Source organism: Perna viridis, chromosome 4, assembly GCF_037379345.1.
Source record: "Perna viridis isolate PV_CMFRI_1.1 ecotype Kerala chromosome 4, ASM3737934v1, whole genome shotgun sequence".
In the NCBI taxonomy this organism is placed as follows: Eukaryota; Metazoa; Mollusca; class Bivalvia; order Mytilida; family Mytilidae; genus Perna; species Perna viridis.
In genome coordinates, this window is record NC_142448.1 from 49,101,138 (window position 1) to 49,173,226 (window position 72,089).

The 72,089-nt window shown below is 32.7% G+C and overlaps 2 protein-coding genes and 1 pseudogene across 4 annotated transcripts; 2 read left to right on the forward strand and 1 right to left on the reverse strand.

Moving 5' to 3' along the window:
- The first annotated feature begins 4,695 nt into the window (after positions 1-4,695).
- Positions 4,696-16,121, forward strand: LOC148620372 (uncharacterized). Of its 2 annotated transcripts, XM_088581204.1 has the most exons (7): positions 4,699-4,912; positions 6,746-7,015; positions 7,713-7,786; positions 8,540-8,886; positions 10,660-10,941; positions 12,135-12,185; positions 15,933-16,121. In XM_088581204.1, exons 4-7 carry the CDS (start codon positions 8,751-8,753, stop codon positions 15,983-15,985), a joined length of 522 nt encoding a protein of 173 aa, XP_088437330.1. In that variant the 5' UTR covers positions 4,699-4,912; positions 6,746-7,015; positions 7,713-7,786; positions 8,540-8,750; the 3' UTR covers positions 15,986-16,121. The 2 variants fall into 2 exon arrangements, with proteins under 2 accessions (XP_088437328.1, XP_088437330.1); XM_088581202.1 differs by lacking the exon at positions 15,933-16,121 and having other exon boundaries at positions 4,696-4,912; positions 12,135-14,284.
- Positions 16,122-22,821: 6,700 nt separating this feature from the next.
- On the forward strand, positions 22,822-33,646 carry LOC148620373 (uncharacterized). 2 transcript variants are annotated; one of them, XM_088581206.1, is made up of 8 exons: positions 22,822-22,938; positions 26,781-27,059; positions 28,354-28,446; positions 29,096-29,434; positions 30,364-30,654; positions 31,921-31,980; positions 32,296-32,371; positions 32,829-33,646. In XM_088581206.1, exons 2-8 carry the CDS (start codon positions 27,005-27,007, stop codon positions 33,337-33,339), a joined length of 1,425 nt encoding a protein of 474 aa, XP_088437332.1. In that variant the 5' UTR covers positions 22,822-22,938; positions 26,781-27,004; the 3' UTR covers positions 33,340-33,646. The 2 variants fall into 2 exon arrangements, with proteins under 2 accessions (XP_088437332.1, XP_088437331.1); XM_088581205.1 differs by lacking the exon at positions 22,822-22,938 and adding an exon at positions 26,517-26,623.
- On the reverse strand, positions 23,060-24,829 carry LOC148620374 (uncharacterized; annotated as a pseudogene).
- Positions 33,647-72,089: the final 38,443 nt, after the last annotated feature.

Consider the following 72,089-nt stretch of genomic DNA (forward strand, 5'->3'; position numbering starts at 1 on the left):
TACAGTGTTGAAAAATCATAGGTTTCAATGCTACTATATTCAGATAATAGTCTTGAACTGATTATCTCCAAAACATCTTTCGAATTTTTCAGCATCCACATTGAATATATACTACTACTGGAGTAACAAGTGTTGTGGTAGGAGTGCAAACCCTCTTTGACAGTTGTAAGTATAGAATTTAAAAGTTTTGAAAGAGGTTTGGTGGTTCATTTTGAAGATCCAGCTATGAAACGTTGTTTGTATGGATTCTTGTGGAGTTTAGGAATCCAGTACATAGATGGTAAATCACAATCATCGCCTTTGGTAGAGAGTCCAAAAGAGGATAGCACAGATTTATGGTTTTCCAAAATCTCTTCTTTAGAAAGTGTGGTAGCAGTAAAGGTCTTATCACTGCTATTACTTTCTACGTCTACCTCTGATAATAAACACGGGATTTAAAACGTTTAGCAGACAAAAACAATGTTGTTCTGGGCCTTGTTTGCTGGTACGACAACATATTTGTCATGTATAGTAGACAATGTTTTTACTACATCGGGGTCGTTGAACACTGATAAAGCCTTGGCACTCATTGACCTACCTAAAACTTTCATTCGATTCAAAATTAAAGACCTCACGATCTTTAACCACCCTGACAGAGAATCAATGTCGTCTTGTTCTCGTTTTACACATTTTCTTGCACAGTCCTTCACGGCATCAATAAGACCTTTAAAGTTATAATTCCAATTTATGGAGCGTGGTTCACGGTACTTGGGACCTTTAGAAAGGATATTACGCAGAGATTTGTTTTTGATGATGGTTAAATCTCTCGTAACGACGTGGTCAGAATGACCATATTTGAATACATAGTTTTTGCAAGAACAGTCAGGTGGTTTAGCCTTGAAGTTCTCAATCTCGAGGTTCTACAATGGCCTTTTATAATTGAAAATTTTGGATGCAATGGGTGGAGTATAGGAATATAAAATAATTGGTGTGGAATTTTCTAACAAAGCGGAACTCATAACACAGGACACGTTTGTTAATTTAAACTAAAAAGAAATGAATACTTATTTAAAAATACGCGTATCGTGCAAAAATTACAAATTTGGGTACCTTTGTACGCCTGGTTCATCTCAGTGAGTCTGCGTTTGTGATGAGTCCAAAATTATAATTAAAATTATAATTGTTTTAATTGTCCATACAGTTGAAGTGAAAAAGCGACCCCTCCCTCCCCCCCAAAAAAAAATAATTAAACAACAAAGCTACATTTTATACATTTAAATTTTATATCACATAAACGGGATAGGATAGATTTTTAATTACATATCGTTCTTCTGTTTACAATTTTTTTTTTCAAAACTCAGGCCTTAATTGGAAACAAAAAGATTCAATTACATATACAAATTTGTTATACGATTTAACAATGTATTTCCCAGATTTAACGATGTTTAATATCGGACCATTCACTCATAAAAACATATTTATACTCCGCGTAATGTTGCAGATCTGTGCAGTGAATACCGCCATAGCGTCATAGTTCCAGCTTCATACGAGATCAAAATGTACCTCTTAAATAGCATACACGTGTGTTAATCGTGTGTTTCTTGCTTGTATGAAAAGTTTACATGAAATGATTGATTAGCATCGAACATTGAACATTACCCAGTATAAAACTCAGCCACTAACATTTATATTGGCAGGGTCCCGATATCTAAGAATCTGGGTCCTAATCTGGTTCCTTGGTCAATATCATGAGCAACACAAAGATTGCTGCAACGAACCTCTTTTAAAATATATATATATATGTCTATGTATGTTGTTTTTGTTTTTGTTTACTCCGAGTAATTGAAAACATTCTGATCATCACGGTTACGAAAGAGTACGCGATCATATCAAGGGAATCAAGATTTTAGCGGAAGTCATCCGATTTTAGAGCATATACTAATAACAAATGTTAAGACGAAAATGTGTCGGTCGAACGACAGACACGAAAACAAAACACACGAATAAATAAGTAAATACAGTTTTAAATCTTTTGGTTTGTCATATCTGGTTCGGTGGTGGTGACAATTTTAAAAATCAATGATCAATATTTAAGCGTACATTACCATTACGCTGGTATTGATTTAACCATTGTGCATTCTTTCTGCGCATCCATTAATATCACAGTGTTGTCTAACCAGTAGGACGAATCGATTTAAACAGTCAACAAAGTTTATAAGTGGATAGCGAAAGGAAAAACATTTGCATGAATGGTCAGTCCGTGGCAAAACAATGATAAAATGTAGTTTCCGCGATTTATTTCGATTCTAATAGAACAATTACGGTATTGTTTTACATTTTAGTGACATATTACGGTAACCTTAGACCCGCCGTATTTGTCAATAAATGGCTGTACACTTTGTCGACTGAAATGGTCGCTAATTTAAACTTTACTTCGCATTTTTAATAATGAAGGAAAGGGCGAATTAAGTAGAATGGTGTTAGATATGGCAATATTTGCTGCATCATAAGGACACAGTGTTCACACATGGAGCGGTACAATGTTCCATTCATTGACCATTGTTATTGTTTGTTTTCAGACATGATGGCGCACGTGGCACGTAGCGACTACCTTATATGTGTGTAAGTGATTTTTTACGGAGTGTAATAATACTTTTCTAATACATAACGTTTAATATTTGTATTAAATATGAATTTGATGGTTATTCACGCTACTGAAATGAATGAAAACAGCTGATAAACATCGGCATGTTACGTGTGTTGTTAACATGATTAAAGTGGGCAGTAATTTACACACACAACCCACGCCCAATAAGTCGCGTGCTGCTCATTTTGTAATCTAAAATTAACCACAGGTGTGGTCTCAAAGACTTTTAAGTATATCCTTTTATATTTGTATTTATATAACAAATCAAATTCATGTTAACAATGAGCAATTCAATGGGTATCGGAACGTCGAGTCTCGTGACGAACAAACAAAACAGTTGTATTTTTATAGAGGATTGTACAAGTTACCGATTAAGATCGTACGCAATAAGAAAAAAGTAATCAAGAGAACCAAGGTTATAGCGACAATCAAAAGAATGTAATCTAGGGACAAATATCAGACACGGAAAACAGACACACACAACACGCACAACAAAGAACATAAAGTCACACATACAAAGTAACAAAAGCAAATGAGGAACTCGGACTTAGAGAATAAAAGGTTTTCAGTCACCTAAAGACCTTTTTCGTTACAATAGAAGAGTGTGTAAGTGTGTATAAAACACATTGAACGAGCATAACTCACTAAATAATCAAATGAATTTGTGTGACGTACAACATGTATTAAAATTGCATTGATAGTCAACGTAGATCCTGTACATTGTGTTATTGAAACACACGTTTTAACTCAAAATATAGTAAAAAAAGTTTTTGGTGAAAAGAAGCTATACAAAAAATGGAACTAAACTTTTTTTTTCTTTTTTTGTCAATTTGGAATTGATGTAGGATAAGGTGTTTTTATATCCCACAGCACTCCCGCTTCATTCTCTGCGGATCGCCGCAGATCGTGTTTTGTTACATAATCTAGAAAAGCACATGGTTGAAATCCTCAAGACAGCCGTTTGGCATTCTGTGGGTATAATATACTGTAAACGTATTAATTTTCGCGGATTCTGTCGATTGAAAATATTCGCGGGTATCATTTTTTGCAATTTAAAAAAAAATTACATTATATTATGTTTAAAATCAATTTCTCGGTTACAATTTTTTGCGATTTTTTGTCCACCGCGAAGACAGCAAAAACTTAGTACGTTTACAATCTGTGACCAACCGCTTAGAATCTTCAGATTTTAACCCCCATAAAAAATTAATGCAACAATAAGCACACGTATGAGAATCAACGACCAACAAGTTATTTCTCATTTTTCCCCGGAAGGAACAAATAAGTTTGGTAAGCTCTATTGAAAAGTCCTTATCATTATATAAAGACGTCTGCCTTCAAATGAAAGTAAAGGTTGGAGTTCACTTTTATCTGATATGGAGTAATTCATTATTGATCATCTAAACATATATTTGGCTAACAAGCAATGGGTCGAATCTATTTTAGACGGGTTTTGATATGTGTTTAGAATTAACTTAAATTGACCCTCATTGTGAAATTAAAGAAAAAACAGTCCACTTAAATATGGCGTTGATGTGGTAACGATACATAGTCGACATAGTCGATTGTTTGACACCATTTGGCCTTTAAGAAAATTGCTTCAACTTTTTTAAGGAATCAGAAGAAATGTTTGAAACGACATAAGATAACAACAGTTTGGAGCATACACCTTCATTTGACGAATCGGCTCTTCGCAAATGTTCAAATCGTGTTGAGCAAAATATATGAAATCTTGTTTAAAGAAACGTTGGAATTGTTTTTAAACTTCAATGTCAGCTCTGATTATATTACTCCTAGCAGTCGACGAACAAAAAATGTTAAGAGACACTTTTGCTGTCTTAGTATAAAAATGAATAATTTTAAATTTCAGAAGGGTTATAATGTTATATTGATTCAATTTTCCTTTTGAAAAAAACATCCTTCTGTTAAAATTGACATACAAAATTTACATTTATCACGTTTCCGTATAGTAACTGTTATTATAATAATTGTGTATTTCTTTTTGTTGTATCCAGAAGATATTTGTTTAGAACTGAAGAATAGTTTTTTGACACGTAAAATTTGCGATCAAAACAGAATACTCCGTGTGTCAGCACGTCAATTACCTATATCTTTAATCTAAAAACGTATTTAAGACAAAAAAGGATATACACAAAAAAACGTACTGTATTTTGCTGTTGAATGAACATTTTTTATTTCCTTCCTTGTGTGTGATAATGTTTGATATGACTGTCTTCTACCTTCTTGTTTTAGTGATATATCTTTTATTGGATATTGTCGCATCAGGTAAAGTCAATTTTACGTATTTAGGCTTCAAATGTATTTACCTAATTATTCAAAAAGTATGGGTTCATTTTATAACATATGCTCTCTTTTATCGCCATTTATACTTCAAATAGGACGGTAATAAGGAGTAATCAGAGTACAGTATCAAATAAGTGTTTTATATCTGGAGTTATAATTACTGGGAAAGCAGTTGTAAAGTGTTTTTGAACACAATTGTACAATGATAACAAAATGTACCGAGTTAATATTATTCTGTTTCGAAATACTACATAAACGTAAGAGATATTTATAGCTATGAGGACTTCCCACTAGACTGTGTCATATATTACAACTCAAGAATATATTGATAAAGGATTTTGTAAAAATATACGTAATCAAGGGAAACGAGATACGAGAGAGAGAAAACAGACGAATACAACACAAAAAAAACATAAACAAAATAACACGTACAACGAAAGAAAAGTAAATAAAAAAAACTCAGACTCCATTAAAAACTGGAAGCATTGACCAGGTGTACCGATAGGGTAAGCGTCCTCTGCTTTTCGAGAACTTTTGTTTATAACAGTTGACAAGGAACAACTAATAAAACTAGAGGCTCTAGAGAGTCTGAATCGCTCACATGGCTAAACATAGTCTTTATAGCTTCCTAAAGCTGGACTCTTGACCTTACCGTACTTATATTGTCACACGAAATCATTTAATCAATACAGAACATCTTAGTTATCAACCCGGTTTTCATAATTTAAAATAAATCTCTTATTGTCATCTTTTCTCTTCAAAGGCAATAAATCCAACATTGAGCAACAGATCTATAAGAAAATTTTAGCAAAGGTCTGTCTCACCATAATGATAGTTTTTCCCCATAGAAAATTTAGATAAACCCTTTGGTTTTCAAGTTATATCAACAAGTCGTCAATTTTTATTAGTGATGGTCATGTTTTGACAGATAAAATGTTGTTAAGAATATCTTTTATGCAGTGTTTTGTTAAAATTTATCCTACAAGTTGTCGTAGGGGAGATTTGTTTTAAACATCAATTTCATGACCTACAACTCATTAATTTGTCAACGGATCTTTCTGAAAATTTCGACATTCACGTACATGTAGGTATTCCCATCATAAAATCCAACTGTTTTAGAATTATTTGCATAACTCATTAATTTGCCCCTATGTTCTATTTTCAGAAATCGTGGCCATTTGTTCATAAGAAAAAAATTCACACGCATAGATTGCTCAACATATTCTATATTATATTCATGCAAAGTTTTGTTTCAATCCATCCAGTTGTCTAAGAAGAGAAGATTTACAAAAATCAGAAATGTAAAAGTCGGGGATAAATCCATTTGACGACCCAAAACTAATTTATTCGTGTACGGATCTTTCTGACAATTTCGGCATAGGTCCATCCCATCATGCTAAACAATTTTACCCGTACCAGATTTTAGTTAAACCTAACTGTTTCTGGGTCATTTGCATAATTCTACAGTATGACCCCGATGGTCTATTTTTTGTATCGATGGCCATGTTTTTTTTTGTTTTTTTTTTTTCGGCCAAGTAAGCTAAATAGCTGTCACTCAGTTTGCAATTAAAAATCTCCTCAACAGACCGAGGTGTAAAGTTTGAAATAGCGAATATACAGGAAATAAAACACTATCCTACAAAAGGATTCACACAAATATGATGATGTATTAAAACAAAAGTCCTCACAAAAATGAGGATCAAATTACAAAAATTCTGCACGTTTTATTCATTGTACAGATGAAAATCTGAAATTCATCACATTATTGATACAATGTAGCTTATACATGTATTTATTTATTATTTTTTGTTGTAGGTAACACAACTTATACCAGGATAATGAACCCTGGAAACAATGTAGCAGAGATAACTTGTGATGAAACAGACGTTATCAATATCACAAAAACTGAGATTCTCAATATTATTACAACAAGATGTAATAAAAACGAGTGTGCTCTATCGGACGATTACAAACAATACATTTCAAGCAACTGTGAGGGAAAAACGACATGCAAAATATCACTCGATCAGATTGGTCCCTGTTTATCAAAAAAGGGGTTCATCACTGTAAACTATACATGTCAAAGTAAGTTGTGTTTAAGTATAACTTTAAAAAATCGATGTTAATATATCATTGAGTAAATTTTCCACTTTCAATAAAAATATTATTACGATCTTCTTTCAAAACAACAAAAAACGGAAATAACAAATGTTGTAGTTAGTTTGTAAAAATATATTATTAAAGGAAGGGTTCGAAATCAAAATCTGTGGTTTATTCACACACTTGTACGTTGAAGGCATTATCTGTACAAGTGATAGTATATACAGATGTAAAATGAGAGAGAAATAAAACAACCAAGGCAAATACAAATGCTACATGATATCTAAAGTATAATTATGTTTTGATAAGGAATCGCTGATTCTTTGAACAAATTCAAATGCAATAGAAGCACGAATTAACCATGCCTCTTTTTTATTCACTTTCCTTTTACGTTGTTGTTTTCTTTTCTATTAAACGCATGGCCTTTTTTTTTTTTGGCTATTTTTTTATTGATATATTTTGTTTATATTCTTTTCATTTTCGTTCGAATTCCGGTCCCCTTGATTTTCCTTTCTCTGGATAAATATGTACATTGTTATATAAATAATATCCTACAGATGTTTGCTGTTTTTTTTTTTTGTACGCTGTTCTGTTTCGTTTATAAGATGTTGATGTTATAAGAATTTTTCATCAATTTCCATTGATTTAAATAAGTTAAATTGAATTTTCAATAAACCTTCAGATGATGCTTTTAAATGTGATTCCGAAAATGGAGATTGAGACTTTCTTAACAGAAAAGGCTGAAGTATAAAGAAGGTAAGAAACTTTTTGTGTTTGTTTTGTACTTCATTTTTAATATATTTCAACAAAAGCTCGACAAAATCATAGTGGGAGTAAAGAAAATTTTGTTCTGATAGAAATTAAGTGCTGTTTTATTCATCAATACAAAATTGAATATAAAAAGAATGACAGGAAACAACAACTAAATGTTTCAATAGTTTTTAGTGGAGTCCGAGTTGCACATTTGCTTTTTCTACTGTGTATGTATGACTTTAGTTACTTTATGTTCTTTGTTGTGTACGTCTGTTTTCCTTGTCTGGTCTTTGTCCCTGGATTACATTCTTTTGATTACTGCTACATGTATAATCTTGGTTCCTTGATTCCTCTTTCAAAATTTTAAATGTCTTTTATAATGATATGTATGAAAGAATCATCCCACACATAGGTACTTATAATGAACTTGGGCGAAACTAATGTGAAAGTACTTTAATTCGTAGATACCATTTTTTGTGAATCAGGGAAGAAACACATATTCGTGGTTTTGAAGATTTCAGTATAAACGCCAATGGGTATCTCTCATTCGTTTGCTCGTTTACAAATGTCATCTTAATTACTCAACTTAAATGTTGTATGAAAAGTAGCCTATTTTCTGATTTAAAATAATTATGCAAGCATTTGTTCTTTTTGAAAGAAGAAAACGTTGTATCGAAATACATTTGCATCTGTTTAGTTTGTTTAATTTGATCTATTCATTTAACTTATGATAACAGTATTTCTTTTTTATTTAAGGAAATGGTTATTATTTTTATGTCTACGCGAAAAACAGAAGCTATCTACTGAGAAATAAACAGATAAATCGAAATTACATTCAATGTCTTGTCTTTTACTATTGGATACATCGAGATGGTGATACGATAATTTTTAAAAGATACAATTTTGGTGAAGATATAAACCATGAATTAGACAAATTAAAAGTAAAATATGAAAATGTGGTTATACAATGAAAAGATTTGTGCATACACTAGAAGACATAGGTAATTATTGGCTGGTTATTGAGGTGACTGGAACGCATTTGAATAGTGCGTTTGGACTCGATGATATTAGTATAATGAATACAGACTGTGATGCAGTGAAAGGTAGATATTAGTAATTTGTATATATGTATATTATCTATTTCTTTTCGTGATTATAAGATATATAAGTGTGTATTATCAATTATATGGGTAGAAGAATTAGCAGTTCCTAAGGCGCTAGATGGAAATGACAACAAGAGGAACACAAGAAAAAAACAAACGAAGAATACATAGTACAACAATGAAGAACTAACAAAGAAATTACAGAAAACAAAGAGCACAAATCCCACTAAAAGTCGGGTACAAATGAGAATGATTACCGAGAACTGTTTTCTAGTTTAGTAGGATTTTAAACGTTTGATAGCAGTTAAGCTGTGTGTTTTAATGAATTTATAGCATTTTAACAAAACATATTTGATATCATATTTTATATTTAACATGACATAAAACCAAAAAATACACTACCTTTTATTAACCATTATAGTAATAAAAAAAAGTTCAAACATAATTTATTTCCCTACTCTATTCATTCATATAGTATATAAAAAAATATAAATGCTCGTTATTTCGAAGATGCATTCAAATTACCAATATATGTAATATTACTCTGATAATGAACACTTGCCTCGCTACTATAATATCGGCAAAATAAATACGAGGGGAATTAGTCAAGCAGTGAAAATCCACAAACTAGGTAAAAACGTGACAGCGACAATCTACAAATACCATGTAATAAACAAAATAAAAAAAATTACACATAACAAACTGACGATAATGGAAGCAAAACGTCGCACAAAAACAAATGCACTAGCAATATGAAGTTCCACAAAAAAAGAAACGAGAGTAGCATTAGGTGGTCTGGAAATGTAAGCATTCCCTTCTCCGCCTGTGACATGGCAATTATATTAAGTGAGTATAATCCAGTAAAAATGTAAATGTTACATTTTGTTTGACCACTAATTATATGATGCAAATAACATGGGTTCTTATTTCTCTACATAAATCCTTCTTCATTTTCTCATTCTGACGTCAACCTATTTAATCGAAACAGCAAAATGTTTGATTTCGTTTTATAAGAATTGAAAAAAAACCACTTATTATTATTGAATTAGTTCATACTAGTTCTTTATAATTAAAGAGATAAGATATTCGTTAATTAGTCAGTTATTCGATAAAATTATCACGCGGCGGACAACGAGATTATTGAACTTTCCACTCATTTATTAAATTTCTCCGACCTCGTTTGATAACATGACCTGAAATAGCAGGCACTTGGACTACGTAAAATGGTTAACTGAAGCTTTTATTTGTTAAGTAATTTTTGAATTACTGTGAAAGTATTTTAATTCGTGGATACCAATTTTCGTGGACTAGGGAAGAAACACAGGTTCGTGGATTATTGAATTGGCGGTTTTGAGGTTTTCTGTAAACACATCAATGGGAATCTCCTTTTCGTTTAAAATCAAATTTCTTTGTTTTGCCTACCCACGAAAACAACGAATAATGATATCCCACGAACAAAAGTACTTTCACAGTATTTTATTTCCGTTGAAATCAGGGTAGATTGTTTTCAATACTTTTTTTTATTTTGTTTTGGTACAAAAACATAATGTGGTATGAACATGAAGCTAAGATATTTTTGAATAGAAATATTGGAATTAATTTTTAGTTATGATTATTTGGAGTCAAGTTTTTATTGTTGATTAAGTAAATACGAAATCTCGTTTCCCGCCTCGTGTCAATATCACATTTAGTTTGTAATCTCATTTACAGTCTTTGTTCATACATATAAAAGTCTAATTAAGCAATATAATTTACAATTCGATTCTATTTTAGAGAACAACGAAGTAAAGGATTTTATTCCTCATCACAAGAGCTGCAATAGAGTGGATGATGAAATTATACTAGATGGGTGTTATAGCCACTTTATTCAATCAGAACACATTAATGTGATCTTTGATCCCCTAAACGACGAGTGCATACAGTACTATGCAGAAAGAGCACACGCCATTTGCACCGATTCCAACACTTACACATATTGTGATGCACGTGATATGGTCAAACAAAACTTGTCATGTTTTGCTCTGCGCTATTTGGTTATAGAGTACACATGTGAAGGTAAATTCATATTTAACATGAATACTGACAACTTCCGTTTTGCGAAAGTATACATTCAAAATTGATAGCTTTGTCGTAGACATTCAATCATTCAAACATTATTGTTTAGTACATGTATTTGCACTTGCATTTACATTTAGCACAATCCAGAGAGTCAAAACTTGGCGTCAAATTTACTGTACACCGCAGGGGGTAATGTATGTTTTGTATATTCCTACTGAGGCTGAAATAAGAATCAATGTTGCAGCCGTAATTACGTCAGCTGGTGATCTTTTCATGCCTGCTCGAGATCTAGTTGTGCTATTAAACCCCCCCCCCCCACATCAGACAAGGACTATATTTATAGAGGACAAAGTCCTCAAAACGGTATTTCATGCAAAATAAGTCGTAACTAAAGGACAGGAAGTAGCCTTTTTCGGAGTTACCGGTATTTTCGTATGTTCTTCACTAACAAGCGTTTAATAATAATTATATGGTCTTAAATAATTATTTAAATTCAGATACTTTTTTTCGTTTCCTATATGCTATAAGAGTAGACCAGAATGCCTGAAGTGAGAAATCTAAGTAAATAAAATTCATGTAACCCGCTGTTGAAAAAACATTCATCCAATTGTATTATTCGATCGAAGCATAGTTTTTCAAAGAGAGGAAACACAATAATATATTGAATGTCAGCAAAGCTGTGAGTTGAGTCAGTTTTATGTATATTTGTGACCGTTAGCTGACATTTTTTATCCCTTTGGCTTTTTGGTATCTTTTGCATATTCACCCTATCCTTTCTCCTGATTTTGTTAACGTCACAATTTATGTACAAAATATTCACGCCATCCGTGGAGAACTGATTGGAAAGTATACAGATTATGAATCAAACCAGCTATCAAAACGAAAAAATTATTGCTGGAGCTGCTCAAGAATATTGAAATCAATATGATGCTCGCTTATAAAGGCAATGCATAACATTTATTTATGACTGGAGCCATGAGTTAAAACTTTAATAAGTGATCTTTTGCAAAATTATGCAAGCAACATAACAGGAACAACGCGGCCCTTAGACAAGACTCCCCCACCCTGAATTCTAAAAAAAACTTAAGACGCTATCAAACTTGACATGACATAGCTATTGAAAAGGTCTCTCTACATAAAACTACGTTCTCTTTCAGGTAAAACCTGTCTCATTTTATATATTTATTTAGATAACACAACAGTCAAACCAATGATACAAATTGATCATTTCAGAAATACAGGTAGGTTTTATGATATTTTTGTTTTACAGAACGTATTTGTCACACCTATAGGTAATAACCTCATGTCTAGATGCCATCGTACTGTGTTTGTCTTGCTTTTTAAAATGTGATACTATATGAAATGTTTACTCTTCAATAATCATAACTTTTTAATTCTCTCACACTTTTAAAAATCTCCGCACATTTTAACTGCTGACACATGTCGAAACACCACCTTTATGTGTCAGGATAAATGTTTGCGTTTTTCAAAATTGTCATTGAAGAAAATAAAACTGAAACTTGGAATTGAGAGTTTTCACAAACAAATGTTGCTACATTAATCTGTCAATTATTTTTTTTTCAATTTCTGATGCATCATTCTCTACAAAATATGGATATTTTCGAGAAAGAAAAGCATTAAATTGTAAAACTGTGTTTCTTCAGTTGTAAGCTATAAGTGATAATCGGATTACTAACTTAACGAACGGACGAAATGTGTAAAGTAATAAGAATACCATTTGAGTAATTTTTCTTTTCACAGGAAAGTTCTGAAATAGACAAGTTTTAGATCTGGATACGAACCTTCTTGACGTAACAGGTCCCAAATTTACATTCAATGTATTCCCCTTTCGTTATTTTCCACAAATAAGTTAGTTTGCAGATTGCGTAAATTTCGAGTACCATGAAAACACACGAGTGATATGTGATGTGCATGCAATGGTAGGGTTCAAACTTTGGTGGATGATTGGAAGGAATGAAATCTGGAATGACTTTGATTTTTCTAAGAAGTCTCGTTACTGTGAACAGCTTTTTCAGAAGGGGGAGGGATAATTTAAAAGAAAAACTATTTAAGCTTGGAAACTGCCTCAATTTCTAATTACATTCCTACAAACCTCACGAATGGTTTGCAGTGGTTAGGTTTCGGATTTATTTTAAAAACAATTGTTCAAATTGGGAAGGGGTGAGGGGAGTGTAGTAAAACAAACTAGAAGCCCTGTTTGCCACATGAGCCCCCACGTCATTCGTTAGTAGTGATATTTTTTAGTAAATCAAATGTGTCTGTTAGACACTAATGATGCTCCCGCTCGCTAGATTTGTTAGTTAATATGATGTTTATTTTTGCATGAAGACATGGTTTTCAGATTCAATAAGGTTATGTACTGTTGGTTGATGCTGTAAATATTTGGTAGGTTAAGCACTGCAAAAATACTTGCGATGCGAAAAAGAAGACTGATGGACTAACTGATTGACACATAAAAAAATGTTAATACCCCAAAAAACAGATCCCGAACTTAGTTGCTTGGGGTATATTTCTAAAAATAATTTACAAAGTCCAACTATCACGCAGTTCCGTAATATTCCACAAAAAGCAAACCCCAATGACCTTGCATACCATCATCATGTATAGAAACATTCTGCAAAAAATATTTTCGATGTTGTTAAAAAACTGTATGAGAAGATAGCCAGATAGGCCATAATCCATATATTTCTGAGTAGAAAGACTAAGTGTAACTATCACCAATTTCCGTAATATGTCACGAAAATCAAAATACTTTGGTCTTGCACACCTTCATCATGTACAGAAATATTCTTTAAAATATTTTAAAGGTAGTTCAAAAACTGTACCAGGAGATAGCCGGACAAACCATTATCATGTGTAATCCGGACGGACGGACGAACGGACGGTCAGGGGTAAATTAATATGCCCTTGACTGTTTGTCGCGGGGCATTAAACAATGTTTTAGGCATGTCATCTGGTTGGTGCCTCACTTTTCTAATGAATTCCATTCAAATCATGCTGAATATTTAATATCAATACAAATATCATAAAGTGAATAACGAATACATTGGTTTGAGGGTGTTGGCATTTTGTGTCTGGTAGTTAGTCATGAAGTGATGACTTGAGCCACCAATACACCAAAAGTAAAGCAATATATATAATTATGTAAAACAAATTAAAACTAAAAAAACACTGTACCATTCTCTACCTGGTAAAAAAAGCAGTTACAATGACGTTTCAATTAAGCTCATTGTGAATTAATTCAAGGTCAATATACTATTTAAAAAAAGTAATCTCCTTTCCACTTCTAACTATGGCATCAAAACATACCAGTTGAAAATGAAAATACGCCTATTAAGCTATATTCAGAGCTACTTTTCTCATCTTAAAAGATAAAGATATGTTTTAAAAGTATTTTATTGGAATTGGCTATGATAAAAATATTGTCTATTGAAAAATAACATAAATTTTCCATGTACATATTTTGTTAATTGCACATCGCTCAATATACAATATGCACATGGAACATTTACGTTATTTTTTAATAGACAAAATTTTTATTATTGCCAATTCTTAACTACTTCGCGAGGTATGCTTACAAAATATCCAAAATGTTTATTTTTACTGTTATAAAACGAAGCACACGTACGTTATGATATGATTACATTTCTTGAAATTATAAAGCAAACCATCATAAAAGTGATACACGTATGTTATGCTATATAACCTTGACATCGCTAGACAAATGCTTCAGTTCCATTCTGTTTAAGAATCAGGCAATGAGTGGTATGTCATTATTTTCAACTTGGTCTTTTTAAAACTAATATATTCAATACATCAAATCATGAAGCAGCTGTTAATTGGATTCAATGTCTGTTTATAGGGATAATATGTGGGAAAACTTTCCTAACACTTTTCCATCATAGTGCATTACAACTAAATTGGCCTGTAAATATCTTACAAAGGCAAACTTCACAATTCTGGAGGTTATGAAGAATAAATACTTTGATAAGACAATAAAATCCCTGTATTGTCTTTCTTCATGAGCAACCATTTATTCACATTTTGTCTGATTCTTAAACGAAGAAGTACTTATATGCGATAAAAATAGGAACACGAATTTCCTTACGCTTTCTATTGTCTGTCTAGCGACGTCAATGTCGCAGTAGTTTAACTTTCGGTTCAAGCGATTGTAGAAATTGAGTAAGAATGGTAATATCTGGGATCACCTTGTATAGACTATAAACTAGTGGACTGCATATTTGATAGTAGGAGCAGCTCCCGTCCATATACTTCAACCATAAGAATTATGCACGTGAATATAGTCTGGAAGACAACTATTTGTATTGCTAATGATATTTTGTGGATCCAGACCGATATTCGTATTCAGCATATTGATTCATATGCTGTTTGCAAAGGGACATACTTTTAACCAGAAAAAAATGAAAATGTCACCAGTACAAGAGTTTTTCCCCATCTTCGTAAAACATGTTGATGCGATTAAAATAATAAATCATTAAAGATTCTCTATCGAAATGCATCTGAAAACTAAATTGAAACCCCTAATATACCGACAAAATTAGACAAAACCTTGTGAAAAAGTAAACAAAAAACATAATCAGAATCTAAATGTTTCTACATTTATTTTAAATTTTTTTCTGTTGTACATTTCGTCAAAATAAGCTTAGGCTTAAACATTTGCAATTAAACTATAAAACCATTATTTTCTTGGCCAACAAAAGATCATGCTAATAATTAAGAATAAGTCAAACAAATGGCGGATCCAGAGGTTTACACTAAAGGAGATACTTTATCTGGGCCAAAAAATCCTTGCTCTAATAGTGTATCACAAAACTTGAGATAAGAGAGATAGCCATAATTTATAATACTGACTCTTTTGAGATTCATTCGTTAGGTAAGAACGTTAGGTACGTATGTTATTTATCCAATTATCTCTAATATACTACATCGTCCACATTGCTTTGCAGGTATGGTTGTTGGCATTAGCATCGGCATTCTGTTAATACAAAGTTTAACATGATTTTTGGTTATAATATACAGGTACCTATACAACCTATACAACAAATACATATTGCACGTCTATCTACAATATGTTAATGTGCAACTTTGAAATGGTACATACATTTCGCTCAAGTTTGCTGTTAGAAACGATCCGAATTTACAGCGAGATAAAAGTGTATCAGTATCTGTGTTTAACAAGTCCTGACAGTACCTGTTGAAGAAGCTTCGTATATTTCTTCTAAAAAATGTAATTGAATTTTAATTCCCTGAATATTTCAAGTAACAAAGAATGAAATAATTGGCTTTTTTGTTTGTTGGTTGGTTGATTTGTTTGTTTGTTTGTTTGTTTGTTTGTTTGTTTGTTTTTTCTTTTTGCTTATTGTTGTTGATATGAATTTTTTTAATTGTTTTTTCCTTATTATATATACTGATATTTTCATTTAAATCGATAGGAAATACACTACTTTGTTGTCGACAGGAAACAAAATGAGGTGTTTCAATAAAGAAAAAAAAAACACTCGAAGAAGTAATAAATGTGCTGACGCAGTTTTATGTTTTGCGTTTCAAACTCAAACAAAAAACACCTTTATATATTGTACTGCTTTGTATTTAGAATTTCTTAATAAATTATCTTACAGTTATAAACATTTGGTTCGAGCGGGGTTAAGTCAATAACATATAATAGTTTAGTATAACTGGCACCAAAGAAATTTTTCGACTGTGTAACACGAACATCTACTAATAAATCAACGTCTTGATATTAACTATAGACGCATTTCATGTTTATTTTTCTTTAAAACAAGATTTAAAATTGATCATTCGCTAGTGCATACATTCATGATATCTGTTGTTATCTAATATCAATATTTCAGACATCGCAAACTACTAAACAAACCTCGAAGTCAAACAGCAATGAATGACTTAACGGCTTCTCGAATCTCAGATGGGCATGGAATATCTCTTAGCTCAACAAATAACATGGCGGCCCAGTCAAACAATGCATTTCGTTCAAACATAAGACATTGTCATGATACTATTAAACCTCTGTATGATGAATACCATGACTATTCACCGTCTGAGGCTAGCAGGAAATCACACAATAACTACAAAAACAATCCGAAGCAACCTAAACTGAACACAATGTCTAAACATCCAGATGTTGTTGAGGAATATTTGACTTTAGATCCGCAGGCAACTGGGTTCAACAGAAGTAATCAAAACGTATATGAACTAGCCTCTACCATCAACATAGACACTGATAATCACTATGCGGAATCAGAAGCTGGTGAGTATGATGTTTCCGGAAACAGCCGACACAGGATTAAAGAAGTTGTTTACGACCATGGTAATGATAACACATACGATTTTGCACATCAAGGGAAAGGATTTAATGACGGGGAAGATACATATGATCATACGTTTGGGAAGCAAACTGAGGATCATTATGATATGACTGGGTTTTAACTAAACTTATGGCAAAACAGATCAACATATCTTACCGCTTCCACTTGCTTGCTCTCTGTAATAGGTGATATAGTACAACTTAAATAATGCATATTATTCCACACTTTATTACTTGATTTGTAGATAATTAGGTTGGGAAATACTTTCTGATTGGTCCTAACTATCAGTTCAATGATTATTTTTTTTACATTTGAACTACTAACCAATTCTGACCGAAGACTTTATTTCTTGGAAAATATGTACTTATAAATTCATGAATATAATTATCGGTGATGTATGTATTGGTGACTACTTTGTTCAGATTTTAACACCTTTTCGGGTAATAAAACAAAAACCAATTATTGCGCAAAATAAAAAAATATTCTCAACTTAAGAATAACAAAATTATAATTATGAAAGTACGTGTACAATTGTGAGTGATGTACATTGACTGAAAATTTCTTTTAACAATGTCAAATATATGCCCTAGAGAAAACTAGTGTCGCTTCTATATAAATAACTAATCATAACTCCCATAAAAATTGACGAATCAACAAAATTTGGTAAAATTCCGTTCAGCCGTTTCTGAGGGGTTGCGTTCACAATCTTCGGACGCACGGACGGACACCAGCATTCCTATGTCCCCGCTCTGCGTTGCGGCGGGGGACAATAACTGGTCTACAATGATAAGATTTATCGGTTGTGGATTTTAAATAGTAACTCTTAACCTTCATACTACTCTCTCAAATTCACAGCTAAAAGAAAGACATTGACAAAAGTAATATCATGATTATTCTGAACTCATTTGTTTCCATTTTCCGATTCATTTGTAGTCAATATATGTATTTGTATCGTTTTATTTACTTACAATGAGACAAGTCCTTATATAATTCCTCCCAAAGCAAATTATTTTCAAATATTTACGTGACAACACTTAACAATACATTGGTTTAATTTCTAGTTTTTGTTTAATAGTAAAAACAATTCACCCAAGAAAATACAACTGTAGTCAAGGTTAGGGATAAATTCGATATTCAACAGTCGAAATTTAAAAGATAAAAAGTAGAAAACAGGGATACAAACATAAATGTGCATCTGCCTCATAAATTTGAATTAATGGGTAAATTCAAATTACAACAATGAAAGAAAAATCATTTCATGAAAAATAAACTTTTTTCCAATCGAATCGAAAAATTAGATATTTTACAAATGCAAATCAAGTGACACAGACCCGACCTTAAGAAGTCAGACCTAGGTTAAGTGTCACATTTCTTAAAAATCATTGAATGTTTGTATTCAGCATTTTACATCAATTTCATTTCAGCATCAAAGTAATTTGGACTGATTTCATTGTGTTTCAAATGAAAGCTTGATACGCTTTGGTGAAATTGAATATGATACAAACATATCATTGATTTCAGGAGTTATATCCCTTACCTAGATCTACCTCCTTAATTTTCCTTTCTCTGTCAGTCCAACTTTTATTTTACCATATAAGGCAAGACTTGTTTCAATGTGGTATGAGATAATGAAATATATATAGATAAAATGTACCACTTACATTTGATAATTCTTAAAACATGTGTACAAAATTGAAATAGACAATGTATAAAACATACTTTTTTACGTTATGGAGCAGATTTATATAATGACAAATTACCGTATGAGGTGAAATATCATTGGAGTACAATGATAATGAATCCTATTATGAAAGTGGTGAATCTTTTATTTCAATTGTCTTTGTCATGTGATTGTGCGGATGCCTAAGACGGCAAAATATATGAAATATCTTTTTTACACAAGATGACGTAATTTTGTTACATCTAACAAACATCTAGTATAATATCCTCCTTCCTATGAATTTAAATAAAAGTAATTATACGAGACGATTATTTTTTTTTATCGTAAAATAATCGAAAACAGGTTGCTCGTAAAAAACATGAAGCATTAATTATTAAACTCAAATAAAAAGATCTATCCTCGTTTTAACAGCATGAAAGAGAATCAAAGAATTAAACACATTCTAATTAATGAACAACAATATATGCATAGGCTAGGTATACATCAGTGTGATTGAAATAATTTTTATACCACTTAAGTTAGATCTTCAAAGACAAAGCTTGAATTCTATTTAAAAAAGCAGAGGTTACCGACCTTGTAAAAGAGTTTTTTGAAAAACAAATAGAGGCACTTCTTCGTTGAAATTCTCCTAAAAACTCCTATCAAATAGTGACTGGTTCAAACTGGTAGAATAGCTGAAACTTTACTTCGAGGGGTGAAAACGAATTATGATGTTCAATTTAAACAATATTTACGTGTAGTATTTCTTATTGCATCTGCTTTAGAGTATTTTACAATTTGAGCAATTAGTTGAATATATTAACGGTATTTGAAGTCGGTTAAAGAGTAATCAAGGGAACCAAGGTTATAGCGGTAATCAAAAGAATATAATCCAGGGACAAAGACCAGACATTGAAGACAGACACACACAACAAAGAACATAAAGTAATCAAAATCATACATACAAAGTAACAAAAGTAAATAAGCAACTCGGACGCCACTAAAAACTAGGAGCATGGACCATGTGCACCGGTAGGCTGCTTTTCTAGAAACACCCGCCGAGTTGCTCATAAAAAGTCAAGTCCGGGGTAGACAAACGAGGAAAGGAAAACTATGACCCGTTGAATAAATCAGTTTTCATGATGCTGATGGATACATCATAACGAGTTCATGATGACGACCATAAAACTTCTGTAGTGATGACTTCAATCTTGTAGCAACATAACCCTGTTCCAGAAGCCTATTTGTTAGAGTTCTAGCGCGATGCAAAAAGTCTACGTAGCTTTGGCAAGCTCTGGCATAACGTATGAGTTGTGATATGAACACTCCATACGCAGGAGCCGAAGGGATGTTGCCACAGATGAAAAGAAAGTTGACAATTTTGAATGAAAAGTCATCACGTTTGTCGTAAAGTTTGGTCAATAGTTTTCCTTTACCATCGATTTCTAAGTGTAGGTCAAGATATGAGGCTGACTTCACAGTGTCTGTAGTATCCTTTATCTCAAGTGCTTTTGAGTAGATGCGATGTATCAAATCCTCGAAACTAGGATTGTTTAAAGATAATACGTCATCTATATAGCGGAAACTGAGATTGAAGGATCTAGCCAAACGATATTCTTTTTTTCTGATCAAATCAGCTATAAAGTCAGCCTCATAAGAGTGAAGAAATAGGTCAGCAAGTAAAGGAGCAGGGACACATACTTCTTGTGTATAATGGAATTACCGAATATTACTTATAAAATTCACACGCCTGTAGACAAACTATGTATAGTACCAAACAAATGCTTCCTATTCGTATACAAAAAGAGACGAGAGTGCTATATTGAAATCCAGGTTCATTTTGTGTAATCTGACTCACATCCAGGAATTTTTACTTTATCTATATGGATGAAAATAGAGGAAACTGGACACAAATAGCTCAGCATATTAATTAACATGCGTACCGAAAGTTTTTGCGTCATGATATCTCGTGTAAGGTAAGTTTTATTTTACGCACATAGTCAATTTTAAATTTGGTATCGATAACTTTTTAAGGTACATTGTATCTATATTTCATTAATATTAAATCATTCCGTTCCTTATTTCAAATTTAGTGCTATCAAATGGTGCAAAATTTTGGAATTTATGTTGCACGTTGTATAATAGTTCTCTTGTTGATGAAAAGCTTTGGTTGCCTAGCAATGGATTTGAATGTATACCAAGAAACTTGGGGAAAACCCTTCTTAATTTCATATATTGGCCAATATCAATGGATTACGTACTACTATGAAAATATATGGCAACTACCTTAATGTGGAGTAATTATCGGATTTTGTTAACGACTTCATAACAAAGAAATATCAACTTTTTACCCTGAAAATCCCGGGTTTTTTTTTTTTTTCTTTTTTTTTTTTTTGTATAGCAACCATTCATTTGCATGGCAACCAACTATCATTTCTTTCATTTTGCCTATATATTGTTATTGTGTGTTACACAATGTATTTTTATTACATCAGGTTTACTAAAATAATATAAAGTCCTATTTTTAGGAACAAGGTATTCCATGGTTACCCAAAAGATTACATAGCAACCATTAATTGTAATAGCAACGAACCATTATTGTGATATATTTTCGCATGTTCTAATATTGAAAAAAGCTTTTTGATGTATTTTTATAAGATCGCTATCTGAAGTTATAATTCTATTATTCAAAACTGAACCCGTCAACATTGGTTTCCATGGTGACCAGAAAAAATTCTTAATAGCAACCATGTCAATAATTGTTATATCTAATCATATACTGACAACATTCTTTTTTTATTGTGTTAGATAATATCACATGGACTAGAATAACTGCAAATTATTGAATATTGCTTTGTAGAGCTATCAGAGACATACAATACATGTATTATATGCATCTTAAAGTATGTAAATGCACATGCTTCATTAAATGGCCAACTCCATTTTAAAAACTCATCGATCATGTTTATAATAACAAGTATTGGTCAATCACTTAAATGTATTTGGTTGATAAACATGTTAAAATTGACTCAATATTTATGGCTGAGTTATATATCCCCTTGACGTTTGTAACTATGTATTTTGCTTATTTTTAAAATGGAGGTTATGGAGTAAATGTGCATGTGACAACGACTCACACGATATAGTAATACTCTAGAATTATTCAACATATCAAATAACGTCATATTTACATGTATTTGTTTAGTTTAGTTTATGTTTTGTTTGTTAGCTTTTTTTTGTTTTTCTTGATTAATTTTGTGTTAATACATTACTATTTATCTATTCTTGCGATACTGACAGATATTACAAATCTTTGTTGAATACAGAATTATTAAATACGATTTGCATCCGTCTTCTTTTATTTTATGCTGAATGTTTTCAGAGTTTGATACAATCATGGAAGGTCTGAAATTCAGTACTATTAAATGTAGGGGAAATAAAAAGCAAATCAGTATTTAACATAATTTGGATAAAGAAAGGTTGGATACTTGAAAAAGGCAGATACATGTAGGGAAATAATAACGAAAGAGTAATCAAGGGAACCAAGGTTATAGTGGCAATCAAAAGAATGCATTCCAGGGACAAAGACCAGACATGGAAAACAGACACACACAACAAAGAACATAAAGCGACCAAAATCATACATACAAAGTAACAAAAGTAAATGAGCAACTCGGACTCTAAAAACTAGGAGCATGGACCATGTGCACCGGTAGGGTAAGCGTCCTCTGCTGTTCTAGAAACACCCGCCGAGTCATAACAACCAGATGGATAGACAGAAAAAAAAAAATTCCGGAAAATTAATTCCTTACAATATCTTAATAGCATTGTATAATACTTTATTATAATTCCAAGTCTCAGACTAAAGTATTTTTTTTTTTTGACAGACGGATGAACACTGGTATTTGTATGTCCCCGCCGCAAATGGTTACAGCGGGGACACAAAGAAAAGCAATTAACTTTATATAGGTAAGACTCCTTTAATCATACGTGTACTTTAAAAAGTTTATTTAAATGTATTTCCCCTATATGTGTAAAGGGGCTTTAATGTAAACTGGAATATACATTCTTAATCAATATCACAGACATGTCATTCCTCGATTGGTCCATCACTCTCTGATTCTGACTCTGTTTCAAGCGACGGCATATCTCTAGCATTGATAATAGAGTCGGAGAATCGACAAGACGGAATTGGTTGTTGCTGCCATCTACTATACCCTAGATACCAGATAGTGGAAGAGATGTGCGAATAGCACCCAACAACTCGTGCACCGACTTCGCAGGTACAATACCAGCCTGTGATGTCGTCATCGCTGAACTCGATCCACAAACTATAGACCTTCGATCAGGAATGTCTCGATGACAATTTAACACTAAGCAAGTTTTGTCTATCCTTGCATGTTTGGAAAACATAATTATCATCAGACAGATGACTCTCTGTATACCTTGGCGCTACCTAGTTTGTATATACCCGTAGTTATGTCTCTGATTTGTTTTAAGCTTAGCCTAGGAAAATCTAGCACATTTTTAGTTCCATTAACCTCTGTATAAATAGCCTTTTTCCTGATAAGATTGTTATCTTCTACAATTTGTTGTATACGGTTTGGTTGTTGTGTTCGCTCTACCATTATTTGCCACAGTTCATCATTTCTGAAGTCATTAATCAAAGGAGGCAGTTTATCAAGGCTGCACAAATCCTTACAAAGTCTCCCATGTGAGAGACGAAATGGTTCGATACAACTTTGTCTAAAAAGCGCCATTTTTTAATTCACCCGTTCGCCCTCTCAAAAACCCATCTTACTTTAGTGATAAGAAGGGTTGAATTAGCATCCTTTGTAGTGTGTTGCTTCTCCCATTTTTTGATGTAACATGGCATCTCATCATTTAAATTCATATTTTCAAGAAATGTTTGAGCATTCCTAAATTCTATGTCTACGACTATGACATCACCGTCTTTAACCCACTGCGTTATGTCCTCTGCATTAGTTTGAAACATGTGTTTCGTAATTGATGCATCATTGTTATGAACGTCTGCAAAATAGGGACCAAGCACACTAAAAATATAACCATAGGATCCGACTGTTAGCATGGGCTTCACCGGAGGTCTGTTCTATGTGCGTTTCTGGAACTGGTGATAGGAACTTTTTTGTATAAAAATGTAAGTTCCGTCTAGGACCAATACAGCCACATCATCTTGATTACCATCAAATAATGTTTTTGCTGTGAGTGTTGTGTGTTTTTCCACAAACTTTGATTGACCTTTGTGGTTGAATCCTCGAAATAATGGCACAAAGTTTTTGATAAGAGATTCCCGTGCAGAATGAACAGCTCTACGAATTTGATGTGATTTCATACTGAAGAGAGTTCCAAAGATCGTATTTGATAAGCCAGGTCGGAGTTTCACCAACAAAATGCCGAGGCACGTACGCACAGAACGAACATCAGAACTCCTCAAGTCTTTGACATGCAAGGCAACAACGTCACACTATAAAGAAACAAAACACTCCATCAAAATAGTATTTTATAAATATAGTATTTGATTTTTCGAAACCAAAACACATAAATAGAAATTGTTTAAGGTTAGTAACATATGTCTCCAATTTTTGTGTGCAAAAATCAGATATTTTATCATAAGGTCATTAAAGTTCAGTGCTGACAGTCAACATCCATAATGTGATCTATCAACACGCCAAGTATCAAACGGATATCTTATCAGACAAAGAAGTTTCATTCCGGACGCGTAAATTTCATATTAAAATAATGATTTGACTATCAGGTCAAAGTACAAGGTCGAAGGCCATGGTATGCAACATACAATGTATTTTGATCTTATAATATACCCACATACCCATATAAACATCGTTTTAATGTGATATACTCGCATGCTAAAAATCAAAATGCTATTTTATAATACAAGATTTTGTTACGGGTGGACGGACAGACAGATTTCTAAAGTGTGGCCCGTATATCAGATTCTGTTTTTATGTCATCCACATGTACATTGTACCTACATAGCAATTTATATCAAACGCGTACATGTAGGTCCAGACAAAAAAGAATGACCCACTGACAATAAAGCAATTTTCCCTTTTAAAGGGTTTCCCGTTTAAAAGCAGTTCATGTAAACATGTACTTTAGCTCCCCATCAATTCCATGTTGGTTAGGTCTTTCAAAAAATCAATCTACTTGAGGTTACAGACCATCAATTCAACCAATGAGCATTTGGAACGTACGCAAAAATAGTACTACGCAGAAATTACCCCTGTTCCTCATAGTGCTATGAAAAAAGTTATCATCTTATTTAAAACATTTAAACAGTTTCTGAAAGGAAAAATATTTCTGAACATTTTATAGGTGCATTTTGCTTCTTGTGATGTGAAGTCTAATCTCCATAATGATTTCTAAATATACCCCTATCTTGTGAAAACACTGGGATATCCCATGCTATTTATAGACACTTCACTTCCGGTGACCAGTACTGCACTGCAAGTCTGCAACCCCACATGCCATTCTGAGGATTGTGATCTGACATGTAGAATCATGCTGATATATAGTCCTCTGCAGGTTAAAGTTAAGGTAAAGTCCAGAGAAGCCATTGAATATTGTGAAATTAGCATAGAAGCCTATGGGAAGTGGAATTAGTAGTTTCTAGCCTTGAGACATTCGTTAACTCGTATCCTATAATATGCATACTTTTTGTTGAAGTTACAATGTACATGTAATACTTTGTCGTAAGTCTATGATTTATCACAGGGATGTTTTGTATACTATACAGTAATTAATAAATGACGGTATGATTTTTGTTTTGTTTAAATATCAATTCATATAGGTTTCGGTCGTGCAAACGATTAAAACTATAAATTCAGGAGGTGGACACGGGGTCAGCAGTTCTTTCAACCTTCGTTCCCGTTTCCTGTCCCCCTTATTTCCAGGTTCCATTTCCCTGTCCGCTCCGCCCATCCCGGTTCCCGTCCCTTATCACCGCTTCAAAACAACGCTTAAGTGGTGCACAGGGGTCATCAGTTCCCTTCCCTTTTATTCCCCGGTTTTCGACATCCCCATTTTCCCTAATAACTCAAAATGTCACTCAAGGTTTCCATACTTTCATATTCCCGGTCCCTTCCCTCCAGGTTCCCGTTCCCTTAACTCCCGGTTCCGACACCTCTTAATTCATTAGTTTAAAAACTTTACCAAATTCAAACAAACACACACAAGACTCATTCTTTTCGAAGAATTAAGACCGCAATTTGTGTAGAATTTTTACTCGAAGTGCACAGAACACAACATCTATTAAACATACATATAAATTGTTGTTTTTTTTATTACTTTTCAATCATTTTCAATGTGATATTGATTTGAACATCTCATTTTCGTTAGGAAAAGAGTGTTTTTTGTAGTTATCACAGCTTACACTCACTTTAGCTAAACACGTAACATTTCTTCCTGATCATGTCTAGATCTTTTGTGAATAATATGACAATTATTTTAATTTTGTCCACGATCCAAGGTCTATACACAGGAAAGTGTTTAAGTGTACTAATGTATAGTATTCTTCCGTCCATTGCTTCCGCAATGAATGTTAAAATGTCTGATATGACCATTTTGTATCTAGAATTTTCGGTTTTATATTCGTCAATTAATATTGTCGCTTCAGGTAAGTCGTAGTTACGTTACGTTACGTGTTTTAGGTTCGATCGTAATAAGTAATATGAATATCAAACATGAATCTAAATAAATATTTGTTTATTCATTTCTACCGGTCATTCCAATGCGATAATAATTAAGGGATTATTGGTGTTTTTCTTTCCCAGGTAACACATCATACGTCAATATTATCAACCCAGGAAACAGTGAAGCTTACATAACTTGTGGTGGAAATAATGTTATCAATATCACTAAAACTGAGATTCTAAATCTTACAACGAATCTTTCATCGAGTTGTGAAGACAGGGTGTGTGTTCTATCGGATAATGACAGAAAATACATAACCAGCACCTGTCGCGGAAAAACAAAATTTGGAATATCACTCGATCATATGAATCCATGCATCTCTAAGATAGGGTTCATTAATGTAAACTATACATGTCAGAGTAAGTTGTATTGAAACTGCTTTTAATTCACAAGTGACCATTGTAATAACTTTAATAATCATTATTATAAGATCATTCACACCAAAAAGCGTACACTATAAACGAAAGTTAGTTTGTATTAATATGGTAATTGATTATTGGCGTACTTGTATTGTTTTGTTTTTATTTATTTATTTATTTATTTTGTTATGCTCAAAAGTTATGGACGGTCTGGATTAAAGCCAACTTTCCATATTGTGGATTGCAAATATGATATAAAAACAATATAACAACAAAAATAAATCAAAGTGACTTCAACATTATCTTATCAAGGGGAAACCATTATCGATATAAACAATAATAATATTTTTAAAGAGTCTTTATTATAGCGCTTTGTTATGGCAAATATTTTTACAACGAATGAGTCATTCGCCAAAGTTGTTTTAAAAAGGTGTATACTAGTCCAAGCCAGGTTATGTCGTATAAACAATTCAAATATTAGACACAATAGATATGTTTTTGACGATTTAACTTCTTATTGGTTCCAGAACAAATTTTAAGAATTTGTTTGTATTCAAAACCTTGTTTTTTTTTTTTTGGAGTATTTGAATTGCGGACAAGCGGACTGCAGACCAAATCGACGATAAGAAATCTTATTAACAATCAAATTAGAAATAAACGGTTTTGTTGAAAATGATGACGTTGTTAGATAGTGCCTGGTTTAGTAAAGCAGTGTTTTGTATACTGCGTGTAGTGTTTTGTTGTAGATGATGGTGTGGTTATTATATAGTGTCTGGACTCATAAGATATAGTAATGTACACATCTTGTAGTGTTTTGTTAGAATAAAAACTATTCTTAAGAGAGAAAGGCTATAAAGTTGCTATCCTTCCAAACTAAAGTTTCTAAAAAGTCCATGTGCATTTTCAATACAAATAATAAAAATAATACAAAACTGAATACCAATTTATCATATCTTTTCATATTCCTCAAACTAAGCAATTTATGTGGATTGCATCTGCGATATACTAATTAAAATAGTATTTCCTCTTGTAAAGCTGCAATCGCTGTCAATTTTGAATGTTAAAGCATGACATTAAAAAGGTACTACACCACGGGATTGAAGTTTCTTTTAAAGGCGCATGAACAGAAAATACAAAAATTACCGTATCTATTCCTTTTGTCTGTGCTAAAGAGTTAATTGTTTTTTTGTTTTTTTTTTTGTTTTTTTTTTGTTTTATTTGTTTTTGTTTTCAAATCCGAATTTTGCTTCTTGCTGATTTAGAATGTATTTTCAAAACTAAAGTGTGCTTTTAGGGTACGCACTGAATTGTGATTTTGAAGACGGAGCCTGTGGTTTTAGGAACATAAATTTAAAAAGTGCTAAGAACAACATCACATATGACTCCGGTAAGCAACAATATTCAGTCAACCATAATATTCAAGAAACAAAGACAGATACTCAAACCAGTCTTTAACAAATCTTTAAACATATAATGTATCATTAGTAACGATAGAGAAAGCAAGTAAAATGGAAAAAATGCAGTTTGTGTTTAGAGAACAACATCATTGTACGGAAAATACAATGATGTTTTAATATTTTACGTGACGGTAACAAACGTCATACTCCAACGAGATAAAACCTAGTAAATATGTCCATCGAGATTTACAATCTTCAAAATGATATTTTTATAATTATTCAATTGATATTTTGTTGTTATGTGTTTTACGACTACCAATATGTTTGCTTTACTGACACACATGGCCATAGAATATATTACCATAACTTTGATTCTTCAGTCATCGTAGATGTCGTCTGTTAACAGTTCGTGATCATTTGTTTTGATGGATCTACTCGCCGAAAATGTAATTCCGGTTGACTGAAACATTTCATACGTATCCTGCACAACTTAAAAAATCGAGCAAATATCTTTTAAACCTAAAACGATATAATATTACTATCATTTGGTGAAATGACCCTTATGTTAAGACCTACAACATTGGTTGTTTGTCGAGGTTAATGGACGACTAATTTCCGACTAAATTTTTTTAATTGTAGGAAATAATCATTTTCTTCAGATGCATGCGCCAAAAAAGAAATCAATTTTGATAAGCAAACGGATATATCGAAATAACATACAATGTCTTTCCTTCAAGTACAAGATAAATAGGAATGATGATGTGATCATTATCAAAAGATATGAAAACGTTAGTTACGAAAGCGACTATTATGTGGTAAACAATTTTACAAATAATCAAAAATGGGAAAGATTTGCAATTACGTTAGAGGATGTCGGTGATTATTGGTTGGTCTTAGAGATGAATGGTAAGCATGGTGATAGTTGGTTTGCTGTCGACGATATCAGTATACTAAATACTGATTGTGATAAAATAGAAGGTAATTTTTATCCCCTCATATGTTTTGTAAGTTATATGTTTTGAAAATCTTATGTTACATGTAATGGATGCATATCCATTAAATCAATAATGAAGGATTTTTCCTAGTTCAGATGTACATGTGCCATTTTTGATACAGTACTTATATGGTGTAAAATTTCAAAGCTTTCAGTTTCACTTTTTTGAATATCTTTCTACATGAGAGTTTCTAAGTGTTCTTAAGACGATGTGGCACACGCCAGAGAAGAAATAAAACAAATTGGTTAATATAGATTTAATTACTATTCTGTGTATGAATCAGGCAATGAGTGGCATTTTCCCCAATTTTGTATTATTTTTTTTGCCTAATATATATTCAGTACATCTAGAAAACAACCAAACAACCAAAAAGCTATTTAAGTTTATCGTGAAGCATCTATGACGTAGATTAGTTTGACTGCTTATAGTGGGAAAGAGTCCAGGAAATTTCCCCCCCCCTTTTTCCGTGGCGCATTTAAACTAAATTTGACCCATCAATATCTGAAAAAGGCAAATTTTATAAACACTTTGATGGTTATTTTTGGAAGTTATCAGGTATCATTAATTGGTTAATACAATAAAATCTCTGCGTTTTTTCTCCTTTATGCCATACCTTATATACATTTTGCCAGATTCTTAGACGGAGAAGCACCTAATTGAATAAAATGTTTAACAAGGTTTATGTACAAGTGGACGGCAATGTAGCCAAAATCTTCCAAACACACAAATCAAAATCATGAACCAGATTTATCGATTTATCTAGGAACATGACGAATGAAAAAAAAAGAAAACGAAACCAGTTGCAACGGAAAATATTGCGGCATTCTTTACAAAACATTGACAGAGTAGCCATAACATTGATTAATTGTATCATGAATATTGATGACAATTTATAATGTATTTCGATCTTAGAGAATCAACAAGAACATCATCTAATTACGCATCATACAAGCTGTAATAGTGGAGAGAAGAAAATATTCCTGGATGGTTGTTATTCCCATTTTAATCCACCAGAAAACATAAATGTGTTCTTTGCTATTACACAAGCTACACGAGATGGGTGTAATGAGTATTATACAGAAGAATCAGACAAACTCTGCAACAGTTCCAACAATTATACATACTGTGATACACGGAGCATTGTTGAACAAATTTTGTCATGTTTTGCCCTGCACAGTATGATTCTAGAATACACATGTGAAGGTAAAATGTTATGTTAACAAGTGAACAAAAAAAATGCCGAATTTATAGGTCTTCCTTGTAACGTTTAACTAATTCTATATTTATTATGGTTAATTTTCAAACGCAATATCTGAATTATTACATTTTAACACGCTCAAATCTAAGGGAGGGCATAATTAACAACCCGTTTTCTATTTCCGTTTCACGACTAAATGTGATACAAGTAGAAATCCACCTTCTATCCGAAAGGTACCAAAACGTCATATGTGTCCTTATATATCTGGATCGCCAATGTACAACTTATCCCATTTCAAAGTCCTTAATATTATACATTCATCAATGTAAAAAAGAGGTTTTAATGAGCTTTAATCTACTTTATACATGTCGTGAACCAGATTTGGATTCCAAAAAGTTCACACGATCTTCACCAATATCTTCTTTCTGATAGCATTACCCATAGCAATATTATTAAAAATGATTTTTTTTTAATCTTTTAAACTGCACTTCCATATGACAAGCAGCATTGGATGTTCTATTACTTAGTGATGATATACCAACATTTCCTCTCTATGGAGCATAAAAAGTCATGGTTGATATATCACTGTTGTTTATGTACACGGATTTGCTTTGTAGATCGAACATATTGTCAAATATGCGTGTAAGAGAAGGAAATGTTCAGGTTATCACCACAACATAGACAATGTGATCGTCATAACAATTTGATTATGCTCAGTTTTGTATGTTTGTTTGTTTTCAAAACATATCCAGATTTTACTTGAAGCGTTATCAAAAAACGCAGTTGATGAACTCAAAATGAACTAGTATTTAATATCCTTTAGTGTTACCTTTAATCTGTAGACTGTTTGTTTTTAAAAGACAGCTAACTTGATGCCAAAACTGCAGTTTTGATTAGAAGTTCTGTTTTACTTTAATGTTCACCATACGAAACACAATTCAAGTCATTTTTTTTGTTCAGACGGAACAAAAAAATAGTTTATTCATAAAGGAGGATTTTCAAACAGAAGTATTACGCTGTGACTTACAGGAACATTGAAAAAACAATAACTGGTCACAAATAAGTTTATGTTATACAATGCAGTAGTGATGTACACAGTTAGGAAGACAATAACCATATAACCATTACTCTCTCAGTAAAGTATCATATGTAAAAACTTTTTTTATCTAATTAAATATCAAATTAATCAGGAAAAGCATTTACTTTGATGCTTTTAGGCATACCCAAACTATATATCACAAAAAAACAGTGTTTTTTTTTTTTTCATTTAGATAGCACAACAATAACATCAGTTCTACTTAACGACCAAATGAAGGAATCAAGAATTACAAGTAAGAAATATCGTATTCGGTAAATATCTTATGACTGTGCGCTTTTGCATATGTGAAATGGAAGACTGCAAAAAGGTGGTATCTTCACACACCTACCACATAAACCTTTACTAAGATGTTATATGCTCTTTAATGAAATATTAAATGTTCAGACAGTCATATTTTTCTGTAGATGAATAGAAGTTCAACAACTAATTACTGCCATCATACACGTCGTCATACTCTATCTCGAACATAATCAGTATAAAAATTTGAAATGTACAAATGTGTCTTTTTTTTTTCCTAGTATATTCAAACGTCAAATCATTTTTACAGGTATAACTGTTGGCTTTATCATCGGATTCCTGTTAATACTAAGTTTATCAGGCATTGTATTTCTCATGATATACAGGTAAATATGTAAGCAATATATTTATACTATTAAAGTATCAATTTTCGCGATGTACCTATTTTGCAATTTTCGCGGTAAGTAAAAAAGCGCGAAAAAGAGTACTCGCGAAATTGACTTTAAACACAATGTAACGAATGTCTTCAATAAGATTCTTATCGCTTTTATTTTGCAAGTTTGAAATGGCGTATATTTGATTATCAATGTTAAATATTTAACATTAACTTATGTTTTACGTGTGTTCTTAGCTTACATGCATGTCTGAAAATTGGATACCAAAAGTATATTAATTAAACATTTTAATTTTATCTTCGTATTTTTTAGAAAACAAGATTTTTTTTCATGAAGAACAAAATGAACAAAACATTTACTGTCACCGAAGGTATTGAGCGCAACTAATAAATTATCTCAATTGTACTTGTACAATAAGTTATCATTTTTCATCTAATTTATATTTTAGACATCGTAGACAAGAAGAAAAGCCTCAAAGACAAACAGCAATAAATGACAATAAGACTTCATGGCACTGGGATAGTCATGGAATAGCTCTAAACTCAACAAGCAATACATCACTTCATCAAATAGATATCAGTCATAACCTGTCTACCATCAACAATGTTAACGAAATGGAGTATGACTATTCCTCACCAGCCAAAACATGCATTGCATCAGGCAATGAATGCATGAGTAAACTGAAGCAACATAAACACCCCGGTGAGGACAATGTTGTGTTAAAACCTGCGGATTACATCAGAAGTCATCATTACGGGTACGAACAAGCATCTTTCTCCGATCAAGACATTGATGACCACTATGCTGAGTCGAAAGCTGGCCAATATGACATTTCTGGAAACAGCAGACACAGGATTAAAGAAATTATTTATGACCACAGTGTCGAAAACATGTACGATTTTTCATATGAAAGGAAACAACTCAATGACGGAGAAGATACGTATGACCATACGTATTGACAGCAAACAAGGAATGATTATCATATGATAAGGTTTTGACCTTACCGCAAATGCATCATATGTTTTCAAAGTTATTGTTCAATTAATTCAAACGAGGTTAAATACACGACTTTTCTTTTCTAGATTAAGTTTTTTAATACTAAGCTAGGTACAAATTCTATTACTTTACTACTTGAATGATAGCTTTTGATCTTAAATCACTGCTATTTGAATGATTTTGACATAATAACAACTTATACTTTCCGAAATATTGTTTTATTTCTTTAAGTGTTTGTTTTAATTAATGAGGAATGAATGTATCGCTGACTATTTTGTTTGGCTCTTAATACTGTTCATGTAAACAAAACAAAAACGAAGAACAAACTTATCAAAAATACTATCATTTCTGAAACAGTAATCAAGGGAACCAAGATTATAATGGTAATCAAAAAAATGTAATCCAGAAACAACGACAAGACATGGAAAACCGACATACACAACAAAGAACATAGAGTAACTAAAATCATATATACAAAGTAACAAAAATTAATAAGCAACTCGGACTCCACTAAAAACTAGGAGCATGGACCAGGTGCAGCGGTAGGGTAAGCGTCCTCTGTTTTTCTAGAAACATCCACCGAGTTGCTCATAAAAAGTCCGGGGAAGACGAAAGAGGAAAGGAAAACTATGACACATTGAACAAATCAGTTTTCATGGGACAGATGGATACACCGTACCGATACACGAATTCATGATGACGACCATAGTGATGACTTCAATCTTGTAGCAACATAATCCTGCTCAAGAAGCCTATTTGTTAGAATTCTAGCGCGATAGAAAAAGTCTACGTAGTATAAGGTATGAGTTGTGATATGAACACTCCATACGAAGGTGCTGAAGGGATGTTTGAATGAAAAGTCAGCACGATTGTCCTAAAGTTTGATCAATAGTTTTCCTTTACCATCGATTTCTAAGTGCAGGTCAAGATATGAGGCTGACCTCACAGTGTCTGTAGTATCCTTTATCTGAAGTTCTTCGGGGTAGATGCAATGTATCAAATCTCCAAAATTAGGATTGCTTTTAGATAATACGTCATATATATAGCGGAAACTGGGATGAAAGGATTTAGATAAACGATATTATTTCTATCGGATCAGATCAGCTATAAAGTCAGCCTCATAAGAGTGAAGGAATAGGTCAGCAAGTAAACAAAGTTCATATTGCAAGTATTAAAGTTCGTTTTTTTTTTTTTTTTTTTTTTTTTTTTTTTTTTTTTTTTTTGTCTTTTTTGTATTATGCCTTGTCTCCCTAATCATCATATTTCTAAATAATCATTTTCTTTCTGGTGGCTAAATTACATATTTAGATCGTCATTGTTTCTTTTTAAGAGACTTACAGCTGAGCAAGTGGATATTACGGAGTAAATTTTATATACAAATATATCTTTTCATCCAAAAAGTACAAAACTATTCGAATTATGGAATTGAGATCCCATTCGCTTTTCTATCAAAATCAATGTTTTTTTGACAAAAAAGTGTGAAAATTTTGATTGAAAATACCAATTGTTCACTATTTTTACTATTTAGGCATATACGTTTCATTTATTTTAGACAGAAATGAATAGGTTAGTTTAACATGAGTTCTTTCGTTTATTTAAAACTGTTCGTATGTTAAAAGACACATGTGGTCAAGAAAAGTAAAAACCCATACAAGTATTTACATTTGAGCATGGGTACAGAAAACATCAATAGACACACTGAATGTACGCCCACAAACACATTCATCAATTAAGGACAAAAACAATGAAAACGAAAACTGGGAAGAGATGTTTTATGTAAGTGTTTCTCAACATCGGTAGGGAAATAGATACTCTGTGAGACTTCCATGATCTTTTATCTTAATTACATTAATTCAGATCGATCCTTTCATTCAACAATGAACAATAATAAAATAAAGAAATATGTGAAAAAAAGATTAAAGGAATTTAAGATTATTCAAACCCAATCATCTTTTAATAATTTTAAATTGCGACGTAATAGCAAATGCTTTAAACACGATCTGATATATATGATATGAGTACGGGTTTGTACAAAGTATTCTTTGAAAATATTTTAAGATGCTGTAATTTTGTGACATGAATATTGAAACGATTTGAATGTGCATACAAAAACAAATTATTCTTATCAAAACATCTAAACATATATTCATTTTTTTTCTTTTTCTACTGTTAATCATATGTCTTGTACAATATTATTCTGGATATATACAAGATTAAAATAAAATCAAATTCAGCAAAGCAAATCCATTCTAAAAAATTAATCGACTTATATTTTATTGAAGTGATGAACTATATGCCTGTTTCCAATGGCAACAAAATGTTCACAAAATACATTATTATTATCAACAATATAATGACCGATCATAATGCACAAAAAGACATTTGTCTTTAAGTATATTGGATCTATATTATAAAATGTTTTACTTGAAATGGTTTCAGTGTGCGCTAGTTAGGGATCATTTTGATTATGATGAATAAACGCACATTGTTTATCACAAATGCTTCTCCAGTATTTCTGATCTACTGAATGTACAGTTGATAGTGAAATAAGAAAAAAGACGTCATTTTTAAAACAATACAATTTAGGACGTTCTAGATGCTCTATGGACCTAATATGTGACTCTTTGACTATAATCTGAATATTCTAGTGGTGTCTTACTAGAAATCTACCAATGAATTTCATTTCATTTGTGATGTCGCAAAAAAAAGAATGCAAATTATTAATTCTTTTTCCAATTAAGACTGGGAGCATTGATCAGGAACACTGGTAGTGTGAGCGTCCCCTGCTTTCCTAGAAACACCCGCCGAATTGCTCATAAAAAGGTTCTCATATCCACGAGTTCATGATGGCGACCATTAAACTTCTGTAGTGATGACTTCAATTTTGCTGCAACAAAGTCCTGTTCCAGAAGCGTATTTGTAAGAAGCGTTGGGCATTACATAACGATTGCGTTATTACGACAAGCTCTGGCAAAACGCATGGGTGTGATATGAAAACTCCATACTCAGGTGCTGATAGGATGGTGCCAAATATGAAAGGAAAGTTGACAATACAGAATAAAAGAGGTCATTTCATTTGTCGTAAATTTGATCAATAGTATTTTTTGGATCGATCTCTAAGAGTAGATCAGGATATAAGGCAGACATAATTTCTGTAGTACTTAAAACCGTAATATTAAGTTATTTTGGGTTGTTGAGATGTATAAAAGTCACGAAACTAGGATTGTTTGACGATAACACGTCATCTATATAGCGGAAACTGAAATCAAAGGATCTGGTTAAGCGATGTTCATTTTTTATCTGATCAGCTAAACGTCAGCCTCATAATAGTGAAGGATTAGCTCAGCAAGTAGAGGAGCACGATTTGTTTCTATCGGAATGCGACCGTTTCTGAAAAAAAAACATTTACCACACTATATGTTGTTGATAAAAAATTCCAGCATTTTGAAAACATCTACTTTTGGAAGATGATTTGGAGTCAAGTTTTACAAAGTACGTTTTCGCTAAACAATAACAACAAAAGAATACAATACGGCATTATGACATCTTGTGATATTTTTTTTTTCGAGTTCCACATTTGCCTGATTCTTATGTGGAATGATACTTAATTTATTGATATCTTCGATCTAGTGTGATTGTTTCGATCAAAAGGAAAAACGCAAAAGTACTACTTTAATGTACTTATAACGGAACAGTATAATTCGAAATATTTACTTCCTTAATCAATGTGATAATGGCTGGTATGTCCGTATTTCAACATTCGTTTTGTAGTGATATATTTTTCATTTAATATTTGCTTTTCAGGTAAGGTATTGTTACGTGTTTATACAATGCCAATTAAAATGGGATTGCAAATTGAATTGATACACTGTAAATTTTTAAGCAGACATTTAAAAAAAATCCACCGAACAAGCGCCGCCTGTCGATCCAATCTACATATTTGCATATAATTATCATCCAAATGCAGATCTGTGAATAAGAAAAAAAAACATTATCCCACTTAAACAAGAATCGAATGACATGTCGTCTGAACTGAATCGGAAGAAAGTGATTGCTGTTGGTTCTTGACTTGCTTAGCTGTTTGGTACTTAACAAGATCGCCACTGAATTATGCATCTATCATATGTGTAAAAAAACTAACTTTGGACATTGGTTTTTAAACATTATATTAAGTAAAACAATAAAATCACGGTAAGTTATAAGGCTAAATCATTAAATCCAAAATATGAAACTGATGGAGCAATCCAGCTAAGAGTCTTGCAAAATGTGATACATGGTTTGAAAGCCTACATATTTGTATTTTCGATTTTTTTGTTTAAGGTTTCAATTGATAAGCAGAAATTGTCATGTTGCTTTCATAGAATCATTGGTTTTAGGAGTATAAGTTATATAGATTATAGTGTAATGTGAATTATCTCTTCAGACAGATTGGAATGAATAACTATATTTTCTATTATACAGGACCACAAGTACAATAATACAATGTGTATCCTTTTTTAGGGGTGTATTACACATTATAGAATTTGCATTATTCTTACATAGACTGCTACTTAATATCACTTTATATCTGAAAAAAAAACTGAAAACATGAAATGTGTGTGTATTCACTTTAATAAACAAAACATTACAAAAAGTGTCTGCGGATGGGTAAACAAAGAGTCTAGGACTCTTATACGTAATGCTATTCATAATAGTTCTCAATTTTGTTTATTTCATGAACTTGACATTCCGCCAATGTCATTTCAATAGAGTGATTGAATATGTTATATGCACGATATAAAAATAGTTTCCATCGGATTGTTTTTTTATCTTACGTTTTTTTTTTAAATTAATTGCACCACCTTTTACATAAATAATTCCAAGTGATTTCTTTGAACCTTATAATTAGTTGTGAGCTGCTGTAATAATTACATATACATATATATAACTCATTATAAACGACAATAATGATTTTGAATCGTTACGTAGGTAACAAATCATATACTATTGGTCCAGGAAACATTAAAACGAATTTAACTTGCGAATCTAGATATATTATCAATATCACCAAACTGGAAGTTTTAAATATTGCGACGTATTGTGACAAAAATCAGTGTAACCTATCCGATGCAGACAGAAATTACAGTAATTGTGATGGGATTTCGTCATGTGAAGTATCCCTCGATAACCTTAGTCCATGTACCATGTATCTTAAAAATGGGATTCATCAATATAAGATAAACATGTCAGAGTAAGTTGTAGTTAACATTATGCTAATCTGCTGGCGTATGCCAATCAACGACAAAAACGTTATTTAAAGTTTATTGTTAGAAAGTGGTATTTCATTAATAGTAAAATAGAACTTTTTCCATACTTTGCTTCATTTTTTTTTATTTATTCTCTACCTTTATGTCTTTGCAATTATTTTCGATATGTATATAAGGCTTCTTCACCTTTTGTATACCTTGAATCGAATGGCTACAAACGTAAGTATATGGTAGGGATATTTGCTGTACAAAAAGAGAAGGAAACTAAAGAGTAAATGGAAAACAAACAAAAAAGAACAATTGAACAAATATGATTTATTAACAATGGTCATCTAAAGAAACAATTGTTGAACCATATTATTTTCAATCATAGTTTTATTTTCATTCTGCACCGTAATAATTGTACTGTTCATCATGACTTTCCTGTTTTACCAAGAAATGGTGGAGAATAAAATTATATTTGTTTGTTTTTTTGTCATTGTTTGTTTTGTTTTGTTTTATTTTGGGGGAAGGGTGTTGAAGGCTTTTGTTTTTGTTATTGCTTACATCCTGGTTTGTTTTTGATTTCATTCGTTATATTGTTAGTTTTCAATATGATTACAGGAGATGCATTTCATTGCGATTTCGAATACGGGGGCTGTGATTTAAGAGTATCAATTCCAGACGTGAATCAAAACTACGTATCACAGAATTCGGTCAGCAAACGTAATTAGCAAACTAAAAATTGGGTATTGTATTTAAGATTTTAAAATTCAAATTTAAGGATGATCAAACATATTCGTTCAATACTTTATATTTACCTAGTATGATTATAATCTTTTATAGAAGTAAACAAAAAACGTATTACTAAACCCGAAATAAAAATAAACAACTTCACGTTAATGAAAACTCTGAAAAAACCGTAAAATATTCAACAAGTACATGCAAAATAATGTTGAACGATACAAAATTAGAAAAGACCTGAAACAAAGAAAACGATTCATAAACTAAGCGATAATCAAAAAATTAAAAGAAAATGATTGGACACAAAACACTGTGGTATTACCTATGTTCTTTGATAACCCCATCGTTTAGTCCTTGTTATGTCCATTTTCTTGATGAAAAGGACAACAGTATTCAGAGAAAGCTTGACATAGAAAATGTAATGTTTTAGTTTTAAAGTGGCATACACTGAAGCCACCACTGATAATAAACAATACCCATGCCATTATATACTGTTAAACAATTTATTAACGAAAATGGTTTGTTTTCGCTAAATACATGAACAGGAAGAAATCGCGAAAAATATGAGTCACTCAGTAATGAATTGAATATAAAATCAAAAATTGAATTGCCGTCCTAGAACGTAACAATAGGTTGGATTACAGAATCAAAGACTATATCACTAAAAAGTGTTATGTGTAAACCCTGAAAGCACTTATTGTTTCGCTACTGTTCGATCATTGTAGCATTCTGTTGTCCCTCTGTGCAATCAAAACACCAAATTAATAGTATAGTTTATTGTCTGAACGAATTCAAATTACCTGCCATTTCATTCATGAAAATATATTACCTTGCCATTCTTATTGATTAAAACATACTTATACATTTATTTATATGTTTAATAATTCCTGAGAATAAACAACACAATGGTCTCATTTTTTACCATCAAAGCTGTAACAGTGTTGGAAATATAACACTTCTAGAGTGGTGTTCTGACACTACATTCCATCAGATCACATACATGTCTATTTTGATCCTACTAAAAATGAATGTAAGGATTACCATGCAGAAAGAGAAAAACTAATTTGCAAAAAATTGGCATAGTTCACATTCTGTGATGCACGTAGAATGGTCGAACAGAACCCGTGTCATTTTAAAAAAAAAGTGTATTTAACTCTTAATATAAGGTGAATATGTCAAAAATACAACAAATCTAGCGGGAGGAAAATGTCAGTGCGTGATGTTATTATTCTTTGTATCATATATAGAAAGTCCGCCTTTGTTGCCACAACATTTAATCATCAACATCTTTTCGCAGCTATGACTGTCGGTGTCATCATCGGAGTGCTTTTAGTCCTAAGTGTAACATGCGCTGTGATTTACCTATACAGGTAATTTATATAATGTTCCTAATATTAGTATTTCAAATTTAATTGGACTAATTAAATTATTGGACTAATATTTTATATGTACATACAACACTTTGATTAAGTGGTATTTGCATTTCCGTATCAAAATCCATTTGAAAGCAGTATACTTAAATATATCAGGTAACAGAAAATGTAATTACTGAAGACTTGTTTGATTTGCAATTTTTTAACTAAACGAAATGAAACAAGCCAGTATTTTTGTTTTTAATGCATTAGTATCTCATATACTTATGATTTGTCGACAGAAAATGTAATGCCTCATTGCAATTGCAAGCAGTCGTTCAAGTAATGTCTTTCCTACGTATGGAGTAATAATTGATATATCTAGCATGTTGTTAGATTAGTGGTATATATACCTCGTTTTTATGAATGAAAAATCCCATTCCGTTTTAGTTATGAATACACACATTAAAAAACTTCTTGTATATAAGTAAAAAGTAAATTGATTGAGTAAAACAAACATTATATATATATTACTACTGTCAAGTAAATTGGTACAGATTATAAATTATTTCATATGTATATACAATAAGGTTTTATTTTATCTATTGTTAGAAATCACAAGTATCGAGACAAACCTCGAACTCAAACAGCAGAAAATGACTATACGGTTTCATAGACCTCAGATGATCATGGAGTGCCCATGAGTTCCACGAACAACATGGCGAGTCATCCAACAATTCAAGACATATGTCGGAACAGGGCAACCATTAACCCTTCGTATGACCAAAATTATGACCGTACTTTACCATCTGAAGCAGGCAAGGAATCAAACACTAGGTTCAACAGAGATAACCAAAACGTGTACGAACTAGCCTCTGCAATCGATGAAAACATGCGTGATTCCTACGAGTTGGAATCTGATCAATATGACATTTCCGGAAACAGTCGACACAGGACTAAGGAAGAAATTTACCACCATAGTATTCATAACACATACGATCCTGCACAACAAAGGAAACAACTGAATGCCGGAGATGATACATATGATACATATGACCATGTTTTTGGAAAACACACCGAGGGTGAGTAGAATATAACAAGGTCTTAACTTTTCCACAATCATGTCTTTATATTAAATGTTTACTTTTTATCCTTATCACATTGAAGAAAATAAATTATAAGCTTCATTAATTGACATAACCGGATTTGTTTGTAAAAGTCTTAATGCGGGCTTAAAGCATTACTTCTAGATTTCATGGCATGCCTCTTAAATTCAGTTATGTTCGTGAGATTTATCACAAGCGTATTCGGAAAGCCATTCCTAAAGAGTTAAGTTGAAATGAAATATAAACAGAAAACTAGCAATGATTTTACTATTGTCTAAAGCATTAAAATCTAGGTAGTATAAGCTAACAAAAATTGATATTACTCTATCCTCACAACTTTATGAAAAACGTGTGTCAACCAATGCAAAACAAGACTACAATGAAGTAGATAGAACTCAAGGGAACCAAGATTTGAGCGTAAATAAAAAGAATAAAATCCAGGGACAAAGACCAGACACACACACAACAAAAACATAAATAAACCAAATAATGCATACAAAGTAAGAAAAGTAAATTAGGACCTCGGACCCCACTAAAAACTGGGAGCATGGATTCAGATGTTATAGTAGGTTAAGTGTCCACTGTCTAGAAACATTTATTCAAAAGCAAAGCTCAAATCCATCGTACACCTCCTGAAACATGTAAGAGTAATCAAGGGAACCAAGATTATCATGGTAATCAAAAGAATAAAATCCAGGGACAAAGACCAGACATGGAAAACAGACATACACAACAAAGAACATAAAGTAAAATAGATTAACTAAAATCGTACATACAAAGTAACAAAAGCAAATGAGCAACTCGTAGTCCACTACAAACTGGGAGCATGGACCTTGTGCACCGGTAGGGTAAGCTTACCTCTGTTTTTTTTTCTAGAAATACCCGCCGAGTTGCTCATAAAAAGTAAAGTCCGGGGTAGACGAAAGAGAAAAAGAAAAATTATGACAGGTTGAACAAATGAGTTTTCCTGAAACATGTAACGTTTCCAATCCCACGCACACGAAACACCGGAAACACGAAACACGCACACGAAGCACACGATGTCAGTGTATTTGTCAAAGTTTTCAAGAAAATAGACGTAAAAGGCCAAAAAACACATTAACATAACTTTCTAATCAAGTCATCGTTACATTCCGGGCTTCAAATTTCCTTTAACTCAATATCAATTATTTGTTATTGCTAAAAAAAAGTTCATTTGTCTACAGTTTTATCAGTGAAACCTACACGCGAGCGCGTTTTTTTCATCACAAGATTTCAGATAATAGATCTGATGTGAATTCAACAGGTCTATCATGTTATTGAAGAGGTGAATGCTTCAATGTTTTGCGTATTTCGTACGTGTATGTAGTAGATATAGACAGATGCGTAAATATGTGTCTGACAGTTGTTAGACGGTTATTTTCAAAAGTGGATACTTTCAATCATATCAGCATTACCTAGTTGAAGAAACATTTTAATGCATTACATTACTATTACATTATTCACCATTACAGTGAACAATAATAATTGCATTATCCGACATATCGAACATGATATAACCATTACTTTGTGTATGTTGATCATTACAAAATATGCTCTTGGAAAAGTAAATTTAAGATAATGTTAAATTGCAATTAAATGCGTTTCAAAATCAATTTCCGGCTTTTTTTTTGCTAGATGACGCTTGTAAATTGTATCTCAGAAAGAAACAACTTCGTAATATTGAAAAAAGATTATATTATCTATAATCTTATATAAAGGTGACATAGTTTTCAAGGTCAATCAATCTAACTTTAGTCTTAAAAATACATTAAAAAAAATAAAATAGCAATGCAAATTGGGGCTTTAAAGAGTCAAAACAAACAGGGAAAATGTGTTCGGGAACTTCAAAATGACGAAGCAAGACAACAAAAGAAACAACACAACAACACAAGCAATATGTACACTAAAACGAGCAGAAAAATTGGGTGAACTCCGGATTTGAAAAACATTTGACAAATGTAGTATTTCGTTCGTTTTTGAATAGATGGATTGACAACCAAAACGATGAATCAGGTCATTGTAGAGACGTGATATTTTAAACTTTCTAGAAAGGCGTAGTAAATTAACCCTGGTCCACGCTTTCAGTTTTAGTATAGTGTTGGTTTCATACCTGTGTGTTAAATACTCCAGGCAAAAATCATGCACAATGTGTTTCGTGGTTAGAAAACCTACATATTTTTATTTTTGATATTTTCTTAAAATGTTATAACTAAACAGAAATTCAACATGTGCCTATTCATATAACACAAGCCCTTGTTCCTAAAAAATCTTAAAAATTGTATCGAATGAATTCAATATTAAGAGATAGAAATCTGAAAAAGACACGAAAATACGATAGAAACTGTTGTGTTTTCATTGTGGATTCTCTAAAGAACTATAAAGCAATTTAAAAGCAAAAACCCTTAAGCCGTGTTAGGGGTGTATTACAGAGTTTTCATGATTCTTACAAAGACCTGTACTTAAAATAGTTGTTTTATGTTCTTTTCCTTTGATTTATTTTCTAAACTAATCCTTTAAAGAATCGAATTGAATTCATATTATAAACATTTTGATTTCGATGTCTTTATTTCCGCCATTTAGCCAGAATGCCCACCATTATTCCCAGACAAAAAAATAAAGTTATGTTTTTTTGTATTATAATTAAAGCATACTATCTTCATCATTATGTTCATTGTCTTGTGTATTTCTACAATTCCAATTATACTAAAGACATTTTCACAATCCATTCTCTTCTTACTCAAAGAACATAATTTGATATAATAAGTAGCATATACGAATAATTAGAAATAGATTTGGATTGTAATGTATCCATTGTGTGAACCTAAAAATGCAAATGCATTGTAAAAGGAAGTAATAAAAACATCAAATCTTCTGTTTAACAATATCAGGGAACAAAATCGGGACGACTGGATTTCTTTCCAAATATTACTCTAGCTTCCGTTCACGATCGATTTTCTATATTTTCATGCAAATAATAATTTCGCTCTCATGAAATACATATATGTATATGATATATTCCTTTAAAACAATATATTTCCCAATAGAAATAGAGTTTAAGTTAGCACGCAATATGTTCCCGTTGTTCTCTAAATTTCTTGAGTACAATTAAGCTTAAATCCTTGACTTAATCAATTCAAAAAATACATTTTGAATAAGTTTGCAGAATCTGCTATACAATAAAATGGCTAATGCGTAAGTATTAGTAAGTGTTATCGATGTTAAAGAAAATCAGTTGACAAAAATATACGACAAATGTGATGCTTGCTTATTCCGTATTGTCAACTTTCCTTTCATCTGTTGTAACATACTTTTTACTTCTGCATTTGGAATTATCATCGGTGGAGTCCGAATTACTCGTTTACGTTTGTTTCTTTGTTCGTATTGTTTTTGGTGATTTCATTTTCTCAGTTGTGTATGTGTCCGTTTTCTCTGTCTAGTCTTAATCCTTCTATTATATTTGTTTGGCTTCCTGTCGAATCTCGGTTCCTTCGATTATTCTAACAGAATGTAGTATATTTGCAATTTTTTAATCTTTTCGTCGCAGAGACCTTCTGATCGCTTCAATTGTGCGTACATATATATGTTCCAAACCATTATTAACGCGAGGAAAATATACAGTAACTAAACCAAATTATTGTTTATGCAATAAAATAGGTGAGTCAGAGGGTTATGTTGCTACAGGATTGAAGTCATCACTACAGAAGTTTTCTGGTCGTCATCATGAACTCGTGGATCGTTATGGTTTATCCATCTGCACCATGAAAACTGATTTATTCAACGGGTCATAGTTTTCCTTTCCTAGTTTGTCTACCCCGGACTTGACTTTTTATGAGCAACACGGCGGGTGTTTCAAAAAAAAAGCAGAGGACGCTTACCGTACCTCTGCACCTAGTCCATGCCCCCAGTTTTTAGTGGAGTCTGAGTTGCTCATTTACTTTTGTTACTTTGTATGTATGATTTTAGTTTATATGTTTTATGTTCTTTGTTGTGTATGTCTGTTTTCCATATCTGGTCTTTGTCCCTGGATTACATTCTTTTGATTACCATTATAAGCTTGGTTCCCTTGATTACTCTCTCTTACATCAAATATTATGAAAAAAATAAGTGTGTTTATATGGGGAAAGTGATTTATAAGTATATTAGTCGGTATACATTTCACTTAATCATTAGTCTTTTATTAACACTGCTGGTATTAAACTTAGTTATGGTCTATGTTTGTTTCGTCACATGAATCAGAATTAACTGCCTTCCGTCTTTTCTTGTCGTTCTGAAAGAGAGTTTCAAACATGTTTATATTATGAAGGAAAAATTCACTGCAGGTTTAATATTTTAAATGGGTAACTAAAGAGATAATTAATTTGAAAGAATGCCGAGGAAAACCTAAGGTTAACGAGTGTGCAGAACTTGTTCACTCACTAGTTAAATTTTAATGATTTCCTTTGTTTACCTCTTGGACTTCATCACATTAGAACCAAACTTTATTCTATACCCCTCACTCTACTACACTCACTTTACAAAACAAGTCTTGACACTCCTCTTTCTGACCCCACCTCATCATTATACAGACTTGTTGCCATCAGTTTGGATATTGGTTTCCACAGACTCTTTAAACCAGTTTGTGTGAAAAGTCAATATGAAGAAAAACGATCATTTCTTCCACTACCGTTTGTCAACAAAGGTATAGATGCAATTAATTTCGCTGACATACTCCATCACACAAACGTTACCAACAAAATTCCCCCATAGTTCAAAGACAAATCCATACCAATTATTTCATATTCCTATACCTCACCCATCGCATCCAAAATTTTCAATTGTAAAAGGCTATTGCAGAACCTCGAGATTGAGGACTTCAAGGCTAAACCATCTGACTGTTCTTGCAAAACCTTTCCATTTAAATATGGTCCTTCTGGTCACGTCGTTACCGGAGATTTAACCATTATCGAAAACAAATTTCTGGGTAATATCCTTTCTAAAGGTCCCAAGTACCGTGAACCACGCTCTATAAATTGGAATTATAACTTTAAAGTTCTTATGGATGCCGTCGAGGACTATGGAAGAAAATGGATAAAACGAGATAAAGAAGACATTGATTCTCTGTCAGAGTGGTTAAAGGCCGTGAGGTCTTTAATTTTGAAACGAATGAAAGTTTTAAGTAGGTCAATGAGTGCCAAGGCTACATCAGTTTTCAAAGACCCCGATGTAGCAAAAACATTGTCTACTATATATGACAAATATGTTGTCTTACCAGCAGACAAAGCCCAAAACAACATTGTTTTTGTCTGCAAAACGTTTTATATCCAATGTTTATTTATCAGAGATAGACGTAGAAAATAATAGCAGTGTTAAGACCTACACTGCTACCACTCTCTCCAAAGAAGAGATTGTGGAAAACCATAAATCTGTGCTATCCTCTTTTGGTCTCTCTACCAAGGACGATGATTGTGATTTACCATCTATGTACTGGATTCCTAAACTTCACAAGAATCCATACAAACAACGTTTCATAGCTCGATGTGCAAAATGTACCACCAAACCTCTTTCAAAACTTTTAACTCCTATACTCACAACTGTCAAAGAGGGTCTACAGTCCTACCACAACACTTGTTACTCCCGTAGTGGTATTAATTCAATGTGGATCCTGAAAAATTCGAAAGATCTTTTGGCGACAATCAGTTCAAGACTATTATCTGAATATAATAGCATTAAAACGTATGATTTTTCAACACTATATACTTCTATTCCCCTTGCTCGGTTTAAGTCCCGACTTAAAAACATTATACATCGTTGTTTTTCCAAAAAAAGATGGTACATCTAGATACAAATATATAGTTCCTGGTAGAGATTCCTCATACTTTGTAAGAAATAATTCCAAATCATCTTCCAAATATACAGAGGTAGATGTTTACAAAATGCTGGAATTTTTAATTGACAACATATTTGTCCAGTGTGGTGAACGTGTTTTTCAACAAACGGTCGGCATTCCAATGGGAACAAATTGTGCTCATTTACTTACTGACCTATTCATTCACTCTTATGAGGCTGACTTTATAGCTAATCTGATCAGAAAGAAAGAATAACGTTTGGCTAGATCCTTCAATCTCAGTTTCCGGTATATAGATGACGTATTATCTTTAAACAATCCTAATTGCGGGGATTTGATACATCGCTTCTACCCAAAAGAACTTGAGATAAAGGATACTACAGACACTGTGAAGTCAGCCTCATATCTTGACCCACACTTAGAAATCGATGGTAAAGGAAAACTATTGACTAAAATTTACGACAAACGTGATGACTTTTCATTCAGAATTGTCAACAACTTTCCTTTCATCTGTGGCAACATCCCTTCGGCTCCTGCGTATGGAGTGTTCATATCACACCTCATAAGTTATGCCAGAGCTTGCCGAAACTACGCAGACTTTTTTGTATCGCGCTAGAACTCTAGCAAATAGGCTTCTGGAACAGGGTTATGTTGCTACAAGATTAACGTCCTCATTACAGAAGTTTTATGGTCGTTATCATGAACTCGTGGATCGTTATGTTGTATCCATCAGCACCATGAAAACTGATTTATTCAACGGGTCATAGTTTTCCTTCCTCGTTTGTCTACCCTGACTTGACTTTTTAGGAGCAACTCGGCGAGTGTTTCTAGAAAAGCAGCGGACGCTTACCCTACCGGTGCACCTGGTCCATGCTCCCAGTTTTTAGTGGAGTCTGAGTTGCTCATTTGCTTTTGTTACTTTGTATGTGTGATTTTGGTTGTTTTGTGTTCTTTGTTGTGTGTGTCTGTTTTCCATGTCTGGTCTTTGTTCCTGGATTACATTCTTTTGATTACCGCTTTAACCTTGGTTCCCTTGATTACTCTTGCACGAGTGATTACATTTTCGTTATTCCCAATTGACAATGCATTATCCTATACGTTATATATTAGTATGTGTTCGTTTCATTTTTTTATTATATTTTTATTATTATGATTTTTTTCATTATTTATTTATTTTCCCCCTTCACTTCATTCGGAGAAACTTTTCCGATAATCTAATTTCAAAATACTTTTAAGCGTAAATTGAGCCTTTGTAAGACTTTACTTTGGTGTCAATGTGGACGACCTCAAGCTCAGCTTTACATTTCTTACATAAGATTAGTGTTGATATGGTCCATACCTTAATTGAATGGTTTCTACACTAATAGATGCTAGCTTATTTTATTACGGTGATATAATACACTATTCTGACATAAATAACTTTGTGTGTATAAATCATGTTTTAGTAAAATCTGATAAATCCCTACCTCTTCAGTGTTGGACATTACCGTTATCAAATCGGATACTGCACAATCTGCTTCCATCGTGTAATGTACACAGCTGCATGACTGCTGAACTTGTTTAGCCAGTGTGAATAAAGAAATAGCCCTGACAACACTTCCGGTCAATCCAATGGCGGCTGTAAACACCATTCCTACAAATAGACAACAACAACTGGAAAGCATGACATTTCATCCGATAAAGATTACAATTGTTTAAAGCAATTCATATGTTAAATAGCAGTGGAAAAAACTTTTTCATGATAAAACATTATGTTTTTTCCTGTTTTTGTTAATTTGTTTACAGTAATTTTTGTGTCCATGTTCAGTCCATTAGTAAGATAACAAATGAACGGAGGTGAATATGCTTCCTGACAATAAACAGCGAAGGCTGAACAGGATGCATCTAGCATTATCATTCAGTGTGTTACAAGATAAAACATCAGTAACTTGACTGTGTTATTTGGTTTATTACTGTCAACTTTGTGCTCATGACCATGCATTATTTTGCTATTATTGCTGTTCTTCCTTGTTTTGTCATATGATGTGGTGGGTTCCATCCTGTAACCTGATAGAGAAAATATCAACGTGAACAACGAGTATGCACTAAGAATATAGATAAGGATAGACATTTTCTTAGAAAGATAGATTTTGAGGCGACACTTTTTTCTATCGTGTCACAGCAATATTATTTTATCAGTGTGACAGCAATACATGCATAAATCAAATGGCGGCATTGAACACAATTCAAAAAGAAAAAGAAAATCCTGTGTCTTTCATAATTTCTCATCAAATTAAATCTAGCAATTTCTAGTAATTGCATTTTTAAAATTATATTGAAAAAAGGAATGAATCCGTTTTATTAAAAATAAGGCATCGGCCCTTTACCTGTAATTGTTGGTTTGTTATTGTCAAGGCCATAATTTGTTTTCCATCATTACTGGTTGTCTTTATTGGTTTGCTGTTTAATGTTGTGACGTCAGTCGTGTTACCTGATAAAAAAATTATGTCAGTCAACAAACAAACAAAAAACGCGCTGTTAAAACCGTTGTCCGAAGTAAAATATTTGGCACATGTGTATTAAACAGCGTGGATTGTTTAACTCAAAATTTATATATAGAGGAAAGTATTTTTAACAAAAGGTGTAAAGATATGTTTAATAAAACATATTCTTTTGTATTCGCTTTCAATACCTGATTCTTTCAACCAGTTTATTAGATATTGGAATTGTTTTGGTCGGTACTGTCAGCTCTCGACCAGTTTATAAGATATTGGTATTGTTTTGTCGGTACTGTCAGATCTCGATCAGTTGATTAGATATTGGTATTGTTTGGTCATTACCGTCAGCTCTCGACCAGTTTATTAGATATTGGAATTGTTTTGGTCGGTACTGTCAGCTCTCGACCAGTTTATAAGATATTGGAATTGTTTTGTCGGTACTGTCAGCTCTCGACCAGTTTATTAGATATTGAAGTTGTTTGGTCGGTACTGTCAGCTCTCAACCAGTTTATTAGATATTGGAACTGTTTTGTCGGTACTGTCAGCTCTCGACCAGTTTATAAGATATTGGAATTGTTTTGTCGGTACTGTCAGCTCTCGACCAGTTTATTAGATACTGGAATTGTTCGTTCGGTACTGTCAGCTCTCGACCAGTTTTTTAATTATTGAAATTGTCAGCTCTCGACCAGTGTATTAGATATTTGTATTGTTTGGTCAGTACCGTCAGCTCTCGACCAGTTTATTAGATATTGGTATTGTTTTGTCGGTACTGTCAGATCTCGATCAGTTGATTAGATATTGGTATTGTTTGGTCATTACCGTCAGCTCTCGACCAGTTTATTAGATATTGGAATTGTTGGGTCGGTACCGTCAGCTCTCGACTTAACTGTGACATCTTAACGATACTGGAAACAATTATTGGTCCATGCTCTCAGGTTTTAAGCGCAGTCCAAGTTGCTCATTTACTTTTGTTATTTGATTGTATTATTTTGGATATTTTATGTTCTGTGTAGTATATATCTATTGTCCATGTCTTGCCTTTGTTACCTGGATCATATTTTTTTTATTATTATTGCTAGGAATTTTGTTCCTTTGATTACTTTTTATCAAATCATATTCTATTGGTTTTTTTTCAAGTTCTGTGATTGATGCCTATTTCAATGCAGATGTGAAACGTCGTGCACACGTTGGCAAGTGTGTGTATTTAAACTCCTTTTTTGACAGCCTTGCCATATAATAATTTTGACCCCTCCCCATAACATAAGCAGAAGTATCGATATTTCTTAAATATTAATTGTATATGTGCATATAAATATCTCAAACAATATCAATTATTTATATCCAATCGTCGGTTTCCAGGTTAACGTGACGTAATACTGACTTAATAAACACAAGAATAACGATAATTACTTGATAACGAAACTATTTTTTTTCCTGCAAAAAGTATATAGTATTAGAAATGCGGGGATAGATTAATGTCAGAAACACATCAACACAAGTGACATAAATAGTTCTAATAAGAGAAATAAATTATAAAGTAAGCACAGGCAAAATAAACTATAAGCTAACACTAGAATATATATAAATATATGGGATGTAAATTCAGGTGATCAGGAGTGGTTTACAGCCAGTGGAGTCACTGAATACTTACAATCACAAGATAGAAAAAAAAATATGCATTGTGCAAATATACCAACGTTATCGTTCCTTGATTTAAGCGTCTTGATAAATAGACATTTTCTTCACTCTGCAGTCACATGAAGTATTCTTTAAGTCAAAAGATCTGAATAATGAAATATAAAAAAAAAACAACGTTTAATTTGCCATAACAAAACAGGTTGGTTTATGGGAAAACATATAATTTCACATTCGAATATTTGTTATGCATTTTCAAGAGAGATGATTCCTTTACTATGGACGATTATTATTATAACAGTTGAAATGGTGAATATATTAAAGCGACAAAATTTGCAATAATCATTTCATGGACAGTGACTATTTGAAACATTCATCATAAGAAAATTAAATTTCTCTTTATATCACTTACAAATTCGTCACATCTTCAAGGAAGTTGAACATTTCTTCGGGAATAGCTGAAAGGTTAGTGCGTTTTAGGTTTATATGGAAAAAAATAAAATAAAAGATATTTAGATGCAAGATAAATACTATAACCATAAAAAATATTTATTTCTTCTCATAAACCTTTTTCATTATAAATTTATGTTACTTCTGGGTGAAATATAAATTGGTTAGGTCTCTGGCAGAATCATGCAAATTCTTTACTATGTGATATACCTCAAAAAGGCTACACATCCTTATTTTTGTTATTAAGTTGCTTTATAAGTCTATATGATGAAATGAGTAATTATCATTCTAATCTGTCTGCTCTAAGGAGACAATTCTCACTGAAAATCCAACAGTTTCTGTTGTATTTGGTGTCATTTACTCAGTAAATTCCCTTTATTTTGAATTTTACATTGCATTTTATTTAACTTTTATTTCCAAAGAACAAAGGTTTTTTGAAAGCCACATGTTAATTTATGTTTACTATCAAATTTTAAACAGAATATTTAAGCTTCTCACTCAGAATTATATTTTGCATGATTCTTATCTGGAATGCCACTTAAATCAACAATGAATTGACACTAGCACTTACAACCAATTCAGTTCTTTGTGTTCAAAAAGGTTGGATGGTAAATACGTCAAGGAATTCCCACTTAAATCCCTACAAGAAATATCCACAATGCTTAGTCAAGCCTCCATATGTATAAATAATACACTGTTGCAATTTCTCAGATCATTCGCCAACATCAACAACATGCAAAATTATGTCTGAAATGTTTTGATCTTTTCCTGTTCAATAACTGAATAGAACAAGAACAAGAAGCCTGAATCGCTAACCTGGTTGAGTTTTGCCGTTCAAAGGCAATAAATTTTGACAATGTCAATGTTATTTATAAGTTTATCTTCATAATTTCTCATTTTATGCGTTTTTCTCGTGATTTTGACCTATGTTTTCACAATATATTTGTTTTGTTTTATAGGTATATCCTGACTATATTTCTTATGTTTTATCGGTATATCCTGACTATATTTGTTATGTTTTATAGGTATATCCTGACTATATTTATGTTTTATAGGTATATCCTGACTATATTTGTTATGTTTTATCGGTATATCTTGACTATATTTGTTATGTTTTATCGGTATATCCTGACTATATTTGTTATGTTTTATCGGTATATCCTGACTATATTTGTTATGTTTTATCGGTATATCCTGACTATATTTGTTATGTTTTATCGGTATATCCTGACTATATTTGTTATGTCTATAGGTATATCCTGACTATATTCTGTTTTAGATGAAAATGAGATATTATTTAAAGATCAATAGTTTGGAGTATAGAAACACCCAAACATTCATATTTTCGCTTTTTGTGCCATGGCAACCATATTCAAGGTCATTATCTCTCACCAAAGAAATGAAACACTTGCCCATTTTTCTCTTATGATATAAGTATATATGTTATAACATTTAATGAAATTAGCCATCTATTGGTGAAATTGCTAAATAGCATTCTTACATTGCAAAATGACCATTTTTGAAAGGTACTACAGACACTGCGAAGTCAGCCTCGGGAATCGTGGTTGCCTTAATTACTTATTTAGATTCTTTTTGTCCACGAAAGTTAACTTTGACAGATAACTAGATATGATGTTAAAATGTAGGTCTAAAGTAATTTAGAACAAAGGTTTTAAGTAAATTCGGTAATGGTTTCCATGGAGACAGAACATTTGAAAATGGCATGGAATGACCTTTCCGGAAGTACAATTAAATTTTGATGGTAATTTGTAACCATGGCAACTGGGGTTACCAATATAAAAAGTGTATTTGGTTTCCACGTTAAGATGCCAGGATGAAATCAGACAGAAAAAAATAAGCAATCTTGGACTATTGTCTTTTACAATCTTCTCCTTATTTTTTGTCGCTGTCTCTCTTTTTCGGTTCTTTAGATTTCAGGTAGATCCAACCTATTACACGGAGCATTCTTTTCTGTTATCTCGCGAAATAAAACATAAGTATGTTTTGTTTTAACTAATGTATGAAACCATGAAAGTGTAATCAAGGGAACCAAGATTCTAAGGGAAATAAAAGGAATGTAATCCAGGGACAAAGACCAGACATGGAAAACAGACAATCACAACAAAGAACATAGTGTAATTAAAATAATACATACAAAGTAACAAAAGTGAATGAGCCACTCAATGAGTAAACTCGGACGCCACTAAAAACTGGGAGCATGGACCAGGTGCTCCGGTTGTGTAAGCGTAAACAAATATTTTTAAATAAACAAGAATAGTTTTCGGCTTACCATTTTGTAAAGAAACAAACATAAAGTACACGGACGAGTTGATTGGAGGGAAAATGTTCTCAATGTTAAACCATGTGACAAATATATGAAAAACATTTTTCAGGTTTTTTTAGTATGTATGAAAAACAATATATCAGTTTATTTTTCAGTGTAGAATTGAAACTTTTCTGTACATAAAATACTTACAGATATATTAGCCTCTGATTTTTGAATACGTCAACAGGTAGTATTGTCAATTTGTTTTTCTGTAGATGCCTTTAAAAAGAATACGTGGATTTTTTTATAAAAGTTAGTTTGTGATTTATTAAATATTAAATTATGATCTAATTTTTCCATGCGAATGAGCGCATTTACCAATGTTGACTAATAAAATAAAGTATCGAATATATAAGAACTGAATGTTCACATCAAAGGAGTCAGATCTTCATATGAATTTCTAGTGGATTTGATCAGCAACCAAATTTGGTACATTTCATGTAGGTTTTTTTTATCAAAATTTCAAACAAAAGAGTCATTCATATGCACTTGATTTTTCTATTTGGTAGTCTGTATACTTTTATCATTAATTCCTCTCCTTTTCTTTCCTATGGGCAATGAGGAACGGGGATTTGATTCTTCTCAGAAAGTGTTAATAAAATCAGATTTACATAAATTATTAGTTTAGTTAAAAACATATAATGGTTTCAACACTTTCAAAAACTAAAATATGGTTGTAGTAAATGAAAACAGAAGTGTAAAATTATATGAGCAATGGAGATTTATACCATTCAGCTATGTAGTAACACTATTCAAAATTGATATCAAATGTCGGTCATGCATAATAACAATTTCACATTAGAAAGAAAACTTACATGTTCCTAAGATTATTATAATTACAAGTAAATAATACTCTTGAATAATGTTCTACTTGGTGGTCTGCACATATTTATTATTAATTCGTGTCTTTCTTTCGGTTAGAGAGTTTAAGAATATTCTTAAATAATGTTCAAAAATCATATTTACATATATTATTAGTAACAGATAAAACAATTTATAAAAACATGGAGTTAGAAGGAAGAAAATGCAATGGACAATCTTTAAAGTATACTGTATTGTAGTATTAATATAATTGTTAATTTAAATCAAATGTCGAAAATGCAAAAAAAGACAATCATTTGAAAGAAAACCTACATCTCCCTGAGATTAACAAATCGATCAAAAACGCCCTCTTCTAATTCGTGTAATTGGCATTTTGATATATCTCTGCAATAATAACGATGGGCTCGTAAGAGCCTGAATCGCTCACCTGGTTACTTTCTTTTTCTTTATTTATTTTTGTCTTTCAAGGGCAATAACTCTAACAAGGAGCTGTCTGACAATTTTGACTCAATGAAGATTTCGGTAGGACTGATCATGTGGAACATTTCATCAATTGAATGTTTTATTCTATCTATTATAGTTTTCAAGATATTGGCTCAAAACTGCTAAAACATAATTGTACGCCTTTCAAGGGTAATAACTCTAACAAGGAGTCGCCCGACAAGTCTGATCCCCATTAACTTTCGTAGGCCTTATGATAAGGATCCTTTCAGCTATTGAATTCATTCTATCTATCATAGCTTTCAAGATATTAGATGAAAACTGTAAAAAGAAACCAGTTTTTTTCACCATTCTTATAAGGAGTCGTCGGGCAATTTTAATCCCTTTTGTAGGCCTTATAATAAGGTTCATTTCAGCAATAAAAGGTCTTTAGCTTAATTTAACGGTTTTGGAGATATATGAGAATAACTTCTCACTGACTCCTTTGTTTTATTTCTTGTAACAGCGGGTATCTTTTTCCATGGATCGATAATCCCTACATCAGCTCTATAATAAATGCCCTAAGGAACATTCATACCAAAGTTGTTTCCAATAGCTCAGGTCAGAGGAGAAGATGTTTGAAAGACATAATAATCAAAATAGCAAAAATATGTCAAAAAAGGGCAATAACTCCGACATGCCTATTCATATGAAAACGACAACTGAACCACAGATAGATCTCATCATGCTGAATACTTTTTTCTCATATCAGAATTTGGCTTAAGATAAGGATTTTGGAGATATATGTGGAAAAATTACTGTCTGGCCCCTATCTTCTATTTTAGTAACGGTTGCCATGTTTTTTCTGCGAATAATCAATCCCAACATCAGTTCTATGCAGGTTACCCAAAGACATATTCATACCACGTTTGGTTTTAGTTGGTCAAGTTGTACCAGAGAAGAAGAATTTTGAAAGAAATAACATGAAAAATAGCAAAAAACGTCGAAAAAGGGGAATAACCCAAACATGGCTTATCAGATTGAGACGAACATAGGTAGATCTGAATACTGCTGAATACTCCAAGGATCTCTCATACTAAGTTTGGTTCCATTTAGTCATGATGGGTTAAAAGAGTTATAAAAAAAACTGTCAACGACGACGAGGGACGCCAAGTGATGGTATTAGGTGAGCAAAAATATGAACTATAATATTCATTTGTAATTTTTTAAAATTGAAAGTTTCATATTTGATGCTTTATCGGCGTGAAAATGTTTGAACGTGGTATATTTTCAATAACGCATTGTGTCCGAAATTTTGGAAGGTTGATGATACGTGCAGTAAATGTAATAATTGAACAGTCCACTGTTTGAAATATGCAGCAAAAAGCTTTGAACCTTGATGATTTGTCTACATCTTCGTTTCGATGTTGGGGTTTGGTGGATAAATAAAATGTTTATGGTTTAACTAAAAGGTTCAGTTCATAAACTTAGAATATGATGAAGGTGAAACCTTTATACGCTCCGATTTGATATATTATACTTATAACCTTCAAGTGCATGTATGGTAAATTTTGTAATTACTACTTGTCATGGTCTGATATGTCTTTGGGTCGAATTGTCCGGCACTGGTTAACATTATGGTTCTTATATTTTGCGAAACTTCTTAAATGATATCATTTATTGTATTTAGTTTCACTTCCTTCTGTTTCATTTTGTATGGTTTAATTATGTTTTTATTACTATTTGATTCATTTTATCGAACTGATTCGTGTCGATTCTTTCTTTTACCGATTATTTTCGTTTCATTTTGGTTCATTTTTGTTTCGCAATTTTTATGACCCGAGAATTATGGGTAATATTGATTACGTAATTTTGGTAAACATTTGGGCGCAATACTGCAGACTATAAGGACAACCCTATCTTGGAAAAGCTATGATTCGATTTTTATCCAAACTAGCAAATATTTTCCGAGACTGGTTTGGCTCTCTATCCCACATGTACAAGTATACGCAATTGCAGGTGCCATTAAGCTATTTTTCAGCCCCTGAATAATGCAGGTACAAACCGGATATTAATGCTTTTTCTTGTCATAAGTATACAGAACCAAGTTGATAATACGACCATAAACGTTCCCTGCGGGAGCGTATTATTGAAAACAAATTAAACACAAATTGTTTCAGCGTTTGATATTTAGATAACTTAGAATATGCCGAAATATTTATAAATCGCATTATGTGATTTATTGAACGGACAATATGGAAATTAATATCAGGTTACATATTCGACCTTTCAACGTATTTTAGAAATATTAGTTTCCAATGAAATTATGTTTATGAATAGTCTCAGTACTATTGAAGTGTGGATCAGCACGAAAATTATGTGCTGGATTTATTGTTTAATTAACATATTCATCATGTTTGATCTGAATCATATTGGTAGTAATGAAACAATATTTCGTCTATATTACTAAGAAATATATCATGACCTCAAAACATTGTCTACTATACATGACAAATATGTTGTCGTACCAGCAGACAAAGCCAAAAACAATATTTTTTTCTGAATATAATAGCATTAAATCCCGACTTAAAAACATTGTACATCGTTGCTTTTTTTTCCAAAAAAGATGGTACATCTAGATACAAATATATTATTCTCGGTAGAGATTCCTCATATTTTGTAAGAAATAATTCCAAATCATCTGCCAAATATACAGAGGAAGATGTTTACAAAATGCTGGAATCCTTAATCGACAACATATTTGTCAAGTGTGGCGGACGTGTTTTGCAACAAACGGTCGACATATCAATGGGAACAAATTATGCTCCTTTGCTTGCTGACCTTTTCCTTCACTTTTACGAGGCTGACGTTATAGCTGATCTGATCCAAAAGAAAGAATATTGTTTAGCTAGATCACTTAATCTCAGTTTCCGCTATATAGATGACGTATTATCTTTAAACAATCCTAATTTCGAGGATTTGATACATCGCTTCTACCCCAAATAACTTGAGATAAAGGATAGTACAGACACAGTGAGGTCTGCCTCATATCTTGACCTACATATAGAAATCGATGGTAAAGGGAAACTATTGACGTAACTTCACGACAAAGTGATGACCTTTCATTCAAAATTGTCAACTTTCTTTTCATCTGTGGCAACATCCCTTCAGCACCTGCGTATGGAGTGTTAATATTACAACTCATACGTTATGTCAGAGCTTGCCGAAACTACGCAGACTTTTTGTATCGCACTAGAACTCTAACAAACTCTAGGCAATTGGAACAGGGTTTTGTTGCCACAAGATTGAAATCATCACTACTGAAGTGTTATGGTCGTCATCATGAATTCGTGGATCGTTATGGTGTATCCATCTGCACCATGAAAACTGATTTATTCAACGGGTCATAGTTTACCTTTCCTCGTTTGTCTACCCCAGTCTTGACTTTTTATGAGCAACTCGGCGGGTGTTTCTAGAAAAGCAGAGGACGCTTATCCTACCGGTGCATCTGGTCCATTCTCCCAGTTTTTAGTGGAGTCCGAGTTGCTCATTTGCTTTTGTTACTTTGTATGTATTATTTAGTTACTTTAGTTCATTGTTGTGTATGTCTATTTTCCATGTCCGGTCTTTGTTCCTCGATTACATTCTTTTGATAACTGCTATAACGTAGGTTCCCTTGATTACTTTTAAAATAATTCTTAAACATAATATAATTGCGGAATGATGTGTGCTGTTGTTTATCCCTACTACACACATATATATATATATATAAATCATGCTTTTAACCATAAAAAAGTTATAAGATCAGTAGAAATTTTTCCTTTCATATCCCATTTTTTCCGGTACGTTGGTTCATTTGTGATTATCACATGCCTTCTTATCGTATCATTTACTTACAACAAGACGAGTCCTTCAAAAATGTCTCCCAGACCAAATGGAAATATTTTCAAAGGATTATGTGACAAAATTCTACAATATATATGATTCCTGTTATGAATATTGTTTAATAACTTTAATTCCTCAATGGAAGATACGATCGAAATCACCATAAAATGTATTATCCAATACTTGAAAGCAATGGAATTCAGTTAAAAGCAATTCGGGATACCAGCCAAGCATAGAAATATAATGGACCTAAAGAAAAAAAAACAACAACAAAAAACATTACTTCATTAATTACACCATTTAGCCTTCTTGAAGCTGAACTATCACAATACTTAACAGAAATCAACATACAAAACGAACGAATATGAATACGTAAAAACTGACTAAAAATATACACACTTATCACATTTAAAACTTTTAACTTTACATTAAAGGCTCACGTTCGCGCATTTACCATTTAACGGTCAATGAACTTTTTCCTGACATTTCAATATTGACTTACAGATGTTTAGGTCCGTTATCCTGTCCCAAAGATCCAAACTTTTCTTCGAAACTTCGAAGATTTCCACCGTCTTCAAATGTGAGATGGCTGAAACTTAAATTGAAACAATGTTACTTTACTGAATCAACATTTTGCAGTCACATAAACTCTTTACAGAAGACTATTTGCAATTGTAAGTTGAACATAAAGATATACATTTCAGTTATTATTACAGAAAATTTTAGATAATGAAATTAATTATTGCATATAAAATTATTAAAAGAAATCATAGAAAGAGTTATCAAGGGAACCAAGGATATAATGGTTATCAAAAGAATGTAATCCAGGGACGAGACATGGAAAACAGACATACATAACAAAGAACATAAAGTAAATAAAATCATATATATAGTGTAACAAAAAAAAATGAGCAAATCGGACTCCACTTAAAACTGGGAGCATGGACCAGGTGCAGAGGTAGGGTAAGCGTCCTCTGCTTTTCTAGAAACACCCGCCGAGTTGCTCATAAAAAGTTAAGTCCGGGGTTGACGAAAGAGGAAAGGAAAACTATGACACGTTGAGCAAATCAGTTTTCATGGCGCAAATAGATATACCGTGACGATCCGTGTTACGAACATACTAAGTCACAGTCTCTTAAAATCAGACAGATGGTGATTCGTGCATGTCAAGAACCCGTCCAATTTACTTTCATTTTTTTAGAAACTGTAACTGATCACATAACATGTCTTATCTTTTTTCACTTGGTTATTGCGCTTTTGAGGTAAAAAATTGTATAGACTTTTCTATGCAAGAGTAGTCGTTCTTGATTTAGTTTGATTTGGTTGATTTTAAGTAGAAGATAAATTTATAATTTTCTTAACGACGATCTACATACACAACGTTACCCTTTGAAAATACATTGTCACCCTCGGCTACGCCTCGGAATGATAATGAGTTCCTATGGGTAATAAATTGCACTGTCACTTTCTTAGATGTATGTAAATTATATAGTGTTAACTAAAATAATTTTTAAAAAAAAGGTGATGGAAATCGTAACAACAAACTCACTATATGTATTTATCAGTAGGAAGATCACTTGGTATCATTATAAGTTCAATATATCTGCAATGAATTCTGGATACTTCACCATAGTATTGTCCCAAAGAGCAATCAAGGGAACCAAGGCCACAACGGCAATCAAAAGAACGCAATCCAGGGACAAAGACCAGACATGGAAAACAGACACGCACAACAAAGAACACAAAGCAACCAAAATCATACATACAAAGCAACAAAAGCAAATGAGCAACTCGGACTCCACTAAAAACTGGGAGCATGGACCAGGTGCACCGGTAGGGTAAGCGTCCTCTGCTTTTCTAGAAACACCCGCCGAGTTGCTCATAAAAAGTCAAGACCGGGGTAGACAAACGAGGAAAGGTAAATTATGAACCGTTGAATAAATCAGTTTTCATAGTGCTGATGGATACACCATAACGATCCACGAGTTCATGATGACGACCATAAAACTTCTGTAGTGATTACTTCAATCTTGTAGCAACATAACCCTGTTCCAGAAGCCTATTTGTTAGAGTTCTAGCGCAATACAAAAAGTCTGCGTAGTTTCGGCAAGCTCTGGCATAACGTATGAGTTGTGATATGAACACTCCATACGCAGAAGCCAAAGGGATGTTGTCACAGATGAAAGGAAAGTTGACAATTCTGAATGAAAAGTCATCACGTTTGTCGTAAAGTTTGGTCAATAGTTTTCCTTTACCATCGATTTCTAAGTGTAGGTCAAGATATGAGGCTGACTTCACAGTGTCTGTAGTATCTTTTATCTCAAGTTCTTTTGAGTAGATGCGATGTATCAAATCCCCGAAATTAGGATTGTTTAAAGATAATACGTCATCTATATAGGGGAAACTGAGATTGAAGGATCTAGCCAAACAATATTCTTTCTTTCTGATCAGATCAGCTATAAAGTCAGCCTCATAAGAGTGAAGGAATAGGTCAGCTAGTAAAGTGGAATGCCGACCGTTTCTTGAAAAACACGTCCACCACACTGGACAAATATGTTGTCGATTACAAATTCCAGCATTTTGTAAACATCTTCCTCTGTATATTTGGAAGATGATTTGGAATTATTTCTTACAAAGTATGAGGAATCTCTACCAAGAACTATATATTTGTATCTAGGTGTACCATCTTTTTTAGAAAAACAACGAAAAAAATTGTATAATGTTTTTAAGTCGGGATTTTAACTGAGTATGGGGAATAGAAGTATACAGTGTTGAAAAATCATAGGTTTTAATGTTATTATATTCATATAATAGTCTTGAACTGATTGTCTCTAAAAGATCTGTTGAATTTTTCAGGATCCACATTGAATTAATACCACTACGGGAGTAACAAGTGTTGTAGTAGGACTGTAGACTCTCTTTGACAGTTGTGAGTATAGAAGTTAAAAGTTTTCAAAGAGGTTTGGTGGTACATTTTGCACTTCCAGCTATGAAACGTTGTTTGTATGGATTCTTGTGAAGTTTAGGAATCCAGTACATAGACGGTAAATCACAATCATCGTCCCTGGTAGAGAGACCAAAAGAGGATAGCACAGATTTATGGTTTTCCACAATCTCTTCTTTGGAAAGAGTGGTAGCAGTGTAGGTCTTATCGCTGCTTTTATTTTCTACGTCTACCTCTGATAATAAACATTGGATATAAAACATTTTGCAGACAAAAACAATGTTGTTTTGGGCTTTGTCTGCTGGTATGACAACATATTTGTCATGTATAGTAGACAATGTTTTTGCTACATCGGGGTCTTTGAAAACTGATGTAGCCTTGGCACTCATTGACCTACTTAAAACTTTCATTCGTTTCAAAATTAAAGACCTCACGGCTTTCAACCACTCTGACAGAGAATCAATGTCTTCTTTATCTCGTTTTTTCCATTTTCTTGCATAGTCCTCGACGGCATCCATAAGAACTTTAAAGTTATAATTCTAATTTATGAAGCGTGGTTCACGGTACTTGGGACCTTTAGAAAGGATATTACGCAGAGATTCGTTTTCGATAATGGTTAAATCTCCCGTAACGACGTGACCAGAAGGACCATATTTGAATGGAGAGGTTTTGCAAGAACAGTCAGATGGTTTAGCCTTGAAGTCCTCAATCTCGAGGTTCTGCAATAGCCTTTTATAATTGAAAATTTTGGATGCGATGGGTGAGGTATAGGAATATGAAATAATTGGTATGGATTTGTCTTTGAAATATGGGGGAATTTTGTTGGTAACTTAGGTGACGTATAGTAGCGATGGCCATGACTCATTTCCCGTCTTGGATTTTTGTCAAATAAATTCATCACATTTATGTTATTGTTATATTGGCTTGAAAGGTTTCCTATACTTTTGATGTTGTCATTGCATCCGTAAGGTATTGCAGTACCTAGTCTGCGTATCCAGTACTCCTCTCTTTCCCTACGATAGTTTTTACTTAGAACGGGACTGTTCGTAGGGTGGTAAATTTTTTCTAAAATACGAACTTTCATGGAGAGAATTGAATGATCTTGTTGATTAAAGTGTTTATAAATTGTCGGGAATTTGGTGGTGTTAATTCCCGAACAATGACCGCACATTCTTTTATTTAATCGTTCTTGCGTTTCTCCGACATATATTAAACCACATAAGTTGCATTCTAATCCATATATTAAGTTTGTTGATTTGCAACTTAAGTCATCGTGATTTCTTGTATGGAAGGTTTTGTTTGTAAGGGAACTGGAGAAGTAAGGGTCGGTTATAAGAATGTTGCATGTTTTGCAATTTTTTATACCACATTTTGATATGGTAAAATGTGGTCCGTCATCGTTGAAGTCAAATATATCGTTTAAAATGATGGAACATGGTTTGATAATTTTAAAATAGTCAGAATTTTTGTACTGGAATAGATGGTCTGCAGACTGAACGTGTGGTTGGGTACATTTAGTTGAATTGGTCGGGGCATTTTCCATACCAGATGTGAGTGTGCTAAGATTCCCATCTGGGGACACCACATACTTATAAGACAACACTGTGTCCGATCTGCTGTCAGGTTCGGACCTCTTTATACTGGGCGACGTCCGAGCCAGTTTTTCTTTCATTCCTCTTGTTAAAACCAATAATTTTTAAAAAAAATTGTATTACTGGGTTGATGATACCCTCGGGGACAAAATCCACCTGCAGAGGTATCGACCCAGTCGTGTGAAAGAGCAATCAAGGGAACCAAGGCCACAGCGGTACGAGATACGACCCAAAGAGATACGACTACAATCACACATTAGCTCAACACATGGATCTCCAGCGCTCCGCCCGAACAATAATTGTGCCAATATCAATGACGTAATCATATGCATTTTCAGTTTATTTGGTCATAAACCCTGAACTTTATATAAGCAAAACACAATTAATGACATTGAAAAACAAATTATATTACAGAACATTTTTTTTTTCACTATTTACCCTTTTTATTAACTGTTTCACTGTACAAAAATAGTCAAATCAGATGTACAGTGCAATAGGATTTAACCTCGTATATCATTTGATTACTTCAGGCTTTTCTTAAAATATTATATTACCTCAGTGTCACATTACTATATTTGTTATATATCATACAAACTTATCATTAAGGTTGCATGCAAATATCACATAAGACCATTTATGAACTATTTACAAATTATCTATACTCAAACCAAAATAAAACGTGAGTATTTGACGAACATTCGTCCTTAAAACACGACAAAGATTAAACAAAAACAATATAAGTCATGGAAATGGTTTAAGCCAGCAGTTGGAACACAATCAGGTGTACACCTATTAGTTTTGATTTATCTCATTTACAGAGCGAACGGAAAAAAAGTATAACATTCAGGCTACAGTAGAATATGTTAGTAGCACTCCAGATAAGAATCATGCAATATGTGATTCATGGCTACAAAGCCTTCATTTTTCTATTATTTGATACTTTATTTAAAATGTTATAGTAATCATAAATAAGCAAGTAGCTGTTAATAAAACCCTTGTGCTTAGGAGATAAAAATATATTGGATGTACTTTAGAATGCAAAAGTAAGGGAGGTAACTCTGCAAATGACACTAAAATTCATTAGATTTTCAATGTAGATTATCTCCTAAGAGCATGACATATTGGAAAGAATAATTATACATTTCATCATATAGACATATAGAGCAGCTTAAAAACAAAAACGAAAATGTGTAGCCTTTTTTATGGGAAAAGGGGGTGGGGGTAGGGCTATATCACAAAAAAAGAGAGAATTTGTATGATTCTTACAAAAACTACTATTTAAAAACTACAATCTTACCTGTAAGTACCATAACAAAAGTCGTCAAAACGAATCTGAAGAAAAATGTAACATAAAACACCGCTTTGTCTTAATCGAATTCAATATTTACAATACCTTCATATATTAGTACCAGTTATTCCAGTTTGTGGTCTTACTTTGCCAGGTAACTGCTTTATATAGTGATACGAGACAAAGTTAAGTGTACATACACATCGATGAAATCTACCACTAGCAGTAACATATCTGATGATTCTTACACACCTTCTTAACAATATTTCTACAAAATAGATATGAAAACAAAAAAAATATGATATTCTTAGAAACCACTAATTCCACTTCCCATAGGCTTCTATGCTAATTTCACAATATTCAATGGCTTCTCTGGACTTTACCTTAACTTTAACCTGCAGAGGACTATATATCAGCATGATTCTACATATGTCAGCTCTCAATCCTCAGAATGGCATGTGGGGTTAGCAGACTTGCAGTGCAGTACTGGTCACCGGAAGTGAAGTGTCTATAAATAGCATGGGAAATCTCAGTTTTTTCACAAGATAGGGGTATATTTAGAAATCATTATGGAGATTAGGCTTCACATCACAAGAAGAAAATGCACCTATAAAATGTACAGAAATGCTTTTCCTTTCGGAATCTGTTTAAATTTTTTAAATGAGATGAGAACTTTTTTCACAGCACTATGAGGAACAGGGGTAATTTCTGCGTAGGACTATTTTTGCGTACGTTCTAAATGCTCATTGGTTGAATTGGTGGTCTGTAACCTAAAACGGTGATTGTGACCTTCTGTCCATGTGGCGTTCCTTGTGGAGATACAATCGTTCTCAGTGTCACTCTGTTTTAGTACTGTTCTTTATGTCTCACTCCAGGTCTTTCCAATATATTCAAGCCCTTCCACCTAAACGCCTCAACCCGCGCAATGGTCGCCTTTGTTTTCTGTGTCATTGTTGATTTTAATCATATGCTTTTCTGGTTATTATATTTTTTACATATATGACTTATCCAATGCCATATTTGTTTTTTTTTTTGTTTTTTTTTTTGTTGTTTCTGCTAAGTATACTCCAGTATCTGCTCGTTTTGTGTCTTTATTTGACACCAAACTTTACATATATGTCTTCGGCATTTGTTGGTAAATACTTCGATTTTTTGTTGAAGTCCTGCTGTTAATATCCATGTTTCAAAAATGTAGAAGACCATTGATTTAATATTAGTACTAAATATTCTTATTTTGGAGTTCTCACTTAGGACATTGTATCTCCATACTGGTTGAAGCATTGCGAAGGATTCATGGGCTTTGCTTTTTCTGGTATTTATGTCTTCGTCAGTGCCGCTTTTCTTACTTTTAACACGTCCTTGGTATATGAATTGTTCATGTTCTTCATTTCATCCCCTTTCAATTGCAACTTATCACCTTTTTCTAGTTAAAAATTCATACCTTTTTTCGGCTTTCATTCAGTCTGTTAGACTTCACTATGATGACTTTTACCTAGTGGGATAGTAGGGCAAGGTCATTAACAAAACCTAGGTTTTCTAGCCATTTTCCGCTTGACTGGTCAAATGTGTTCTGGGTATTCACTAATACGAGTAAGCGTCATTGGACTTACTGCAGTTTTTACCTGAATAGGGTCAGTGAGAAGTGTTTCGTCTTCTGTTGAACAGATAAATCTTCGTACAGGTTCTTGATAATATCTGAGATGGTGTTACACAATGTCTTAGAATTTGCCACCTCTGTTGAAACTGCCAAAGACTGTTTTTCAAAGTCTATAAAACTTACGTAGAGTACATGATTGCTCATCACGTAGAACTTTTCCTGTTCAGTATCTACACAGGTTCTTACTAACTACTAGCAGACGAAGTATGCTCCTTTTTAGGCAGTATGACAAGTAGCTCTTTATTCCGTTCTGTAGGTATTCTTTTAGCCTCTTCATTATGTAAGTGACTTTAAGATGACTCTTGATCTTATATTTCTTTATACTTTCCACCTTTATGTTAAGATCTACCAATTTTTGTAAGGGCATCGGCTGGTCTGTTATGGTTTATTCAAGACAATATGATGTACCTATTCCATCTTTTCATCTTTTCATCTGTTCATTTAGCTTGGTAAGTGCCTTTCAATTCTTTTCTGTCTTTGACTGGTTTAGACTTGCATGCTTTGCATCTATTTAAGATTTTTGTGATGTTGTAAAGTGTCTTTATACAATATACCTCCCATGTATGCATTCCTTTCTAGTTCAAAAGTAAGTTGGTAAATATAGTCTCTTTTGTCATTCCTGCATTATTTTATTACTTCCTTATCATCTGCCCGGTGTTAAACTTGTGCATCATTTTTTGTACTCTTTGTTTGCACAAATAACTTTTCTTTTCATATAATGCCTTTCTTGAATATTCTGCCATGTAGTGTCAGACATGTACTCTTTACTTTTACTCTTTTACTTTTGCTTATATTATGTATAACGGACATCCGGTAATGTACTACTCCAGCTTTGATTTATCATGATGTGGTCATATTTTTTCATTGTTCTGCCGTTTAGTGATTATCTTGTTGTTTTGTAGATGATATTGTGAAGGCAAAGGCTATCTCCTATGACAAATTCGTTTGTTTCGCTGAACTCAACATGCTTTCCGACATTTTCGTTAATCTGTCGAGCTCTACTGGATTCCATAACTGTGGAATCCATTCAAGCAACGCTCCATAGCTGGTATGCACAACGTATGACCAAACCCTTTTCAAAACTTTAAACTTTCATACTCCCAGCTATCAAAGAAAATCTTCAGTCGTATCATGCCACTTGTTACTCCGGTAGTGGTATAATTCAATGTAGATCCTGTAAAAAACCCTTAATAACAACAAAATTACCGAACAATATTTCGATTCATAATTAAGTCAAGTCCAAAATAATTCTGGCAAAACAGATTTACACCACCGGAGCAGCTGGCACCGCAATTGTCCTGACTTGGTACAGGCACATCAGACGAAATGGTGGGTTAAATATAGGTTTTACAAGGCGATAAACCTCCCTCTTCAATTGCAGCGTGACTATATCAGTGGTGATTAAAGAGCATTTCCATGCTATTGTCACAATCGGTAAATTAGAGGTTACATCAGCACAAAGATAATTTTACAAAAAAAAAACAATCATTACTCATTGTTTTACAGGGAACTGAGTATTTTTCAACTGTGGCAACATCCCTTCAGCACCTGTGTATGGAGTGTTCATATCACAATTTATACGTTATGCCAGAACTTATCGAAACTAAGCAGACTTTTTGTATCTTGCCAGAATTCTAACAAGTAGGCTCCTGGAACAGGGTTGTGTTGCTACAAGATTAGTTATCACTATTTAAAGTTTTATGGTCGTCGTCATGAACTCGTGGGTGGTTACAGTGTATCCATCTACGCCATTAAAACTGATTCGTTCAACGTTTCATAGTTTTCCATTCCTATTTCGTCTACCTCTGACTTGATTTTTTATGAGCAACTCGGCGGGTGTTTCTAGAAAAGCAGAGGACGCTTACCCTACAGGTGCAACTGGTCCAGGCTCCCAGTTTTCAGTGGAGTCCGACTGGCTCATTCCTTTTGTTACTTTGTATGTATGATTTAAGTTACTTTATGTTCTTTGTTGTCTATGTCTGTTTTCCTTGTCTGGTCTTTGTCCCTGGATTACATTTTTTTATTACCACTATAACCTTGGTTACCTTGATTATTTGTTTATTTCAGAACCATTTGATGTGTTTTTTTATTAAGTGATGTGCGCAATTACTTTAGGAATGAAATACAAATGTTGCTATACAGTCTTACTGATTAAAGGTTGATACTATACATACTATCTTTTCCGCTTATACAATTTAGGGCGTGGCTTTTGTGTTAATGCTGTATATGCTTCAGGTTGATGTTAACAATAACAGTGTTTTGTCTTGACATAAAACTATATGGATAAATTGGGATAAAACGCGAGGCAGTATTTGAATTTGACAATTGTTTCCTTTTATATGTGCTTATGTTTATTCTCCCTCATAGAAATAATGAGAATTTAAATAAAAGTGCGTTAAATCGACTGGTCGGAGAAAGCATGATTGGTAAATTAACAGTGACATATGTCCCCAGGGAAAACGTTTGTGTACTTAGCATCCTACCATTGAATGTATACTTTGGGAAGTAAATACTTTTCTAGTTTATACACGATGCCATTCATGTCATGATGATATTTCATTAAACAGGAAAAGGGAAACTAACATATCAATTAACTTGTATGTATAATTGATAAATTAAACCAAATGATTGATAATTTGGTCTACAACTCTGTACATCTATATTGCTTTTCACACTAATACATGTACATCATGTTTAATGTTATTGAGTCATTAATTATACTGGTTCGCAATGACTACAAACAACTTGTGTATTAGAAGATTTTCTATTACTGTTGAAAAAATTGAATTTTCAAATCCAAGGCCCCCTCTACAAAGAAACAGGATACAAAAATGCCCATTTGACAATCTTGGTTTTCTTTTGCGATTCAATGCACACCGAAATTTCATTAGCTCTTTCAACAAGGGAATAATCTTAAAAAAATGTTTTCTTAGTCGCAAATGAAAAGAGAGGAGGTCAAATAAATGGTTTTGAATTTTTGTATGGTTGGTTATTAAGTCCGTGCATTTTTTTATGTTTTAAATAAAGATGACATTTTTCAGATAAGAATTAAACCAGAAAACGTATGCAGGATTATTGAGGGTTGTGCAATATTGCACAATACAGCTATTGTCAGAAGATGTTGTTAGAAAAGAGCCTTTGGTACATGATGATATTGAATCAACCAGTTGATGTACCAGCCTTTCATGGTCGTCAAGACGGAATAAGTAACAGGGATCACATCACCAGTATATTTTTTCAGTAATTTTTTTTTATTCATATTTTTTTTTATTTTAGCTCAAATATGTTCTATTACATTTTTCAAGAGAAATACATGTACACTAATAAATATTATTTGACATAAGATCAACTTATAAGTAAGCATGTAATTATATGATTTGGATGTTACGGAAAAAAAGAATAACTATACAAAGTGATGCCCCATGCAGCACTCCACATGACGATTTAGCCAAAACACTCAAGGAATGGCGACACTAAGAAGGTCTTAATTTTTGTCTTGGGGAGGCACGGATGACGCCCACCTTCATACATAAAAGAATTGTCCATTAACACTTTGGTAATGCATTACATAAACAATTTAACACTGAGCTGCTTTGTACATTATCTAATAATTCTCCATAAAATATGCATGAAAACGAACACATACAGATGAAAACATTTTTTTATGGTTTGGAAGGTTTATTTACAAAACAATAGTATTAGTTTTACCATGATGATTACGATCACCGAGAATTCTTGATCGCTACAAGTGCTTTTAGATAAAAAAATGGAATTTTTCTAAAATTTGAAAGGGAACTTTCCACTTTAGATATATACACCTTCTTAAACCTTCATATTCTGTGCAAGCCTGTTAAATTTATTGTGTGAAAAGTTGTGTACGAATGGAGGGAAGAATGTAAACAAATAGCCTCTTACTTCTAAATGTTGGGGCATAAAAAGGACATTATAATATCTTGAGAAAACGTCCTGTATGAATGATGGAAATGTTTTTATAAGAAATGAACACGAAACAATAAACACTACTAGTATATAAGAAAATAAAACAGATATTCTCTGTAATAAACTCTGTAATAAATGATTGTATTTCATAATTTAAAACATTGAAGCAAACGTTTGTGACAGGATCAGTTGGTTGTTAATGTCAAGATTGTCAGTGGTCAGTTTTTCAAGAAGTTTATTTGAAGGTCCAACTTCTTCATCTCTTTATCCTCCTCTCTCATAGCCTTCCTAAAGTATGTCATCTATATATATAGAAAATATAAGAGTGTTTGCTAAAGGCATGTATACACAAGATCGAGCATTATTCAGGTGACGTTTTTCAATGGTAAAATATTAATTAAGTGATATTAATTCCAGAAATGTAACAAAAATACTTTGAATTATAAGCAAAGACTGTTAACATTCAGCTAATAGCTAGTTTTATGCATTTGACACTCAATTAATACAAAAACACAATTTAAATACAAATAATACCCGTACCTGTCCTTGAGGATGAAGCAGAGCTAACTGGGATGCTTTGAACTGCAGTTGATTGTTGTATGTTACATGTAGCTGCAGCTGGGACGGTTGATACCACAATTGGAAGAGGAGGCAACAATGCTGGTCTTGGGCTTGAGGTAGGAGTTGAACATATAACAATTTTAAAGTGTATTCGGCAAATGATGAACTGTACTTGGTTCGATATTGGTCACGACAAACATATTTACTCCCCTTGGAAGATGGATTAGTGACGCGCCAAAATAACAAAAACAGAATGTTTTGTTTGTTGAACAACACAGATAATGGTATAAATTTACAATAGAGTGATACCACCTTTCAACAGTGATGACGTAGTCTCATGACATAACAAATACCTCAATTTCAACGGATAATTTGATACATTAAAATATATCTGTCTTCGCATGTCTTCATCATTTAATATCTTTCCATTTAACAATAAACAATG

What these genes read in the sequence shown, in the direction of transcription:
- LOC148620372 (XM_088581202.1), top strand. Translation starts at nt 8,751, where the DNA reads ATGAAAAGATTTGTGCATACACTAGAAGACATAGGTAATTATTGGCTG. An exon ending in AGACTGTGATGCAGTGAAAG is followed by an intron (nt 8,887 to 10,659) that starts GTAGATATTAGT and finishes ATTCTATTTTAG; the next exon opens with AGAACAACGAAGTAAAGGAT. An exon ending in TATAGAGTACACATGTGAAG is followed by an intron (nt 10,942 to 12,134) that starts GTAAATTCATAT and finishes ATATTTATTTAG; the next exon opens with ATAACACAACAGTCAAACCA.
- LOC148620373 (XM_088581205.1), top strand. Translation starts at nt 26,542, where the DNA reads ATGAATGTTAAAATGTCTGATATGACCATTTTGTATCTAGAATTTTCG. An exon ending in AATTAATATTGTCGCTTCAG is followed by an intron (nt 26,624 to 26,780) that starts GTAAGTCGTAGT and finishes TTTCTTTCCCAG; the next exon opens with GTAACACATCATACGTCAAT. An exon ending in TCTAGAATACACATGTGAAG is followed by an intron (nt 30,655 to 31,920) that starts GTAAAATGTTAT and finishes TTTTTCATTTAG; the next exon opens with ATAGCACAACAATAACATCA.